This window comes from Nicotiana tabacum, chromosome 6, assembly GCF_000715075.1.
Source record: "Nicotiana tabacum cultivar K326 chromosome 6, ASM71507v2, whole genome shotgun sequence".
Taxonomy (NCBI): Eukaryota; Viridiplantae; Streptophyta; class Magnoliopsida; order Solanales; family Solanaceae; genus Nicotiana; species Nicotiana tabacum.
Window position 1 is genome coordinate 107,887,247 of NC_134085.1, and position 72,089 is coordinate 107,959,335.

General features: G+C 38.8%; 3 protein-coding genes across 4 annotated transcripts; 2 read left to right on the plus strand and 1 right to left on the minus strand.

Annotated features, from left to right (window-relative positions):
- The first annotated feature begins 9,427 nt into the window (after positions 1-9,427).
- LOC107825208 (glycerol-3-phosphate dehydrogenase [NAD(+)] 2, chloroplastic) lies at positions 9,428-15,002 on the plus strand. Of its 2 annotated transcripts, none has more exons than XM_016652034.2 (9): positions 9,428-9,798; positions 11,153-11,289; positions 11,540-11,645; positions 11,830-12,031; positions 12,107-12,194; positions 13,331-13,478; positions 13,782-13,931; positions 14,007-14,156; positions 14,277-15,002. In XM_016652034.2, exons 1-9 carry the CDS (start codon positions 9,508-9,510, stop codon positions 14,289-14,291), a joined length of 1,287 nt encoding a protein of 428 aa, XP_016507520.1. In that variant the 5' UTR covers positions 9,428-9,507; the 3' UTR covers positions 14,292-15,002. The 2 variants fall into 2 exon arrangements, with proteins under 2 accessions (XP_016507520.1, XP_016507521.1); XM_016652035.2 differs by having other exon boundaries at positions 9,498-9,798; positions 11,157-11,289.
- A 709-nt stretch (positions 15,003-15,711) lies between these two features.
- LOC107825206 (pentatricopeptide repeat-containing protein At2g40720-like) lies at positions 15,712-18,938 on the plus strand. Its single transcript, XM_016652032.2, has one exon. It carries the CDS (start codon positions 15,835-15,837, stop codon positions 18,391-18,393), a length of 2,559 nt encoding a protein of 852 aa, XP_016507518.2. The 5' UTR covers positions 15,712-15,834; the 3' UTR covers positions 18,394-18,938.
- A 9,612-nt stretch (positions 18,939-28,550) lies between these two features.
- On the minus strand, positions 28,551-54,628 carry LOC107825209 (uncharacterized). Its single transcript, XM_075255109.1, has 21 exons — positions 54,374-54,628; positions 50,861-50,959; positions 50,590-50,741; positions 48,787-48,859; positions 47,922-48,044; positions 47,257-47,365; positions 46,763-46,842; positions 46,582-46,663; positions 45,207-45,346; positions 45,008-45,118; positions 44,762-44,880; positions 44,540-44,627; positions 43,311-43,364; positions 43,137-43,211; positions 42,849-42,924; positions 42,564-42,663; positions 31,157-31,226; positions 30,469-30,536; positions 29,992-30,098; positions 29,588-29,836; positions 28,551-29,198 (listed from the first exon to the last, which is right to left on the minus strand). Exons 1-21 carry the CDS (start codon positions 54,497-54,499, stop codon positions 28,843-28,845), a joined length of 2,457 nt encoding a protein of 818 aa, XP_075111210.1. The 5' UTR covers positions 54,500-54,628; the 3' UTR covers positions 28,551-28,842.
- Positions 54,629-72,089: the final 17,461 nt, after the last annotated feature.

Sequence of the window (72,089 nt, forward strand, 5' to 3'; positions counted from 1 at the left end):
AAGCAAGAAAAACTGGGGCAGAAGTTTGCGTTTGTAATTTTGGTAAGAAAGTTTGATTCTAAGAGTTGTACTGTTTTACCCATCAAAATTATTTTGAACTTTTGATACCCCTTTTCCTTTTTAACCATACACAAAAAAAACCCATATTGATGTCCAAAAAAGACCTCCCGATCAGTATCTGAGAAGTGCCAAGTCAATGTAAATGGAATTCGGGAATAACACTTTGATCCCCAACAAAGAAGAAGATCATAAGCCGGAAATGAATTGATAGCCGAAAGAATCCCCAGCAAAGAGAGTCATGTCGACAACACTCCAATCCCCAGCTGAAAAATAAAATAAAATGAGAGAGTCTCATCGGTGAAAACCTTCACAAGCACCATGAGGCGACGGGAGTTGAGAGAAATGAGAGAGTTTTATTAGTGAAAACCCCTCGAAAGGCACTATGAGGCGACAAGGCAAGATTGGCGGAAAGGGTCCACATTTGGCAAAGAGTTGAGTGTTTATTATCCCCAGCAAGACAAGGTCATCCGAAAGATTGATTGATACGAATAGACTAGGTTGATCAATCCGGAATGCACGACATGATCATTGGGATTGGTTATATCATTTAGATAAGTTCTTTTCTTTCCTTTTTTCCAGCATTTGTTCAGAAAGACTTCTTCTTTTTCTATCTTTTGAAAGTATCACTTTTTCATTTCTTGGTTTAAAAGACTTTACCTCCCCAACAGTTTGTTTTTGAAAAGGATCTTCAGAGCTTACTACCAGTTGCCAAAATGGTGCGAAGAAAAATGCGAATGGGATAGGACAAAGATAAGGCGACAAAGCAAAAAGAAGTTGGTCGCAAAACAAAATGATGAATGGGTCTAGATCCCAAGAGGACCAAATTTCCAGGGGAAGTTGGAGAAAAACAGAAAAGCAACAGTTAAAAGATTATGAGGATCCCCAGCAGATTTGCGAGATACAGGAACAACTCTGACAGATTCTCGACCAAGTTCCGCAATGGTTGGACAACACAGAGCGGGGAAGGAAGAGAAAAGAAAAACCATCCCCAGCAGGAGTATCATCCCCAGCAAATAATATCATCCCCAGCAAGTTTTGTAGCAAAGCAGGAAAAGGGAAAAGGGAAAAACCATCCCTAGCAGAAGTGGCACGACCACTCACCACGTTTTAAACTAACAAATTTTTCTTTGATTTGAAGCAGGGAAAGGAAATATTATTGACAGTAGAAATACATGGTCACAAGGAAGATTATCAAACTGGGGCAGAAAATTTTCTCTCATTACAAAAAATTTCTTGAAATCAGATAGCCATTTGGGAAATAGAGAAGATAACATAAGTTTTGAAGGAAGTAAAATCCCCAGCAGTATACGAAAAGGGAGATACAAGTTTTAAAAGAAAAGCAATCTTGGAAGAAGCAAGATAACCCAAAGTTTTAAAAGTAATGGCATTTGAATCAATATCTTCCCCGCCATTGTTAAAGGGAGGAAGTTAATTCCCCAGCAGTGTTATTCCCGGCAGGTTTCAGGGAAGTGAAAGCACCAGTTTTGAAGGAAGCAGTTGAAGAAGTCAGGAGCCCGCATGGAGAATGGAGGTGTTATTGTTCGAAGTTTTTGTTGAGGTCAGGAGCCCGCCTGGAGAATGGAGGCTGAATTATTTTTGAATTAATATTGAAGTCAGGAGCCCGCCTGGAGAATGGAGGCCGAATTATTTTTAAAGTTGTTGAAGTCAGGAGCCCGCCTGGAGAATGGAGGCCGAATTATTTTGAAAAAGTTAATTGAAGTCAGGAGCCCGCCTGGAGAATGGAGGCTGAATTATTTTGAAGAAGTTATTGAAGTCAGGAGCCCGCCTGGAGAATGGAGGCCGAATTATTTTTAAGTTATTGTTGAAGTCAGGAGCCCGCCTGGAGAATGGAGGCCGAATTATTTTGAAAAAGTTGATTGAAGTCAGGAGCCCGCCTGGAGAATGGAGGCTGAATTATTTTGAAGAAGTTATTGAAGTCAGGAGCCCGCCTAGAGAACGGAGGCTGAAATGTTTAAGAAATTGTTGAAGTCAGGAGCCCGCCTGGAGAATGGAGGCTGAATTATTTTGAAGAAGTTATTGAAGTCAGAAGCCCGCCTGGAGAATGGAGGCTGAATTATTTTGAAGAAGTTATTGAAGTCAGGAGCTCGCCTGGAGAACTGAGGCTGAAATTTTTAAGAAATTGTTGAAGTCAGGAGCCCGCCTGAGAATGGAGGATGAATTATTTTGAAGAAGTTATTGAAGTCAGGAGCCCACATGGAGAACGAAGGCTGAAATTTTTAAGAAGTTATTGAAGTCAGGATCCCGCCTAGAGAATGGAGGCTGAATTATTTTGAAGAAGTTATTGAAGTCAGGAGCCCGCCTGGAGAACGAAGGCTGAAATTTTTAAGAAATTGTTGAAGTCAGGAGTCTGCCTGGAGAATGGAGGCTGAATTATTTTGAAGAAGTTATTGAAGTCAGGAGCCCGCCTGGAGAACGGAGGCTGAAATTTTTAAGAAGTTATTGAAGTCAAGAGCCCGCCTGGAGAATGGAGGCTGAATTATTTTGAAAAGTAGTTGAAGTCAGGAGCCCGCCTGGAGAATGGAGGCTGATTTATTTTCAAAATTGTTGTGGAAGTCAGGAGCCCGCCTAGAGAACGGAGGCTGAAATTTTTAAGAAATTGTTGAAGTCAGGAACCTGCCTGGAGAATGGAGGCTGAATTATTTTGAAAAGTTGTTGAAGTCAGGAGCCCGCCTGGAGAATGGAGGCTGATTTATTTTCAAAGTTGCTGTGGAAGTCAGGAGCCCGCCTGGAGAACGGAGGCTGAAATTTTTAAGAAATTGTTGAAGTCAGGAGCCCGCCTGGAGAACGGAGGCTGAAATTTTAAGAAATTGTTGAAGTCAGGAGCCCGCCTGGAGAACGGAGGTGTTACATTTAAGAAGTTGGTGAAGTCAGGAAGCCGCCTGTAGAACGGAGGTTGTTTATTTTAAGTTGGAGAAATCAGGAGCCCGCCTGCAGAATGGAGGTTGTTAAAATTTTAAGCTTGGAGTCAGGAGCCCGCCTGCAAAACAGAGGAATACATTTCAAGATCAAATCAGAAGTCAGTAATGAGGAGGGTTTCAACAAAAAAATCCCCAGCATAACAAGCTTTAATATAGGAAGCAGCGTCCCCAGCAGACAGAGCAGAATGATAAAACTTGTGTTCAGAAAAGCAAAAGGCCAGTGTCATCCCCAGCAGTTTTCGAAAAAAAGCACCAAAGGAAACACAAGCCGACAAGAAAGCAAGGCAATCAGAGCAAGTGGAAGATAGATAAGATTTTGTAATTCTTAGTTTAGTCTAGCTTCTTGTTTTCTTTTGGCACGGTGTAATAAGGAGATCGAAAAGTAGTAGCAACAACATGCAGCAGCAATAACGGCAAAATTGTAATTCCATGGTAGTTCCAGCTACCAAAACTTCCCGAACTACATTAACCTGATTCCCTTTTAGCCAGGGATATGTAGGAAACCTTTGAAGCAAAGGTTCGGTTAAATCTTTTTTAAAAAAAAAATGCTTCACACGGAGTATTCCAACAGGCAAAAATCGCTCGTATCCGCTCACTTGATCTTTGCACGAAAAACCTTCGTGTTTTCGGACAAAGAGGGGCAGCTGTGAATACGTGATTTTTGCTTCACGAAAACTACTCCAAAAGAAATTAAAAATAAAATAAAATTCTCTTGGTGTACAATTTTTAGGATTTGCGTGACATTTTTGGATAATTATTTGTGTTTTTGTCCGTAAATATTTACCTTGTTGTAGTTAATTGAAAAATACATAAAAATACATATTGCATGCATATTTAGGATTTATTATGCATTTAGGAATTAATTAAACCATCATTTGGCTCTAAAAAGAAAATCACAAAAATATGCATTTTATTCTATTTGTTGTCATTGTGTGATTTTATTTTAAGGTTTTAATTTGTATGTTAATTGTTGTAAGTGTTAATTAATATTTGTGTAGTTTTATTTTTGATTTTACAATTTAATTAGGAATTGTGTGTAAATTAGAAGTTAAAGAAGGAAAAGGAAAAGAGTTCAAAAAATGAAGAAAACTCGGATTGGGCCGAAAGTTTAAATTGAAATTGGGCCCAAATCAATACCAATTTTGACCCAGTCCGGTTAGCTGGTCTCTCAGATGAAGGAAACGACGCCGTATTGGCATGTTCCATCTGAACTGTTGATCAAACAGATCTAACGGTCCAGTGCAGTTCTTTCATTAAACCAAACGATGTCGTATGGTTGTATTTGATCGGGACCGTTCATTGCTTTTGATCTAATGGCTCCCAGGCTTTCCCTCATGACCCGACCCACTCCCATCTGAGACCGACCCAATCCCCACTCAATCAAAACGGCACCGTTCTTTTAAGTGAAGAAATCCTGGCCATCAATCTCACTTGATCCAACGGCCAGGATCCATCCCCCCCTCTGTATATAAGGCTAATTCTCACCCCACGCCCCCATAACCAAACACCCACCCCCCATCCATGTTCATCGTCTCTTTCAGAGATGGACCCCAAACCCTAGCCGCCCTAAAATCCCTCCGTTTGAAAGTCGGCGGCAACAACGCCGGTGACCACCACCTTAACACCCTAAGACCATCTGACCACCCCCGTTCCAAATATGTTACTCGTGTAGTTCGAATCTTCCCCCATATTCTCGAATCTTCATTTGAAGATTCGAGCCAAACGGAAACCTACACCAACCAACCCCAAACTCACCCCAAGGCACCCCCTAACCACCCTCGTTACGGATCTGTTGGTTGCTCACCTCGAATCAACTTCCAACTTCTCGAATCTTCAATCGAAGATTCGAGCAGGACTTAGATCTACCCCAACCAACTCCAAATTCATACCAGGCAACCCCTGGACCTCCCTCATACCCTAAATAACTTTGGTTCCGTTCAAATCTGTCTAGAAACGGTCGAACCCTAAATCGAAAACCAGGAACCCTAGAAATTCAAATCATGGAATCCGTCAAAATTAAGTGAGGATTTGGGGTCTAATCGACCTTAATCGAAGTGTTCTCAGTTGAGAACACTTCGACTAAGGTCTGTTCGACCTCAAAGTGTCCGAGTCCGAAGATCGAGCCTGGGTCCGTGTAGTTCTGGTATTTTGAGGTATCTTCCTTTTTCACTTGTTCTGTGTTCATTTTTTTTATCTATGTATCTGTTTAGTTTAGTTTGATTGGTTTTTCCATTCTTTATCAATTCATTTTCTCATCCCCAGTGACCTTTTTATTTGGTCGGTTTTTCTTTTGTTGATTAAATTGTACCTGTTATAAACTACACATTCGATTTGATTAATGTCGACGAATAATTAGTTTCATAAGTCCCCTGTGTTGTACAAAGCCATGAATCATCTTGTTTGTATGATTGATTTTGTTTGTTGTTACCAATTGTGTATGAATAATCGATTAATAAGTTGCATCGATTAATTAGTTTCCTATTAGTCCCTGTTTCTATCAATACCACTGAAATTACCCGTGAATTGCCTGATTTTCTGTGTCTGATTGTTTAGTGTCAATTGTTGTAGGCAATTGGTTAATTAGTTTTCGTCGATTAATTCGTTCTTATTTATAGACCAGTAAGTTCGTCAAATGGTTGTTGTGTGTGCTGATCTGTGGACACTTAGTTTTAGGGCATTGTCAATAGGCTGACAATGATCCTGCATTCATGTTGATTCTAATTTTATTATTCAGTTTCAGCTTTAAGGATTCTGTTGAGTTCTATGTTGTGTTAAGTCTGGTTTTGATTTAATTTCAGTTCACTTATTCCAATTGAATTCTAACCTCAGTCATTCGGTTATCAGAAATAAGTTTGGTTATAGTTGTTAGTCAGGTTTAATTTTCAAATCTTTGTTAGTTGAAAACAAATTTCAGAATTAAAAGTTTTAATACAGTTGAATAATTGTATTAGGGGGCAGTAATATTAAGGGGTTTCAGGGGTGATTTGGGAATGAAACAGTTAGGATAATATTTTAATGTTAGTGTGTTGTTAGTGGGATATTAATATCTTTAAATTAATACACTAATGGGGAACAAAAGGGAATGGGGGGCTGAAAATAAGGAAAAGTTTTCCTTAGTGGGATTTAAAGTGGAATGATTCAGATTTTAGTGGGAAAGGGGGGGTAAGGCAGTAAGAAAAGGGTCGGGCAGTAGGTTTAAGAGGGCAGACTTGTATAAAAGGGTGTGGAGGCTGGATTTTGAAGGGAGGGAGAATTTAAGTTAAAAATTGACTGACTTTTAATCTTGGAGAGTCAGAATTTGAGAGAAAAAGGACTAGATTTTAACGTTAAGAATTTAGTTTTTTTAGAGTCAGTAGTTTGAGTGTGTTCTATTTTGAGTGTTGAAAGAACAAAAAAATCAGAACGGTTCCATTGCATCTTTTGCTTCTGGTTCACTCTGCATTCTGCCTATGATTGTTTGGTATTGCTGGGTTCCGAGTTGGGTTTTTCTGGGTTGCTCTTTGGTTATTTGCTACTGTTTCATTGGGTGTTGCTGGATTTCTGCTCGATTTTTAAAATCTGTTGTTGGGTGTTGTTGTTGTTGCATGCTACTTCTGCTGATCCTCCTCTTCTTTTGCTCTCCAATATCAGGTACACAACTGATACACTGATTATTGTAAGCTAAAAATATGGAAGCATGTACATTATGAAAGAATGGAAGTTTGAAGTCTTGATATAGCTTTTTCTTTTCTTTTCATTAATTGTAATTAGAACATGCTATATACTATTCTTATGTAATTTGATGCCCCTTGGTATAACTGAGTAGTTTTGTAGTAATGTAGTCAATGATATTCTGTTCATTTTAGTTTGGTTATCATTTACTATATGTTCAAATGCATGTCAAATGAAATCAGGTCCAGTAAACCATTTTAATTACCGTGGCAGTCTAGTTTCAACATTCAATGGTTTGAAGTTAGAATTAAAATTAGACCTCTAAGTTACCTCACTCCAACTGATTGATTCTTTAAAACTTGGGTAATTTGTTTAATTAGATATCATCATTTTTACCTTTTTAGCATTACAAATTTTGAATATATGTAGAATAGTTTAACTAGGCCTCAATATTGGAACAAAATGGCCCAGGTCCAGTTTAATACTACCTACGTTGGACCTAGGCCCATGCTTGGCAAACGGACTGCCCATATGCACCTTTATATTCTGCTTTAACAAACTGCGTCTGGAACTCGGCTATAACATGTAATTTAATTAGGATCTTTTCTTCTTTCATTTTAGAGACGAACGAAAAATAGAAGAATGCAGTCACTTTAGGACGATCCTTTTAAAATAAACGAGATGAGCCTCGTCGAATAGAACGCACAAGCTGTGGGGCCCTCTGTACGTGTTTATAAAGTTACTTAGATTTCGAGAAGGGCCGTTTAGCAAATTTCACGGCCTTGCCCAAAATAATGATATGCTAGTCGCTTTAGGCGCATTTTTTTAATAAATTACTTTCTTAAATTCGAGTGCACATTTATGTGACCCAAATCCAAATCTCAACGGAGTTGAAATGTGTCGATAACCACGGGTACATTGATTGTGACATGGTTAGAAATACGTTTTCACGACGTTGCAATTCTCTTTAAAAATAATGATAATAATAAAAGCGGTTAAAAGTTAAAAAGTACATTAGTTACAATATGTATAAAATCAGATAATCAAACTGAATATAACAGTTGAGCGACCGTGCTAGAACCACGGAACTCGGGAATGCCTAACACCTTCTCCCGGGTTAACAGAATTCCTTACTCGGATTTCTGGTTCGCGGACTGTTAAAAAGAGTCATTCTTTTCTTCGATTCGGGATAAAAACCGGTGACTTAGGACACCATAAATCTCCCAAGTGGTGACTCTGATTCTTTAATAATAATCCTGTTTCGATTGTCCTTTAATTGGAAAAACTCCCTCTGCGTCCCTTTGCGATGGCGCGGGTAAAAAGGAGGTGTGACACCATGAGCTCCCATCCTTAATGTGAATATCTACTTAGGAAAGCCATAGTTATTACACATCAATCTTCTCTAAAGGAACCTTGAGGAATGTTCCTTTAACCTGTCATATAATTACTTTATAGAGAAATAGTTGAGTCATAACATCAGAGAATATACTTATAATTAATAAATATACAACAACAATCCAGTATAATCTCACAAGTGGGATCTACGAAAGATAGTGTGTACGCAGACCTTACCCCTATTATGAAGTAGAGAGACTGTTTCTGATATCCCCTCGGCACAAGAAGATGAAAAGCGACAATAGAACAATAACAACAACAAAACCAGAAAGATAATACTAGCGAGCTAGGAATTAGAAAATATACCTGGAAAAATAATATCAATAATCAGTGCAGTGACAAGGTCCTAGAAAATAGTACGAGCACAACATGTACCATTAGCATACTAAATTGTGACACTGACCAACTAGAGTTACATACAGAACGAAGCAGAAAAACGTTCACTACCTGCTAACCTACAACCCTAATGCTCTCCCTCCATATCTTCATATTAAGGGTCATGTCATCACTGAGCTGGAGTCGCATTATGTCTTGCCTGATCACCTCTCCCCAATACTTCTTTGGCTGCCCTCTACCTCTCCTCGTACCCGTCAGAGCCAACCGCTCGCACCTCCTAACCGGGGCATCTAGGCTTCTCTTCTGCACGTGCCGGAACCATCTAAGCCCCACTTCCCGCATTTTATCTTCGGGAGCCATGCCCACCCTCGCCCGAATATTTTCATTCTTAATCTTTTCCAACCTCGTGTGCCCGCACATCCATCTCAACATCCTCATTTCTATTACTTTCATCTTCTGGATATGGAAAATCTTGACTGGCCAACATTCTGCTCCATACAACATGGCCGGTCTAACCAGCGCTCTGTAGAACCTGCCTTTAAGTTTCGGGGCACTTTTTGTCGCACAAAACGCCAGATGTTAATTAACCTCCATTTCATCCAACCTGCCCCTATACGGTGCGTAACATCCTCGTCAATCTCCCTGATCCCCTGGATAATATACCCAAAGTACGTAAAACTTCCTTATCAAGCCTCACGTCGCTGTCCACTCCCCCATAAAATCGCTGAACTTGCACTCCAAGTATTCAGTCTTAGTTTCTCCTGTGTTCACCTTACGTTAAGTATTAGTCCTCAAGTTCAAGACTCATACACTACTAGTATACAGATTTTTTTACATTATAAGATTAAATTAACCTAAAATGGGAGTTATTAATAAAAAAAAATGTAAGAGCATGCTATAAATTGTACTATTATAATTAATAGTGTAAATATATTTATTTTATGTGCCTATACAGATTTAAATGTTGTGACAGCTAATTTGTGCAAGAGGACTGGACCAAAAAAAAAAAAGGACGCCACGTGAAAAGCAAAGATTGGATAGAACGCTGAAAAGGAAACTCTGTAAGACGGAAACACCAAATGCTGAAATAAGAAGCACATTGTGATGAGCAAAAGCAGCAGCAAAAATGACTTGGCTATTAGAGCCGCCTTTTGTTAATTCTTCAATCCCTTTTCACTCTCATCCCCACAATCTCTATATCCGAAACAACTCTTTTTTCAAACCCATTTCTGCCGCCCCCGGAGCTGTAGAGCCTCTCTCGCCGGAGCCGGAGCCGGAGCCGGAAAGCCTTGCATTATCGCTTGATGGCCCAAGAGAACGCCGGAGAGTTGTCCGGTTGGCTTGGGAAAAGCTGGTTCGTTGGTCTCGCTCTTTGCGTTCTAAGGCCAAAACTGACGTCATTGAACGTACTAATAAGGTACTTACCTCTTTTACTTTCCTAATTTCTCTGCATTTTTTACTCCAAGTATATTGTATGAAACACGGTTTTCAAAATTTTCCATATTTTATGAATCTTCTAATTTTATTTTGTTGTAACTTTAAGATACTGGTGCATGATTATTTCTGTGTGAACTATGAACTTTTCTTGGTAGAAATCGGGGAAACCAGATTGACCTGGAACTTATTGCTTTTTAGGTTCTAGTCTATGACCTAGTATAATTTCTGAAGTTTGTGATTGTGAGGGATAATCATTTTTGCTGTTAATCATTTCGATTTTATTTTTCTGCTTCATTGCCTTTTATTATTATTTTCTTCAATGGGAAGATGAGAAGAGAAACTAGTTAGTTAGCAAATTTCCAGTAGTAAAAGATTTCCATATATCGGAAGTGAGAATGACAAAATGAGAGAGTAAGTATCTCTCTCCACTGCCTATGATGAGCAAGAAATAGAAATTCTTTTTCCTGGTAGTATTTCCTTGAGAATGATTTTCATTTTTACTTTCTTATCCATTTTCCTTCTTTTATTCTTTTCCCCTCTGAAAGCAGAAACAATTTATTAATCCTACAAAGAAAAGCAACATACAAACAAAGGTCTCCGGCTCTCCATTAAGAGCACTGCTGTCTCAGCATTGATATTAGAGCCACGAAAAGGTGGCAGTAAAATAGCTTAGACTGACTTCTAATCGACCTAAGAGAATCACCACAAGCTAAATTATAAATACTTGTTTGGCTTAGTTCTCGTATCTTGTTACAGAAATTGTATTCATTCTAATACTGTGTGTTCTTGAAGCATTGGCATCTTTGCTTCTTATTGTGTTTAAACATTGCAGTGTTCCTCCCCCCCCCCCCCTTTAAGTGCCCTATTACTGTTTGACTTCTTTATGTTATACTTCAGCATTGTACTAATTTCCTTTCCCATTTTATGTACATCTTAAAATGCTTAATCTAGAACACTAACGTTTTTCTACTTTTTTTCACTGGAGGGTAGAACTACTTTTGAATATTTTCTGCTTAGATATGAAAGAAAGTTTAAAAACCAGAAAGGTTCCCTCTAGCCGTTCACTTATGGTTTCTAATTCAATAATACCCCTGAGAATCCACGACGAAAAGGGGGTATCCTTCTTTCAACTTCAATTAATCCCTAGAACATCAAGTAATTAGAAATGAAATGCCTCCCACCCCTGCTGCAGAAAGAAAGAAGTTGAAAAACTGTGTTCTTATGTTTACTGGCTTCTTTCTTTTCTTCCATTTCCCCCTTGTTGCTGGTTCTTGGGTTGGGTGAATTTAATGTTAGTGCTGAATGATACAATTTTTAATATCCTTTGGTCCTAGATAGTGGTTCTTGGAGGTGGATCTTTTGGAACAGCAATGGCTGCTCATGTTGCAACAAGAAAGTCCCAGTTGGAAGTGAATATGCTTGTAAGAGATCCTCAAGTTTGTCGATCAATAAACGAGGAACACTATAACTGGTGAGCTTTTGACTTTAATTCTGGTTTTGTTTATACTTTAGGGTTTTAACATAACCAAAAGCATAGCCGTCACCTGGACCCAACCTCCGAGCCAATTCCACTCAGTCCATCCGATAAAAAAGGGTGGCGAGTGCAGATAGAGAGATTTTGATCTGCTGGGTTTTCATGTTAATAGGCAAAGCTTGCCAGTTTAGGTATTTCTTATCATTTTTTTTTGCTTCGTAACCTTTTCCTTTCTCTTTTGCTACAGTAAATATTTTCCACAGCACAAGCTACCAGAAAATGTCATTGCAACTACAGATGCAAAAGCTGCTCTGCTAGGTGCAGATTTTTGCTTCCATGCTGTACCTGTTCAGGTATATTTTATGTTTTCTTAATTCATCGTTTGTTTATTGTGCAATGAATTCTGCTGGAACCATGGAAGCAAAATTATTATCTCATGTACTAGTTCTTATTTCCTTGGATTTGCAGGTGAAGTTTGTCCATTTATTTTGCAACTAGTTTGACCGAGATGCATTTACCAATTATATCGTACTGCAGTTCAGCTCATCATTCCTTGAGGAAATTGCCAACCATGTTGATCCAGGCTTGCCGTTCATATCTCTCAGCAAGGGTTTGGAGCTAAACACATTAAGAACAATGTCTCAGATAATTCCCAAAGCACTGAAAAATCCTCGCCAACCCTATGTTGCTCTATCTGGTCCTTCCTTTGCACTAGAGCTGATGAATGAACTACCAACAGGTTGTTTGGACTGTTTTGAGAATCTATTTTGTCATTGCTTGAAGTTCAAAAATAACCCTTGCTTTGCTTGTGCAGCAATGGTAGTAGCTTCAAAAGACAAAAAGATGGCAAATTCCGTTCAGCAACTTATGGCTTGTAGAAACCTGAGAATCAACACATCAAGGTATTTCACTAAGTTGCTCGAACTCGGGTGCGGGTATCTGATACGGGGACGGATCCGAGTATCGGACTTGGCAAAATTTAAATTTTAAGATTCGGGGGTGCAGATCTGGATATGGATACGAGTGTAGGGATTCGGCTAATAAAAAATAGAGCTATAAAAATATTGTAAATTTTGAGAGATATTCTGAGAAAAACTTACATGAATATTGTAGAATTCGATCTTTCATTCTCCAAGATGGACATTATTTTATCATTCTCCTAAATCTGTTTGATTTTTGATTTTGAGAAATCAAAATCTCAATTTTTCTCCCAAATTTGTCGATGGACTCCGGTCAAAGTGTCCGAAGTCAGTTGACTGAATCTGGGACGTATCCCGCTCCCGCTCCGGTCCCCGTCTCGTATCGGGACGGGGACGGCACCAAAATCGAAGAGTCCGCGCAACTTAGGTATTTCAATCAGTGGTCAGAGCTATAACATTTTGATTGCAAGTCTATCATAGAATTTTACCACTACAACTAGGGAACTTTCTGACACCCCCTTTCTGTCTTCTCATATCTTCAAGAGAAACACAACATTGTAGAGCTCTAATAGGATATGTTTGATGCTTATCCTACCTTGGATATTTTGGGTGGATTTCTTGAACCTTGAAGGATCATCAGCTGGAAATAAGAATTCTTTTGTTCTATAAGCAACATTATGAAATGTTATAAAATATTAAAGTTTGATTTTAAAAAAAAAAAACAAGGAACTTGTCGAAGTTTTAATTTTTTTCTTATAAAGCTTTAAGTTGTAAAGCCCTGATGTCTTTTGTCTGATTTGATCTCATCTGTTTAGGAGGAGCATATATTTCAAACTATTATGGATTGTATTGAAGTTCTGCTGATAAATGAAAAAAAAAAGGAAGACTGCTTTCTTCAGCACACAATGGTTGTGCAGAGGGTTCTCCTCTGTACAGAATTAGATACACTGTAATTAATGCAATTTCTGCTGTTGGATTCCAGGGGGGATAAATGGTCTGGTTGCACCTAGTCCTGGTAACCTACTATGTGTAGAAGTGTCTGGAGTACGTTCGAACAAAGTTAACATTTGTAAAGGTTTTGCACTCCAAATGCTTGCTTGTAACTCCTGATGTTACAGTGATGTTACAGGGGTTGAAATTGCAGGTGCATTGAAAAATGTGTTGGCAATTGCAGCTGGCATTGTGGAAGGACTAAATCTTGGCAACAATTCCATGGCTGCTCTTGTTTCACAAGGTTGCTCTGAAATTCGATGGTTGGCAACAAAGGTTAGTTGGCTTTAATCACATCTTAGAAGTTTCTGCATTTTCCTTCTATTAATCTTCCACATGACTTTCAAGCAGCTATTTGACTGATTATTATAATTCAAGCATCAATTTCATGTATGAGATATTAGGCACTGCTATAAAGGTTTCATGTTCTGTTCCCAAGTATTTTTGCTGCTATCGATTCAAGCATCAAGTCGACGTGTTCATATTTTCTAAACAAGCTGTGATTTAGAACTATCAGCTTGAATGCTTGATTATCTTTATCCTAAAATACTGGTTGACACTGATCTCTTTCCATTAAAGATGGGTGCAAAGTCAACAACATTAACTGGTCTATCAGGAACTGGAGATATTATGCTCACATGCTTTGTGAGCCTTTCAAGAAACAGAACAGTTGGAGTTCGTCTGGGATCGGGCGAAAAACTTGACGATATACTTAGTTCAATGAATCAGGTATAAGAAATGGAGCTGCTGTGTCATTTTGTGGTTTTGTCTGTTCTCTCTCCTTTACAACTACTACATTTTTAGGTAGCTGAAGGGGTTACAACAGCTGGAGCTGTAATTGCTTTAGCGCAAAAGTACAAGGTTAAAATGCCAGTTTTAACAGCAGTTGCAAGGATTATCGACAACGAACTAACGCCCACAAAAGCTGTTTTTGAGTTGATGAATCTCCCTCAGGTTGCTCCCATGCTTAATAATCAATTTCTAAAAGGGACTTTTTCATGTCAATATGACTCTAGAAACACTTTTATACAACCTGTATTACTGACTGCCAATTGTTTTGATTCTAATATGCAGGTTGAAGAAGTTTAAACAAGGCAGTGGAGTTAGAAGATGTTAGCTGCTGGGTGAAACTTTAACACAAATACAACCCGTGAATGGCGTAGTTGCTCCCTGAGGCTCAAAATCAACATGTTATCATAAGGATCTTTGCCTGTTTAGTGGCTGCACAGTGAGGAGAGTCAGAGGCGGATATAGAGCGGGTTCCATGGGTTCAACTTAAGTCTGAATCCATTGCTTTCGGCTCGCCATATGTACCTATGCAAAAAATTTGAAGTTTGTGGGAGTATTAGATTCATTCTAAACCATCTGACTATAAATCTTAGATGCGTCTCGGCTGACAGTCTCCAAGTTTTATGGTGACCAAATCTGTCTTTGAGTTCTTTCACCACGTTATTAGTTATACATGCCCAAGTATGATTTATGAATTCGAGTCAAGCTGGAGCTTGTAATTAGTCATCAATAACACTGTTTGAATGAATATATTTGAAGGAACTTACAATTCTAGATTTGTAAACTCAAAATTCTTGCATAAGAATGTTCTGTCAGCTGATCTTTTTTTTTCTTTTTGTAACCTGATAGTACGCTAATGTTAGTGTAAAACCTTAGGACAATGCTTTCACATATTGAAGGCAAATATAACTTGTATTCGTTTCCTTACCCAAATCATGTAGATTTACCTTTTGGTGGTTATGTTTTCTCCTTTGTAATAATCATTTTGAACATTAGTAGTTGTCATTCAAATTAGTTTAGTGAATCATTTTGAGTAGTAGCAGCTGTCATTTAAATGGGAGGCCATTATGTATCTTTTCTTATAATAAACCAACTCACTTTAGAATTATCTAGACATATTATTCTGTGTTAAGTAATTTAACAACTTCGTTCTCTTTGAAGGCTGTAATGCGTTGTATTCTTCAGAAAGGTTGAGTTCTCTCTATGCAATATATGATTTCCTGTCCGAAAGAAAGAGCATTTCTATCAAAATTTAATTGGCCAAAAGAAAAAGATTTTCTATATTTCCTGATCTATCTAACACTATACTACCAGATATAAAAGTGCTATAATGGTGGATTCTCTTAGTTTCCTTATTACATTAAAAAAAATTATCACAATATTTTATTTAATTATATTGGTTCATGAATTATTTTTAAAGTCATTGATGGAAATCTGAAATATAACAAACCTTTTTTTAAAAATGTTCAAATCACCTAGTGTTCTATTTGTAACAGAGATGTAAAAGTCGCTAAATTGAAAGTCTTACTTGATACATACTATTCTCACACTATATGTATAGTGAAAATAGCATGGATTAGCCAGTTTTCGGATTGGTAATTGAAAAATAGCCAGCTTTTGTAAAATCGTTAAAAAATAGCCACTATTTTAGCTTAAGTTCCTATGCTGGATTATGGAGCTCCTGCATATAAACTTCCAGCATATTATGTTGAAACTCCAACACATTATGAAATTCCAGCAAATTACCCTAGCGTCAATAATTTCAAAAAAAAAAATCATTTCACACAGGGGCACCGGTTTGTCAGTGACATTTGCTTTGCAGAACTTAGGAGGATGAGATGCTATGCGTTTCCTTTGCTTCAAATCCCGTGAATTTTCCACTCTAAATCCAGTCCAATCTCTTGTTTTGCTTAATTCCAAAATCAAAACATTTATCCAACAAGGAAACCATTTTGAAGCTCTCTTAGCCTACTCTAAAGAACCTCATTTTCCTCTCAACACCTCCAAATTCACTTTTCCTGCTCTCCTAAAAGCTTGCGCCTTTCTTCCAAATCTTCATACTGGGAAAACAATCCATGGCACAAGCATCAAAACGGGTCTTCAATATGACCCTTTTATCATCACTTCGCTCATCAACATGTACGCGAAATGCCGGTCACTTTGTAGTGCAGTCCAAGTGTTTGATTTTATTTCTGAATGTAAAGATTTGGTTCAAGATGTAACTATATGGAATGCTATGCTAGATGGGTATATCAGAAATGGGCTTACTGAGGAGTGTATGGGTTTGTTTAGAAGAATGCAAGAGCTTGATGTCAAGTCTGATGAGTACTCTCTTAGTATTCTTTTGGGGTTGTTTAATGGTCGTGTCGATTTTGTCAAAGCAAAGGAACTTCATGCTTATGTTGTTAGAAACGCTTTCGGTCATGATCCTTTTGTGGTTACTGCATTGATTGATATGTACTCTAATTGTGGTAGGCCAAGAGATGCTTGGTGCGTTTTTGAGAGTGTAGAAGACAAGGACAATATTGTCATGTGGAATGCATTAATTGGTGGGTTATGTGAGAATGGATTATGGGGAAAAAGCTTGGAACTATATACTTTAGCTAAGAACAGGGGCTGCAAACTTATGTCAACGACTTATTCTAGTACTTTGAAGGCTTGTTCTGAGGGTGAAGATATAGATTTCGGCAGGCAGGTTCATTCGGATGTTGTCAAGATGGGTTTTGAGGATGATCCTTATGTCTGTACATCGGTGTTGTCCATGTATGCAAGGGTTGGAATGTTGGAAGATGCAGACAAGGCTTTTGATTCTGTATTAAATAAAGAGGTTGAAGTGTGGAATTCTATGATTTCAGCTTATGTAGGCAATGTCAGAGGCGATGATGCTCTGCGTGTGTATAATGAGATGCGATCAAGAGGCATTCCTTCTGATTCTTTCACCCTGTCAAATATTCTTATATCATGCAGCACGAACGAATCTTATGATTTAGGTAGGGCAATTCATGGCGAACTGATAAAGAAACCAATACAGAATAACATCGCGTTGCAAAGTGCTCTAGTGACTATGTACTCAAAATGTGGAATGTTAAATGACGCTCTTGAAGTTTTCAGTAGAATGGAGGAGAAGGATGTGGTTGCATGGGGCTCAATGATCTCAGGTCTTTGTCAAAATAAGAAATTCAAGGAGGCATTGGAAATATATAAACAGATGGAGACTGATAATGTTAATCCAGATGCTGATATAATGGCAATGATGATAAATGCAAGTGCAGGACTAGAAAGCTTACAGTTAGGTTGCTCTATCCATGGAATCACAGTCAAGATTGGAGTAGAATTAGATTGTTCAGTAAGCAGTTCTCTTGTAGATATGTATTCTAATTGTGGTCAGCCGGAGATAGCTGGAAAGGTTTTCACTGGTGTTCCTAATAAGAGTTTGGTGCTTTGGAACTCTCTGATCACTTGCTATACGAAAAATGACTTACCTGAGCTCTCTTTAAATCTTCTTCCTCAACTTGTGCAGCAAGGATTGTATCCGGACTGTGTTACACTTACTAGTGCCCTTGCTGCTGTTTCATCTTTAGCGATACTGATTCAAGGAAAGGCAATTCATTGTTACCAAATAAGGCATCAAATTCTAGAAGACAATCAAGTGGAAAATGCACTAATTGATATGTATATAAAAAGTGGATGCTTAAGGTATGCAGAGCGTATATTCCAGTACGTATCCACAAGAAACTTAGTAACATGGAATACGATGATTGCAGGGTATGGATCTCACAGTGAGTGCAGTAAAGCTATTAACTTGTTCAATGAAACGAGGAAATACGGAGTCAAGCCTGATGGCATAACTTTCCTTTCCTTAATTTCCTCTTGCAACCATGCTGGTTTAGTGGATGAAGGCTTTAAACTATTTCACTTAATAGAAGAGTATGGAATAAAACCTCAAATGGACCACTACATAAATGTGGTGGACCTTCTAGGTCGTGCTGGACGCTTGAATGATGCATATAATTTCATACAAAATATTGTGGTGGAGCCTGACCGGGGCGTGTGGCTTTGCCTTTTGTCAGCCTGTCGGGTCCATAAAAACGTAGAGCTTGGAGAAATAGCTGCCAACAACCTTCTGAAGATGGAACCTGACAGAGGTAGCAATTACGTTCAACTTTTAAATCTCTATGTGGAAGCTGGGCGGAGGGAAGAAGCAGCAAGTTTGAGGGCTTTGATGAGGCAGAAAGGTTTGAAGAAGAGCCCTGGATGTAGTTGGATTGAGGTGAAAAATAAACTTGATGTTTTCTTCTCAAGTGATTCATCATCGCCAAGGTCAATTGAGATCTATGAGACACTGCAAAGTCTCAGAAGTATCATGAAAAACGAAGGAGATTATGAGATTGAGGCAATATGAGATTTTGAAAATGCACAGGAAATAGTTTTCTTTACCTAGTTAACGGACATGTGCGTTAACTAGGTTGTAAGAGGGAAACCTGCATTTTCAAAATCGAGGTGGACTCGGGTGTCACCCTATTGGAGCATTGATTTGCCATGTTGAATGGTTAAGGCTGCTGATCAATCTTACATTTCGCGATACATTAATATTATTGACAGACGATGCACCCCGGGAAAGTGGAAGTCAGAACTTCCTAAGATCGGGTATTGCTGTGGTTTCTCCAGCTCTATTTCCATGGGCAATTCATTTAACAAGAGTCACTGTCACAGGCAGAGGCTGATTCAAGGGTGTGAATCCGGTTGGTTCAATCAGTTTTTGGCCAGTTCGATTCAGGTTACTAGATTTTTGGATCGTAGGGAGACAAACTTTTGCTGAACCGAAATACGTTCAATATAGTTTGATTTCTATCTCTTGGTTCATGTTGATACAAGGTAATAGGTATGAAACTGTCGAGCCGGGCACTGGCATTATTAAAAATAGGGAAAAGGTCCAAATTTACCCCTTTACTTTCGAATATTGTCTACATTTAAATTCGGTTATACTATTCAATCAGACTTACCCCTACCGTTATACTATCTGGTCAAATTTACCCCTATCATCAGCAAGCTTTTAAAAGTTACCCCTCAGTCCGTCAAGTGACCTAGAATCTCCCAAATCATTTTAATTAAGTCATTTATTCTTCTTGATCCACATTTTCGAAATAGTTGGTATTTACCTGCTTTTTTAATTGGAAAAATAAATAAGAGAAATTAAAATAATACAACGGTTAGTAAATAAAGTATACTAAATTGAAGAATCTAAATTAGGTAGCTTGTCTAAATTCCTGAAGTACTTATAGTACCCCAACTTTAATGAATTCGTTGTACCAAAGGTATGGAGACTTTGCAAGTAATAGTGATAAAAGTTGAAGTTCCTTGGAAACTTTACATTGTCAAATTCAACTTTGCTTCAAAATCATTTACCCACGCGTTGTGCACTCTTAAGTTAGTCGATTGAACTCTATTCTAATCAGATAATAACAAAACATATTCGAATATACATGTACATATTCGAATAGACCCACTGAATTCTACTGTGTGTATATGGTTGATAAATAAAATAGAGAAGTGAGTGCACTGGTAATTAAAAAAATCCACGAATAATTTGTATAGTCTAGTACCTTTAGCATTCACATCAATAGTAATTTCTGAAAATAGTGAAGCAAGAAGAACAACAAGTGATTTAAATAAAAGAAAAGTGGGATTGGATTACCTAGAAGATCAAGCGGTAATTTTTAAAAGTTTACCGATGGCAGGGATACGTTAGGGATAAATTTTGCCGGATAATATAACAGATGTTAAATGTAGACAATATCCGAAAGTAAAAGGATATATTTGGCCATTTTCCCTTTAAAATATTAGAAGACAAATGATAAAGAAATGCTAACAACCCAGGAAACCATGCTTCTCAATCAGATAATTTGGTGGAAGAGTAACTTTATTTCGAATATATTCTTTGTTTACCGAAATTGTTATATTAAATTTCTTGAGATATTTTTCCATGTTAAATCTCAAAATTTAGACAATTCTACGTAGATGCCGTTTGTTTTACTGAACTCTTTTTTTCTTCGGAAGATTGAGAAGCCCGCTAAAATAACAAAAAGGGGAAAACTACCCTATATACCTACTTAATCAAAAGTAATTACCCGTAATACCCATTTTAAAAGTAATTACATCAATATCTATTCTATTACAACTAATTACCCGCCCAACCCAATTCTCGCGTGCGATGGACATATCTAATTTAAGCAGCAAAAGTGTGAATCCAAAAAAGAAGCCAAAGAATATTTAGCTTTTCTCAATAGTGGGCAGTGTTGTTAGTATTGTACTTTTTTCTGCTATCATCACCCCTTTTTTTTGTGCTCCATAGTTTATTTTATCTTTTAAAAGTTTTAAAAAAAAATGTACTATCTAACTAAAATTTGAATTTTCATGTGTGTTGAAGTATTTGGTGTTGGAATTTATTGGGTATTGTTCTTTGATTATGATGTTAATGCTATTTTTCAAAGATTTTATTGTGAGAAAATTAAATCCATCATTGAAGGATCTTGAAACTTGAAACTCATAACTTGGTTTGTTTGAGTTTTTAATTGTTTTGATCCGATCCTGCATGAGTTTGTTTGGAAAGTTGATTGAAGGTTGTAGCTAAAGTTTTAGTCAATTTGATGGAGATTTTGTAGTAGATTTTACAAAATTTGGGTTGAAATATAGTTGAACTAGAGAAGATGACGAATTTGTATTGTATACCCAAATAGTATACAAATATACCATTTTGGTATACAATTCATTCCAACTATATACCCTATTAGTATAGTTATATACTATATTGGTATCATATGCTAGTTGAATTATTTTTTGGTTGTATTAGCTGCATTTAATTGATACAATATTTGATTTTCTTTTAATAATAGTAATATAGTACAATTTCTTGAAATACTTTATTATATTAATATGTGGTACACTATTTTTTTATTTTTCTCTTTATGCATGTGTGTTATGTAATAGTAATATAGTCATATAGTTGTCGGGAATTAACCAGTAAAGATGTATACCATGTTGGTATAGTTATATGTCATATTGGTATCATATGGTAGTTTGTTTTGATTGTTTTAGCTGCATTTTAAGTGAATTCTATTATGAAATTGTTTATATGAACATGATTTGCAGTGCTGGAATTTTTATGACAATGGACATAAATTATGTGTATTATGTAATAGTTTTATAATTATCGGCAATTGTTGGAACGACCCCATACAACTATATACCATGTTAGTATATGGAGTGAGCAAGTTGTTTTGCGAATATTTAGCTTGCAACATGAGTATGTAATTTTCTCATACTTTTATTGCGTCCTTTGATGTTTTGGTACAGTAGTATAGTTGCAGGTAGTTGTAGCAATATTCTAGAGCAATCATATGCTCTGTTGGTATACATATATACTATACTGGTATCATATGTTAGTTAATATTTTTTTTGATTGTATTAGCTACATTAATTGGTACACAATTTGATTTTTCTTTAGTAATAATATATAAAAAAATAGTGAAAACAGTAAATGAAATTAGATTATGAAGAGAAAAAGAATATAAAAAAAGAAATTAAATGAAATTAGAAAAGGAAAAAAAAGGGAAAAAGAAAAAAATAAGAAGAAAACGAGAAAAAAGAAAAGGAGAAAAGAAAAAAAAAAGAAAAAAGAAAAGAAAAGAAGCATAGAAATAAAAAAGAGTTGGAGAATAAAGAAAAAACTCTCCACAAAACCTACATGGGTAGGAAATATAATTAGTTTATGGGTAGGAAAACAAATGTGTAGACAAGGGTAAATAGTTTTATTTTTGTGGGTAACTGTGTCAAAACCCCTAATTTTTTGTCACATTAAAATAACAAAATTTACCCGCTAAAACTTAACCTTATAATAGTAGAATTAGCTTGATGGGTAGGTTTTATCGATATAATAAGTAAAATTTGTGATTTTATTGTTATAGTAAATAGAAATTCAGTTAGTTTAATGTGAAAATATTTTGTGAATTTACTATTATAGGGTAAAATTTAGTGACCTTACTATTATACTAGGTAAAATTTGCTTAATTGACCTTACTGGTATACTAGGTAAATTTTGTTACTTTAATTTGACAAATAATAATTTCGTGACTTTACTGTCACATTGACAAATTAGAAGCAAAATTCAAGTGTTGCAGCTAGGGGTGTTAATGGTCCGGTTTGGATCGGTTTTTCCCTAAAAAGAAATCAAACCAAATAAGTCAGCTTTTTAAATATTGGAACCAAACCAAACCAAACCAACTAAGTTGACTTTTATGGATTCAGTTTATGGCGGGTTTTGTTGGTTTTTCGATTTTTTCTTAAATATGAGACCTTCACTACCAAACACATATTCCGGCAACTACATTTTTAACGTAACACTATCAAACCAATTACTCTTTTAGAAATCTATCCTTTACCAAGATACGTTGATAATAATTGAATCAAATAGTGATGAATAATGAAAGCATTCAATTAAAAATAGATTATTTTTGTGGTCGACCAAGGGCAAAATTGACATTTTGCTCATTCATAAAAATGCTTTCCTCAATGCTCAGTCACGTGGCTTCTCTCATATTTTAGAATCAGCTTTTATCTCTTTTGTTTCAAGGATGGAGAAACATAGTCGCTCTTCCCCACTTCAGGAAAATGAGAGGGAAGAGTGGCAACATGATCCTAAAAATAGACCTAGAGAAGGCCTTTGACAGGCTGGAATGGTCCTTTATTAGAGACACCCTAGCTGCTTTCAACTTCCCCCAGGTCCTATCCAAACTCATCATGTCATGCATCAGTACATCATCCATTTCCATTCTTGTCAATGGGGGAAAAACAGAGCCTTTCAAACCCTCAAGAGGCATTAGGCAGGGCGACCCCATGTCTCCCTACCTATTCATTATGTGTATGAAAATACTATCTAGATCTATTGATAAGGCTGTACTACATAACCAATGGCACCCCATAAGTATAAGTAGGTCTGGACCAAAAATATCCCACTTATTCTTTGCGGATGACCTCACCCTCTTTGCCAAAGCCAATGATAGGAACTGCAATACCATTCTTTCAATATTGCAGAATTTCAAGAGTCCTGTTTATTATTAATAACAACAATACCATTTTTTCATGCATCAGTCCTGTTTTCTTCAAATATCACCCAAGATGTCATACAGCATCTCACCAATTATTTGTCCATCAGGCACATAACATCCTTTGAAAAATACCTTGGATTCCCCATTCTCCACAAAAAAAAATCAGCTGCAGACTTTCAATTTATTATTGATAACATGCAAACCAAGATGGCTGGTTGGAAAACTAAATACCTCAACATGGCTGGGAGAACAGTCCTAGCCAAAACTTCTTTGAACAACATCTCAAGTCATGTTATGCAATACATAAATCTACCCACCAAAATCACCAATCAGATTGATAGAATTCAGAGAAACTTCCTTTGGGGCACCACCCTTAAAAGGAAGAAGCTACATCTGATCAAGTGGGAGGTAGTCACTAAGACCAAGGCTGAGGGCGGGCTAGGGCTCCAAAAGGCTAGTACCAAGAACAAAGCTTCACTCACAAATCTGGCATGGAGGACCTATAAGAATACCAATAGTCTATGGGCTAGAGTTCTCATTCACAAACATTGCAACATGTCTAGACCAGTTAGAGCATTTAGACACCCTAAACACCTAAAATCTCCAACATGGAAGGGCATTCTAAAGGGCTGGGAGATATGCAGCAAAGCAAGCAGATGGGTAGTCCACAAAGAAAATATGGTCAGTTTCTTGAATGACACTTGGATCGCTAATCAGCCAGCTATCAGACAGATGATTAGAGGCTCATTGACCCAAAATGACCTTGAGGCCAAGGTTAGCTCAATCCACAAACTGGACAATTGGGACATATCAGCCTTGTCCATTAACATCCCCCCAAGTATTCCGAACTTAGTGAACTCTGTGTTCACCCCCCACCCCCCTTCGTTACAACTAAGGATGATAATCTTATATGGGATTTGGCTCCTAATGGCTAGTTCTCAAATAGTTCTGCTTACTCCTTCCTAAGCAGGACTACAACCAGTCTCCATTCTGGGGAGGAAGACTCCTTCAAATGGATTTGGAAGCTTCAAGCCCCCAACAAAATCAAATACTTCATTTGGCTCCTAACCCATAACAGACTTCCAACTAGGAGCTTCCTCCACTCTATTGGAATCAACTGTGTCCCTCAATGCTACTACTGTAATAATAAACAGGAAAACATTGTCCATATTTTCTTTGAATTTCCTAATGTTGTCCATTTCTGGAATGACATACTATCCAAATCTACAGGAAATAGTTCAAATAATCACCCAGTCTTCAATAGGTGGTGGCAATCAACATGGAACACTCTAAAAAATGTCCTTTTCAATAACTACATCTGTTGGGACAACCTCATTCCTTTTTGTCTGTGGAACATCTGGTTAACCAGAAACATCAATGTATTCAATAACAAGAAAGAGCACATCAATGCCAATAACACAATCTCAAAAGCAACCGAGTACCTTATGCTTACAAAGAATGACTCAACAAAGGTAACTCACCAGATCATGTTAAAATGGGAACCTCCTTCCAGAGGTTCCTACAAACTGAATACAGATGGAGCAGCAAAGGGGAACCTAGGAATAGGAGGTTCAGGGAGAATATTCAGAAACCACAATGGGGACTGGATATTGGGCTACATGGACAATATCCCCCAAACAACAAATACAAGGGCAGAAGTTAAGGCCCTCATACGGGGTCTACAATTGGCAGAGCAAAACCATTTAGTACCACTGGAAATAAACACTGATTCAGCTGAAACAATCAATATGCTTTTGAATGGAAGTCTGATTTTTGACCCTCTAATTTGCGAATGCAGGTCAATCATCCAAAGGATGGGCAGCGTGGTAGTGAGGCATACCTACCGGGAACAAAACAGAGTAGTTGATGCATTGGCCAAGGAAGCAGCAAAGGAGATGTTTTTGAACAAATCTATGACATTATCAGTTCCTCCGATGTTTGTCAATGATGTATTTTGGGCATACATCCTAGGAACTGAACTAGTTAGGTCTTTTGTGGATTGTAACCTAAATACAATTATGCTAAACCTTACAACTATGGGGTCTCTGTGATATTCCAGTAATGTCCCTAATGTGGTTCCTTTTGTTAACTAGTATATAAATACAACATCCCTTTTAACTAAAAAAAACTCTTCCGCTACTCTGAAGTGCTTTTTGTGAGTTCTATTCATTTCAGGTCAGGTTTATTCTCAATTTTTTCCCCAATTTCTTTTCTTCCCTAATTTCTTTCAGTGTTCTTCAGACTTCTGAATCCACGATTGAAAATTATGGATGATGTCTTTATTAATCTTTCTAATTCTCTCTCCAATTTCATGGTTGATGTGAAGGTTTTTCAATTTTCATCCTCACATAACTGCAATATTTTATTTATAGTTGCAGATTTATTCTTCAAAAAGGAAACAAATTTGTGCCCTTCTCTCGGTTAGCTTCGCCCTTGTAACCGGTGAGTTTTTCATTATTTTTTCCTCTTTGTTCATTTCATTGTTCCGGTATAATTTTTTTATAATTTTTAGTGACTATTTGTTATTATTATCTTAGATGGGTCATTTATGTGAAACAAGGTTGTTTTATGGCATCTCAAAGCTTTGAAAAGATTTATTCTCGACAAAAATTCTTCGTCTGTGTTTAATTTTCTTAAAAAATATATTTTTTTAATGAGCATTTGCTCTTGTACTTCTATGTAGCTCCACTTATGTTAAACAAAATTGTTTTGGCAGCTCAGAAATTGAGGAAATTCAGTTCTTGAAGAGTCAAAATTCCTTTTATTTTATTTTATATTTTGAATTATGAAAGTTATGTGGAATGATTTACGTGAAAGAAGAGTATTCTGGTAGCTCGGGTGGTGGGAAGATTCCGTTCTTTAAGAATAAAATGTTTATCTAGCTTGTGCTCTTAGTTGTCGCGTGCACATTGGCTACTATGTTCGATCGTATGCAATTTTACTATGTTTTGTAGTTGTGTGACTACATGCATAGAATCAAAGAGTTCTATGTTTTGTAGCTGTGTGACTACATGCAGTAGAATCAAAGAGTTTCTTTTCTTTAGCATTGGATGTTTTCAAATTCTAATTTCATGTCCAGATGAAAAAGAAAAAGAATTGTTGTTTCTGGTTTGACATTCAGAGCAGAATATCGAATAAATAAATGAAGTCGCAAATGACTTATGCTTGGTTTCACACACTAAATGATTATTATCTTGAATAATATATGTATATTACCGTGGTGTATTCGTAATTTTTAAATATGTTGTTGAAAAAATTGATGCGCTTTTTTCATGTTATTAATTTGTTTAGACCTAAAGTCTCAAATTCTATAGTTTAATGCTAAGATAGAGTTTTCGAATTTATAACTTTTAGGTTTCATCTATTTTATTACGTGTTGCTTTAAAAACGCTTGATTACTGATTTGCAACTTTAGTAAGTATTTCTGTAATTTCAGCTGATTTGAAATAAACTTTTTATTTCTCTAATAACACACATGTCCTTCTTCATGTTTTTCCATCTAGAATTCTCTATAGCTAAGTTCTCTACCTAGCTTTCTTTCACTACTATTTTGTTAATTGTCTACTGTTACAAATGAGTTCTAGCACCAATTATCTACAATTAGTATTTTACCTTTCTTGCTAATATTTCTTTATCCTTCATATTCTTCTTTAGGGATCTGCACTTCCCTTTATCTAATCAGAATCTATATTTCACAATTTGGGAGAAAACTGTGTGCTACTGCTTGCTGAATATCTGTGCTGATTAAAAAAATACTTCCATTTACTCATGCAGGATGGAACACATTGGAAAAGTAAGACTAGCATCACTATTTGTAGTTATAAGACATTTTAATAAGTCCTATAAATATGCTTTTTTGCCTATGCTTTTAATAAGCCTTCGATTCACCGAAGTGTAGATCGAAGAAGGAAGAGTAATGCGATACCTAGAAAGATACCACTTGGATATTTCTGTGTCTATTTTGTGAAGGATAGACTTTGGAACACATGCATCCAGGCCCCAAGCAGGACTGTGACACTATATTTTCAGAACAGTGTCAAAGAGCTTTTGGAGACGTCAAGCGCATAGTAAAAAAGAATGCACCTACTTGCCAGTTTTCAGATGTTGTAAGACTCAAAAGAAGTTCAAAAAATACATCCGCAAAAGATAATATCTGTAGGGAAGAACACTAATTAGCATTTTGAATCATTTTAGATAGTGAAGTTCCAAATAGTTTCATCTTCATTTAAGTTGAATTATTGCTTGAGCGTGGGTATCAATGTAATAAAGCTCTAATGAGGAATAGGTGCACCACAATTATAATTACTCTTTCACTGATCTCTAAGCATTGTCTTCAACAATTGTGTTGGAGTGAAAATTAGGTTGTGTAAAGGGAAAATTAACTAGCTCTGTATCATTAAAATCATAGTTCTACTTTCTAGCACTGAAATCGATGTTTTAGCATGAAGGATTGCAGAAATTTAGTTTTGTCCAGGTGTAATTTTCCTATACACCTGACGCAATCATTTTTATTCAATGGATGGCATATTCATGGTCAATGCTTTTTCTTTCTTTCAGAAAATTATTATTATAAGTTTTAGTCGTTTTCTCAAAGCACCTTTTAGGTGAGGTTTTTACTATTATCAAATTAGTTTGGAGGTGTAGTGTTTAGTTATCTTCACAAAATATCTACAAATCTGATCTGAATCACTTTAGCCAATTTAATTTATCAGTTTATCTATAGCATGTGCAAACTAATAGCCCGAATGTATCTTTTTCAATTTCATTGCTTTGAAGCTAATATGTTAGTAAAAAACATATCGGATCACATATTGAGCCCGTGCTCAGCACGGGCAACCCATATCTAGTTTAACATGAAATGAATTCTTGTACTTACCAAGAGAAAGCTACCAATCAAACTAGAATGTAAAGGCAACGAGCTAGATTATTATAATAGCAAAGAACTAGACTAAAAATGCAAACGATTAACATATACCATTAAATTTTAGAAGTTTGTATAAAAATATACATATATCGGTAAAATAATAAATTTTAAATAGCTAGGTTTCAATTTTTTTCGTTTATTTTTTGATTAAAACCAAAACTAAACTAAATTATCGGTTTTTAAAATTCAAATTCAAAATCAAACCAAACCCAAAAAGTATTGCTTTTTTTAGTTGGTTTGGTTCGATTTTCGGTTTGATTCAATTTTTTATGAACACCACTAGTCGGAGGAAAAATGTCCGCCATCAATTACAAATTGCCTTAACTTAGAAATTGGAAGTAATGTGTTCAACATTCCAACCAAGGGTCACCATAATGTGACTCTTTTGGAGCGACTGGTAAAATTGAAAAATAAAGCTTACAGGAAAAAGAACAGACAACAAAACAAACAACGCCCCCCACCCCCACACACACAAATAAAAGGGGAAGGGGTACAGGAGCGATACTGCGGAGTAATGACGAACAAGCGATATAGATTTAGTCGCCATCGGGCGAAAGAAAATCACCAATCTTTCAATATTAATGCCCAAAAGTAATGACATCTATCTACAAGGAATTGATTACTTCTCTTACGAGAAGAAATTCAGTGTTTTGACCAGGGGCAAATTAGTACTAATCCCGTTGTCCTTGAGGAATCTAATGATACAACACATCTATAGAACTTTCAATCATATATTTCAGTCAGAAATTTAGCCGCCTGGGGGCAAAAAAAATTTACAGGATTACCTCAAATATGCTGCTGAGCCTAGTTTTACTTTTGTAACTTACATTCCAGATGATGTTCGGTTTACTCTTTGCGCACCCAATCTAGGAGCCGCAGGTTTGGTACCTCGGCCTCGCCCAATTGAGGGTCTTGCTGTGGCAGTTGGTACAGGAGCTGCAATAGCAGCCCAGGGGTCATTGTCATCAAGTGCTCCACTTCTTTTCACATTCAAAGGTTTTGCCGAAGGAGCTGGGGCTGCTATGGCAGCCCAAGGGTCGTCATCATCAACTGTTCTGTTTGCCCTCGAGTTTGATGGCTGAGAAGTTGCTCTTGGAGCAGGAGCAGCTACAGAACCCCACAAATCTTCATCATCATCTTTACTCATCTTAGAAGTGGTTTTACCCCTCAAACCAGTAACTGAAACAAACATTAAAGAAACGAAATTAGTTGATCTGACGATCAAATGACATGCTTCCAATTTCTTGTCTTTTATTTCCTTTTCTAGTTCCATCATTGTGGTTCTCTTCCTCCCTTTCCTTTTTATTTGGCAGGGGGAGGGGGTGATGGGTTCCCAGAATCAGTCAAAATTAAGTTTCCTGCGAGCAATCAGACAGAACCTACAATTAAAAATTGCAGCAGTCAAAATCCTCCCAGTCATACCCCCAGGGATTTTCGATTCTCACTCTGTGGATACGCATGCGATTGCCTTTAGTTATACACGAACCAAGGAATTGAATCTTTCTAGAGATGTATATATTAGATGTAAGCTTTTGTTTGCACTCAAATTTACCAGGCATTATTACTACCTTGTGGTTTTGGTTGAGAGACAGGACGTCTTTGAGCAGCTTGAATATTTGCCAGAGAAGGAGATGGCTTTGGCTCTTCTTGTGGCTCAATGTCATCCCAACCATCTTTGTCACTGCCATTACCCTCATGAATTCCATTTTCAAGTTCTCCCCATCCATCAGTTGACGTTGGGGATACAGGTACAGGATGATCTGCCACATCTGCTCCTGCTCTTATATGGACTGGTGTTATACTCGAACTATATGCAACTATGTGATTTGTAGAATCAATATCAATAGCAATTCCAGAGACAAAGGCATCATCATAAGCATAAAACTCATTTTTGAAATAAGCAATGTGACAATAATCTCGGTTATCCACTAAGGGCAGTAGCATTATTAAAAGAAATTGGCAAGAGGCATACTTGAGCTAGCATCGGAAACTGCAGAAGCAACAAGCACACTAGCTGGAGCATTGGAACTCTGTTCTGAGGTTTTGCCACCTTTATGGGTCAGAGAGCTCATAGCCCAACTGCAGCAAAGCAATGAAGGCATACTATTGAAGAAGACAGGAAAGAAAAATGCAAACTGCATAATGGAAAAGGAAAACTGTACAGCTTATGTAACCATCACATTGAAATTCCACAATATTTCATTACATCGTCATTTCTAGTAGTAATTCTCGCTAAAAATTCACCAATGCACAATCAATGGCCTTCAAATTGCCATAATCACACAAAACGCTGGAATTACAAGTTAACATATTCTTTTGCCATAATTATATCCAAATTCAGGTGAATAAGCTTTAACATTTGATTGTTTCAGCTTGTGTATCCAAATCAGAGCTATGGTGGTCAAATGTTGAAATAGCAGCAAAATAACACATAAGAACAGAAGCATACCCAAGCAAACCTGCATTTCCAGGAATTGATGAAGTTCCCATGCTTGTGCTGGTATCTCCAGTGCTTGTCTGTATATGCCCAAAACAAAAATATTATACATGGTCAGGGGAAGGGAGGAGAAAGAGATTCACATATAAGTGAAAATGCAACAAAGAATCAGTGATGGGGCACTGATGGGAGGAGATATTGACTCCCATGAAAAGAACGAAATTCATACATATAGAAAACTCATGCAAGCCAGTAATATAGTTCTGGAATAGTCATAATAGCAGAAACATATGTTGATTTTACCCAGAAAGCCCACCAATGTGGTAAAAGGTTAGAGTTCAAGAGAAATAAACAAACATGAGTAAGTTGAACGTAAAAAATATTTCTGAACAAACGAGAAAATTTTCACGCAGCTGAAGGCAGCCTAATGTCAAGGTTTATCCAGGTAAACTGCGAAAAGCTCCCCCACAAAAGGCAGAACGACACAGCCCGCTGAGCAGTTTATGACCACATGGATTAACAAGAAGAAGAAACTGTTGTTCTTCTGGATAAGAACAAGGGCAGTCTATGCCTGCTGAACAGTTCATGACTTCAAAGGGGAAATCTCTCACCATAACTTCATAGAAAGAAAGCTTTTAAACACAAGACTATAGTTAGAAAACATTATGTCCACAAAACAAAAATCAAGAAGAATATATACCTTATCATGGTGCTGCTTGACTATTTGCAAAAATTGGTCAACCGCTTGGAATGCTTTTGATCGGACATCGCTGTTTCATCAAAAAGGGAGCAGTGAAACCAGGAGTGTATGTGACAGATACACAGAACGAGTTGCAGAAATATTCAGAATGAGTCATTCGCTCAAACACAATAAAGGTTCAGAAAGTAAGATCAAGCAAATAAACATCAAATAATCTTCAATGCCATCTGGGCAGGGGAAAATAAATATTCCACGCAAATACTCCCTCCTCCCAATTTCTAGACACTTTCCAGTTTGCGACATTCCAAAAATGTTTGACAGCATTCCATCGATATTATTTGATCCAACTTTTAAGAATTCACATTAATAAGTGCATTAAAATACAACCCAACGGTGAAGGAACAGAACAGTTCAAGAAAAGTAGAGACTAACAGAAACGATAACAGAGAAGAAGGAAAATACGAAGAAGGAGAAGAGAAAGAGAAAAGGGAAGAAGATAATGAAGAAGGAGAGTTCCAAATCATCCCTATGCAAGAGAACGTCAGTGCAGCTTCTACAGAGGAAGATAAGGAGGACAACATCTCAGAAGACAACAACAAAATAATTCTGCATGTAGCAGATAACATCGGAACCATGGATTGGGCGATAGAAGATGCTGAACCACTCAATCAACAGAGTTTAGAGGAAGAAACAGACCTGGACTTCGAGGTATCCATCTGGGTTCGTCAGAATATTATTAAATTGAGCAAGGAATTTGGGGTAGATTTCAGTGGGTGTGAACGAGAAGCAATGGAGCTATTTATGAAAATAGATAGCAGGAGACAGTCCAGTAGAGGGAAAACAGCAACACAGTCCTACCAGACACCAAAGAGAAAGGGAGTCAAGGAATTAAAGGCCTTGGAACTAGGGAGTAACTTCAAAAGTAATGGTACTAGAAGCAGAGGGGGGTCCATATAGATGTCTAATTAATGATTGTAAATATCTTGTCATGGAATGTGAGGGGGTTGAATAGGGTGAGAAAAAGGAGTTTGATTAAAAGTTTGTTACTTGATTGGAAGGCAGGAATAGTGTGTCTACAAGAATCAAAAATAGAGGGGGATATCAGGGAATTAGTGAGGGAGTTATGGAGCAATAGATGGGTGAGATATGCTCAATTAGAAGCTAGTGGGACAAGAGGGGGAATTATAGTTATGTAGGATGGTAGAGAGTGGGAGGGGGAGGTGGTAAGAATTGGAGCTCATTCCATCACTTGTAAACTGTCAGGAATAACTCAGGAGTATACATTCCACATATCAGGAGTGTATGCCCCAAATGATAGAATAAAGAGGGAGGAAATCTGGTGGGAGTTGGCAGGGGTTAGAGGTCTATTCGAGGGACCTTGGGTGGTTTGCGGGGATTTCAATACAGTGTTCAGGGAAGAGAAACTGTTCCAGAATATCGAGAGCAATGATGGACTTTTCTAGCTTTATTGAAGATATGGAGCTGGTGGATATCCAATTAGCAGGTGGAGAACACACATGGAGGAAGGGAGATAGACATGTAACAGCAGCCAGATTGGACAGGTTTCTATTCTCAGCTGACTGGAATGAAAACTTCACCAACATAAAGCAACAACTGATGCAGAGTGTGTGTTCAGATCACAATCCTATAATGCTTCAATCAGGCTCCTGGGAACCAGTCAAGGCATATTTCAAGTTCGAGAATTGGTGGCTTCAAACTGATGGGTTCATGTGCAAAGTTGAAGAGTGGTGGAAGTCTTTCTCCTGTCGAGGAAGACCAGACTTTATTTTGGCTTATAAACTCAAAGCTTTAAAAGCAAAACTCAAAGAGTGGAGCAAATCAGTTGAGGGCAACCTAGCTGGGCAGAAAGCAAACATTCTTACTCAATTGGCAGATTTGGAGAAGGTACATGAACAAAGAGGTCTGAATGATGAGGAAATTCTATCTAAAACAACACTGTCCATGGAACTTAAGGAGATTGCAAATCGAGAGGAAGTAGCTTGGAGGCAGAGATCCCGGGCCTTGTGGTTGAAAGAGGGAGATAGAAACACAAAATTCTTCCACATAACAGCAAATGCACACAGGAGATACAATCATATTGACAAGCTGATGGTGGAAGGGGAAACTATGCAAGATCCAGAAGATATTAAGAGGGAGATCATCAGATTCTATAAGAATTTATAATTTATAGACTGAAGAAGAACAATGGAGGCCTTCAATAACTAGCAGGAACCAGCCAATGATCTCAACAGAAGACAATTCAATGCTACAGAGCCCATCTGAAGAACAGAAAATCTAGGACAGTGTGAGGGCATGTGCTGGTGACAAAGCACCTGGACCTGATGGATTCTCTATGGCATTTTTCAACAAGTGCTGGGAGGTAGTCAAGGATGATGTGATAGCAGCAGTGCAGAATTTTCATAGCCAAGGTGTTTTTGAAAAAAGCATGAATGCCACTTTTGTGGCATTAATTCCAAAGAAGGTGGGGGCCAAAGAACTAAGAGACTTCAGGCCTATCAGTTTGATAGCAAGTATTTACAAGATAATCTCAAAGCTGCTAACGGAGAGACTTAAAAAGGTGATAAACAAACTGGTGGATTCACAACAAATGGCATTCATCAGGGGCAGACAGATCATGGATGCAGTCCTAATAGCTAAGGAATGCATTGACACAAGGAAAACAACCAAAGAGCCGGGGATGATATGCAAGCTGGATATCGAGAAAGCATATGATCGTCTGAATTGGGAATACCTTCTTAATACTCCAGGAAGGATGGACTTTGGAGGAAGATGGATTGGTTGGATAAGATATTGTATTTCAACAGTAAGCTTTTCAATTCTGATCAATAGGGCCCCAGTTGGTTTTTTTCAATCTCAAAGGGGGCTAAGACAAGGGGATCCTCTCTCTCCCTTTCTGTTCATTATTGCTATTGAAGGTCTAAATGACCTTTTAAAGGTAGCTCAAACAAATGAATGGATTAGAGGATTTAAAGTGAGTAGCAGAGCTAATAGCAATATGAGGATTTCACACTTGCAGTATGCTGATGATACATTAGTGTTGTGTGAAGCTGATAGGGAACAGGTAAAGATTCTGAGGGTGATTTTCATTCTTTTTGAAGCAATCTCTGGGCTTCACATTAACTGGCAGAAGAGCTTCATATATTCAGTTAATGAGGTATCAGAAATCCAAGACTTCGCCAACATTCTGGGAGGGGCAGTAAGGGAGCTCCCAACTATTTATCTGGGGATGCCTCTGGGTGCAAAAAGCAAGGCAAAAGGCATATGGAATAATGTACTAGAGAAATGTGAGAAGAAATTAGCAAATTGGAAAAATCAATACCTGTCCATTGGGGGAAGACTGACTCTGATCAATTTTGTACTCGATGCCATGCCTACTTACATGATGTCCTTATTCCCAGCTCCAGTTTATGTAGTAAACAGAATTGATGCTATGAGAAGAAAATTTATGTGGGAAGGCAACAGTGAAAACAAGAAGTTCCATCCGGTGAAGTGGGAAGATCTGATCTCCAACAAAAGGGCAAGGGGTTTAGGAATAAAGAATTTAAGAGTGCAGAACCAATGCTTAATGATGAAGTGGCTATGGAAACTGGCGGCAGAGGATCAAACTTTGTGGATAGAGGTCATTAGGGAGAAATATGGAAATGAAGGCAATTGGACAACCAAATCAGTCAGAAGCCCATATGGTGTCAGCTTGTGGAGATCAATTAGAAACCTTTGGCCAAAAGTGATTAACAAATCAAAGTTCAAAGTAGGAAGTGGAAGTAAAATGTCTTTATGGAATGACAACTGGTTAGGACAAGGAACCCTGAAGGGTCTCTTCCCTGACATTCATGAAATAAATCAGCAACAACAAGCAGTTTTAGCAGAGGTTTGGACTGCCCAGGGATGGAATCTCACTTTTAGGAGAATGCTAAACGACTGGGAGATTGACAGATTGACCGAGTTCTATAGGGTCTTGGAACAATTCTCTGGAATCAATACAAACCAAGACCTTATCATGTGGCAAGGGAATGGGCAAGGAAAGTTCTCAGTTAGGAGTGCGTACAAAGAATACAACCTTGCAAACAATCAAATCGGATGTTGGCCATGGAAGATGATATGGAAAGTCAAAACTCCATACAAGGTCGCTTGCTTCACATGGTTATTGGCGAAAGGTGCAGTCCTAACACAAGATAACTTACAAAAAGAGGATTTCAACTGTGCTCTAGGTGTTACTTATGTGGGGAGCAGGCAGAGACAATCAACCATCTTTTTTTGCATTGCAAGTTCACTATTCAGATATGGAGGATCTTCGTTAGTCTAAGGGGAATCCCATGGGCAATGCCAGGAAGAATCCTTGATATTCTAACTAGCTGGAATAAAGAGGGATTTCTTTCGAGAGATAAAGAGAGATGGAGAATTGTCTTGGTCAGTATGGGAAGAGAGAAATCAAAGATGCTTTGAAGGACAGTGCAACAGCATCCAAACGATAAAGATGAAATGTGTAGTTCTGTTTTATTTTTGGTGTAAAGGAAAACTTTTGGAAGATCATGAATCCATCTTAGATGCCCTAGGTTCATTGTAAGAAGAACTAGGAGGAATAGTGTCATTTTTTGTGTGTAGTTTTGTATGGACACTCAACTCTGTAATTATGGGTGACTTCACATTTTCAGTGAAGTCTTTATATTAATATACAAATTGTTACCTTCTCAAAAAAAAAATTATCTATTTAACTAATTACCTTTATATGTGATGTTTTCTTTATCAAATTAACTTTTCAATCATTATCCTAATAGCCTTAAACTAAGGAGAACTTCATTTATAGCCTATCGGGCAAAACAAATAGCATCCGGTAGCCCAAAATTTCAATATGCATTTTATAACCCAAAAATAATTCTAGTGGCTAGCCAACAAACTATATATCTGCACCACATGCCTTCAAAGCTCTTCATCAATGGCCCTAGGTTTGTCCCTAGCCTACAACTCCAATGGGAAACCCTTTTCTCCAACAAATTCCAGCTCCAGTTTGTCAGCTTACAGGAAGCAGCAATCAAATCTTTTCTTTCCTTTGAGAAAAGTAGCTTCCTTTTCACAGCTCCAATTCTTACTTTCTCAATTTTCAATTAATCATAATGTGGATTTTCCTCTCTTTTCTTGTAGAAATGTAGGTGGCAGAGTCGGGCCCTATTTATCGTTAGTGGGTTAGATTCCGGCAAAAGTAATATTCAAGGTATCCCATAATCTCCGGCATAACAAGTTCATAGTAACAACAGTACACAAACAAAAACTGGAGAAATAATTTCCGGCCTGAAATGGTTTAGCCGGAAAACTTCACGGTCGTTGAAAAAGTTATATACCGGCCAGATCTGCCGAAATTCAAATTAGCAAGCAAACCATCTTTCAGATCTAGATTTTTATAATATCAAAATCCCCAAAACAGTAACTAAAACGAGAAGAAAGAGTCGCCAGATTTAATGGAGGGTCGCCAGTGTTTGAGTTTCCGTCCAGATCTAAAGCCAACGAGATCGAGCATAATGGGTTAGATTGACTGGGTTTTGATTTCAATTTCACGATAAAGTTCGGTTCTTCCATCCAAGATAAAGCGTCCCTTTTTATGTTTTTACAAAGGTGCAAGTCGTTGGGTTTCTACTTGGGTTCAATCTGATGGCTTTCCTTCTCTCCTTCTTCCTATTTATTTACCTTTTTATGTTTTTGAATCCACTAATAGAAAATCATTCTCAATTGTGTTATTTTGTCCAATGTAGAGATAGACCATGTATTACATTTTTAGACTGGAGAGCAAATTTTTTTTTTTGAATATTGGAAAGAAAATCTGTCACTATAAAAATACATACAAAATCTGTCACTATACAAAATACAAAAAATATACAAAATAGACTGTCACTATACAAAAAATATACAAAATAGACTATCACTATATAAAAAATATACAAATAGACTGTCACTATACAAAAAATATACAAAATAGACTGTCACTATACAAAAAATATATAAAATAAACCGTCACTATACAAAAAATATACAAAACAAATGTAACTATACAAAATAGATGAAACTATACAAAACATATACAAAAAAGACTGTCACTATACAAAAATACATGATACACTCCAAATACACAGTGTGCACACATTACACATACAAAATTGTATATAATTTATATACACTATGTTTACATATTAGAAAATACACATTATATACAATTTTGATACATTGTTCAGACAGATTATACATTCACGATACAAAATACATTTGGGGTACACAATATATACACTCTAAATACACAAGCACACTCGAGATAGGCTCAATATACACCAAGGATACACTGTCATACTAGGATACAATATTTATACATTGCAAAATAAATATTTATATATTGCGCCAGGCAGGGGTCGAACCCACGACCTTCAGCTTAGGAAACAGGCGCTCTATCCACTAAGCTACAGGTGCTTATGTTGTCATACTCATTCCTTTCGGCTACTATATGCAATACTTTTGGGCCGAAGGGCCATTTTTTGTAAGTAGGACAAAACATGGGCTATTAAAATTTTGAGGGGCTATAGAGGGTAGTTTTCCCTAAACTACCAGAATAATACAAAAGTCAAACTAATGGAACAGACGGAGTAGAAGAAATGGAAGAAGTTTTGAAGTCCCATCTGTAGATTCAGTTTGGCTTTGGCACTAGCACAGTAGCACAAGCTAGAGGCTTCACAAGGTAAACACAAGCTAAACTTTATTTTTGATAACCAATAAATCCATATTGTTCCAGGCTTCCAGCTTCAGAACTTGGTGGATAGTAAAACGGTCCTCTACTGCAAATGTCTTGTTTTCTTAAAGTTTTACCAATACGGCAATGTCTATAAGCATCACGACAGCCAAAGAACACATAATTGTGTCACCAATTTAGATTGGAGAACTGACTCAACCAGTCTAAACATGAATGTATCCACAAAGGATACAAGCAAAAGCAGCAATCCAATACCAATAACCTAAACCAAGGACTCCCATGAGTAAACATCCAAACTGAATACAAACTACAGAAACACATCCATGGAGTTCAAGCATATAGGCGTTCAAAGTAGTTCCTGGCATCAAAATCACTAATTCATAGCAAGCAAGACCAACAGAGAAGACAGCCAGGGACCATTGACATTTTAAACTGCTAGCTCGCTTACATTCCTAAATTTTAAGCATTAACCAAATTATTCTTTAACAACATCACAGAGTAAAAGGTTAACTTTTTTACTGCTTTGGAATCTTTTTTGATTGCCTTTTTCTGGTTTATGATATTTCTGACTGCGTATGCAGATGATACATGAATATAGTGTATGTGTGTGTGTAGATATAGTGTATGTGTCTCCTTTCTTGGTACATTTTATATTGTTGGGGCTATACCAGTGGTAGCGGTGATAGCTCCTTCTGGTTTTTGGGTCGTGATATTTTCTGTGTTTTCAGGAATTCTCGGAGTATTGGAGACAAGTTGGGCGCACGAGCACTGGCAAAGGAGAGCAACCTGGGCGAGTGTCAGCAAGGGTGGTAGGAAGTGGTGCGTGAGCGTACAACTACATCGAGCACAACAAATCAGCCACAGGTTTTGTTATCGGGAGTTGGTACCTCCTGTTTTACTGTTTCCCTTTTGGTGTTAGCTAAATTACTGTTACTTTACTTCGCAATAGTTAAACCTTTCAACTAGGATACTAGTTACCACGTGTTTCCTTCTAGTTTGATTTGTGTACGTTGTGCACTAGCGAGTCTTCTCTAGATTGTTGTAGGTGTAGTGGCTGCAGTCTGGGATGATAGAATAAGGGCATGTCCTCGGGTGGGGCAGAGTGTGGGGCTGGGTTCAGGGGGTGGGTCGGGTAGCAGGGGAGGTAGAGGGGGCAAGGGAGCCTATAGGTTGAGAATCGGGTCATGGAACATAGGTTCACTAACGAGTAAATCCATAGAGTTGGCGAAAATCCTGCAGAAGAGGAAGATTAATATAGCGTGTGTCCAGGAGACTAGGTGGGTCGGATCGAGGGCGAAAAACGTGGATGGGTATAAGTTGTGGTACTCTGGTGTCTTGAGGGGTAAGAATGGAGTGGGTATCCTGGTAGATAGCCATCTTAGAAAGTCCGTGGTAGAGGTCAGGCGGGTGAATGATAGGCTAATGACTATTAAGTTGGTGGTGGGTGAGGGTACTTTAAATGTCGTTAGCGCGTACGCACCACAAGCAGGCTTGGATGAGGATATTAAAAGGCACTTTTGGGAGGGGTTGGATGAGATTGTTCGTAGTATACCGCCTTCTGAGAGGTTATTCATAGGAGGAGATTTCAATGGCCATATTGGGTTATCTGCAGGTGGGTACACTGAGGTGCATGGCGGATTTGGTTTCGGAGAGCGGAACGGAGGGGGCATTGCGCTGTTGGACTTTGCCAAGGCTTTCGATCTAGTCATTGCAAACTCGAGTTTTACGAAGCGGGATGAACATTTGGTTACTTACCAAAGTTCGGTGGCGAAGACTCAGATTGACTATCTCCTCCTCAGGAGATGCGACAGAAGGTTGTGCGAGGACTGCAAGGTTATCCCAGGTGAGACCCTCTCAACGCAGCATAGGCTTTTGGTGATGGACATTTGTATTAGGATAAGGAGGAAGAAGAGGTCAGTACAAGGACGCCCCAGGATTAGGTGGGGCGCCTTAACTAAGGATAAAGCTAAAGAGTTGGAAGGAAGGTTATCGGCAATGGGAGCTTGGAGAAGTAGTGGGGACGCAAACACAATGTGGTCGACGACGGCAGACTGTATAAGAAAGGCGGCGAGAGAGGTGTTAGGGATATCTACGGGCCACAATGGTGGCCACAAAGGAGATTGGTGGTGGAATGCAGTTGTCCAAGGTAAAGTGAAAGCAAAGAAGGCGGCTTACCTGCGGTTAGTAGGGAGCACTGACGAGGAGGAGAAGAGAGAGAACAGTCAAAGGTATAAGGTAGCTAGGAAGGAGGCGAAGATGGCAGTGACGGAGGCTAAGACGACAGCTTTTGCTCGTCTGTATGAGGAACTAAGAAACAAAGGTGGGGAGAAGAAGTTATTCCGACTCGCTAAGGCGAGAGAGAGGACAACTAAGGATCTGGACCAAGTGAGGTGCATAAAAGATGATGACGGCAAAGTTTTGATGGGAGATGACCAGATTAAGAGGAGGTGACAGACCTACTTTCATAAACTTCTAAGTGAAAAAGGGGATCAGGATATTATACTTGGGGAATCGAGGAATGCCGACAGTCACCATGAATTAAGTAATTGTAGGGACACTGAGATCGATGAAGTCATGGAGGCAATGCGTAAGATGAGAAGGGGCAGAGCTACCGGGCCAGACGAAATTCCGGTTGAACTGTGGAGGTGTGTGGGTAGAGCAGGCTTGGAATGGCTTACTGCATTGTTTAGTGTTATATTCAAGACTAATAGAATGCCTGAAGAGTGGAGGTGGAGTACAATGGTCTCGTTGTATAAGAACAAAGGTGATGTCCAGAGCTGTAACAACTATAGGGGCATCAAATTACTAAGTCATACCATGAAAGTTTGGGAGAGAGTGGTAGAAATGAGAGTGCGAAGGACGGTGTCTATTTCAGACAATCAGTTCGGGTTCATGCCGGGACGATCTACCACAGAAGCTATCCACCTTATTAGGAGGATGGTGGAACAGTACAGAGATAGGAAGAAGGATCTCCACATGGTGTTTATTGATCTGGAGAAAGCGTACGATAAGGTTCCTAGGGAGGTCTTATGGAGCTGCTTAGAGGATAAAGGGGTCCCGAGTAACTATATTAGGGTGATTAAAAGACATGTATGATGGAGCTAAGACTCGGGTTAGGACAGTAGGAGGCGACTCTGAACACTTTCCAGTTATTACGGGGTTGCACCAAGGGTCTGCGCTCAGCCCATTCCTATTTGCCCTGGTGATGGATGCACTGACTCATCATATTCAAGGGGAGGTTCCATGGTGCATGCTATTTGCTGATGACATTATTCTAATTGACGAGACAAGAGGCGGCGTCAACGAGAGGCTAGAGATTTGGAGACATGCTCTTGAGTCTAAAGGTTTCGAGTTGAGTAGGACGAAGACGGAATACCTCGAGTGCAAATTTGGAGTTGAGCCGACGGAAGGGGGAGTTGAAGTGAGGCTTGACTCTCAAGTCATTCCCAAGAGAGGTAGTTTCAAGTACCTTGGACCGGTTATTCAGGGGATCGGGGAGATTGACGAGGATGTCACACACCGTATAGGGGTGGGGTGGATGAAGTGGAGGTTAGCGTCGGGAGTCTTGTGTGACAAGAAAGTGCCACCATTACTAAAAGGTAAGTTTTATAGAGCAGTGGTTAGGCCTGCCATGTTATATGGAACTGAATGTTGGCCGGTAAAGAACTCACACATCCAGAAGATGAAAGTAGCAGAGATGAGGATGTTGAGGTGGATGTGCGGGCATACAAGGATGGATAAGATTAGGAATGAAGATATTCGAGAGAAGGTGGGTGTGGCCCCCATGGAGGACAAGATGCGGGAAGTAAGACTCAGATGGTTCGGGCACATTCAGAGGAGGAGCACTGATGCACCGGTGAGGAGGTGTGAGCGACTGGCTGTAGTGGGCACGCAGAGAGGTAGAGGACGACCTAAGAAGTATTGGGGAAAGGTGATCAGACAGGACATGGCGCGACTTAGGATTACTGAGGACATGGCCCTTGATAGGGAATTATGGAGGTCGAGCATTAAGGTTGTAGGTTAGGGGAGAGTGTGAATATTTCTACAGCACAATAGAGAGACTATCCAGTTAGGAGTTAGACTAAGAATGTCATTGGTCGTCTATTGATGCAGGGCTTTACCTTCTAGTTTTACTATACCAGCCATCTATTTCGTATTTCGTATTTCGTATTCTGTATTTCATATCTCTTATATATTGTTGTTATTTTTATTATGCATTTTTATGGTACTAATATATCATCTCCTATTGCTTTTTTTGAGCCGAGGGTCTCCTAGAAACAGCCTCTCTACCCTTCGGGGTAGGGGTAAGGTCTGCGTACATATTACCCTCCCCAGACCCCACTTGTGGGATTATACTGGGTCGTTGTTGTTGTTGTTGTAGGCTTTTACTTTTAAGCATAGTTACATTTTGATATATGAGAGCAATTTCTGACATCTTTTGATATATGAAAGCAACCTCTGACATCTCAAGAAAGTAAGAATAATTCATATTTAGACCCAGCAAAATAACTCCATTGTCAGGAAAAGGGAAGAGTTTCATAAATATTTTTCCTTAACAGTACGTGCTAAAATAATCTGGAAGAGAAGTGCTAAAGTAATGTAGTATAAACATAAGGATTAAGAAAACAGCAAATGTAAACTACTAATACAGAAGGATACCTGTCTGGATCAATGGTAAGTACGACAATATTAGGTAAAATTCTAGTTGCAATCTCAATCACGTCATAATAAGAACTAGTAGCACTCAACGCCATGACACCTGCCACAGAATATTTACATTCATTAATGTGAATAGAGGAAAGGAGGAATACAAATGGCAATCAAAGTTAAAGAAGTTCGTCGCAAGACCAACAAAAGTTCTCACTGAAAAATATCAACTCAAGAAGATTCATTCAGCTAATCAATATGAAGGCAAATGCAAAAAAAAAAAATGTATGTTCCTACCTGCTCCTCGAGCAGGTGAAAATGTATCACGCAAGGCACGAACGGTGAACGCATTTATTAGAACTCTTTTCCTCGTCTACACACAAAAGAACAATCAATTGCCATCACAACGGAAAAGAGGCCTTGGAAAAGTATTAAAATGGAACTGTAATAGAATCTGCCCATTAATGTTTTCTTTACACATAACAAGAATTATCAATACAAAGCAAACCCCTTAGACATTTGAAAAAATCTATTCACTTATATGAATTCTGCACTTGTATGAGAATCAAACAAGCAGCTTCTTACCCCCTCATTGAGGTAACTGGCTATGTTTCCAAGCAATATGGTAGTGTTTGTTCTAATTGCTGGTTCTTCATCAACCTAAATGAACAACAAATAGAAGAACAAGAAACTATGAGGCAAAGAAATTAAACTAGCACAAAAAAAAATACGTAGTAGTTTTGCACCTAAGATGCATACCTGCAGCTTGGAAAGATACTTCAACAAAGACCCAGATATAGTGCGATGTGACAGCTGCAATGAAAATTGAAAGGAACAACATTAGTTTGAAAGATCCTAGGAAATAACACAAGATGCAGTTGCTTATAACTGGTAAAGCATGAAGATTTTAAAAACAACAACATATCCGTGTCAGATACCATCTGGTAGATCAAGTGTTGGACATGTGCTAGAAACACATTGACCAACTTCTGAGTTGTTTTTGTTGTAACTACAATTAACATGTTTTAAAAATGACCTTTTTCCTTCAATGCAAGGACGACATAACATATGATCATTTTAGGTTTGTAAAGGATGGATACAAATTTAGAGAAGAAAGAAGCATAGGTTAACAGATGGAAGAAGTGTGTCATGCAATATTGATTGTTTATTATGCAACATGCATGTTATATGCCGATATCACATCTTCTTTTACCCGAATTCACATTTTTTAATCCAGAACTAATTGTAGTACACAGTCCAATAACCATTCTAAAGATCATCAACATCTTACTTCTTTTGTGGCACTCCACAAAGGCGGATCTAGGATTTAAGTTGTATCATGTATGGGTTCAACCTTTAAGATTTTTAGCATTGAACCCATTGTATAATTAAAGTTACGTGTCCATATTACTATTTAATGCATTATTAGTGAATTTTTATATATAAATATGCTCCGCCTCAAAAGTACTAGGTTCAGTTGAACTCGGTGCTGATATATTGCATCCCCCTCTGGCACTCCATATAGGTAGTGCTTTTCTTTCATTTTTCTTTATAATGGAGAGATCCCCGTAGCTAGTGGTGCAAGGTTCGAAACTCAGTGGATAATTGACCCCTGCCTCTACCTTCTCCACTATAATACCAGGTTTTTGTCTGTAGGTTCGAACCCGTGACAGGCGCCTACCCAGACATCACGCCCTGCGCTCTAGACCAAAGACCTGGGGCATAGGTAGTGCTGTTAGATGACCAATTACTGTATAGATATTTAGAGTGGCATGTGGATGCTTAGAATCAAGAAATACTGATTGCCCAGACGAAAACTACCTTGAGGAAAGTGTCAAGTTATCAAGCAAATAAATGCTTCAGTTCAGGTACCCAGTTATGTGTTAACATTTAGTTCTGACCCATTTGTAAAACTTATCCCAAAAGTTGAAAAGTTACCAGCAATTTGAAATAACAAAAAAAGGACATATATTAGAGAACACACATACCTTAGGAGCTAACACAAGCATAGATTTAAGCGTCAACTCCCGAAGAAATGAAGATGTGTCAGAGAACCCAGTAGCCACATGAGCATATCAGCCATACCCATGGTATTATCAGCCATACCCACGATGTAAGTGCAAGAGGTTTTTTGCCTCTTGGACATGTGCTTCAAAAAGGGTAATTGTGTGCTCGAAATGTATCAACAAAAATGCATTCACTAGTCCCATACCTGCTCATCAACGATTTGTGAAGATAATGACTCCCCGTACTGATCAATGTGCTGCAGTAGACTGACTCGGATAGCGCGATCATTGGCAGCAAAGAGTTTTACAATAGTTGGCAGCACCTATATTAGAGGCATAGCATTGATATGTAAGTCAAAAGAAAACCCGCGAGAGAAGATGTGATCATTTTGCTGGATGAAGAAAATACTTAATATCAGGAAGGAATGGGAGAGAAGGAAAGTGTTCAACCTTGATAGTAAACTCTTCATTCGAAAGCCAAGAACCCATTTTTAACAATGCCGTTAAAGCAGGTGCAGCAGCTGAACCAAATTCTAATGCAGAAGCTAGCAAAGGAAGCAACTGCAACAAGACATTGTTTGATTTGCTTTCATTTCACACACGTCACATTGAACAAAAATGTATCGTGCTAGAAAAAAATTGGGAATACCTTCTTCAGCACAATTTCACGCGGAAGTTGCTCTGCAAGATTCGGAAGCTTACGGAAGAAAGTGTCTTTTTCAACACTGTCTTTGAGATTAAGAATTTCCATGAACTGTATGGTCTCCAATAACTTATTTTGGAAATATTCTGCCGATGTATGATTAGCAACATTAGAAGAGATCCAGCATGTGAATGATACATTAGAGAGAGCAGAGTAATGATAAGACTTCCAGGAAGATACATATAAGAAAGAAACAAGACTTGGGATAAACCCAGAGGGATAACTACAAAAGCATACCAGATGAGCAAAAGCAAATTTTGTTCACATGCTGAATGAACAATTGTATTGAAAAACCAGCAAATTAAGAGGATCATAGGCATAGAAAATATTGTTCACATGATGAATGAATAGTGGAAGCACCAGCTGATTAAGAGGTATAACACAGGCATAAGAAGCTGAACTTCAGTAAAACAACTCAAATAAAACTAATCTGATTCAGCTAGACTAAAGTCCAAAAGAAAATACAATAGAGTTCAGAGACTTATCTAAAAAGAGGAAACAGAATAGGGTTCAGAGAAGAAATTAAAACTCGAGGAATAGACAAAACATGGAAGATAAGATACAACACACACAGACCAGGAGAGATATATACATTTAAGCAAATGTGTAAGCAGAAATTCCACGTTCATTTAGCTATCTCCACTGGCTATAAAGATTTACAACAAAAAGTCTCTGTCAGAAGGTCAGTAGGCTAAACCAAAATTGACGCGAAATTAAAAAGGAATAGGTGACATGATCAACTTTGTCAATGATAGATATTAATTAAAGGTTAAGACCATACCATGACTACCACGTAATAAAATCTCCACATTACTCTTTAAGCATGAAAACAACACAACAAATACAGCTGCTGTTTCATGTGAGCTATGCAGAATAAGTTGACCTTTTCTTCATACGTAGTGGAGGGTAGGGAGTTAGAAAAAATCACAACAGACTGCAAATACTACATTCTACCTCCTGACAACTTTGATTGACAGATTAACCAAAAGTGATCGCTAGCCATTTCCTGATTTCTAGAATGATAAACCCACTTCAATGTGAGTCTCTGATGGGAAGCATTAACTCAGAAGCAAGTCAAAGCAAAGTATCAGACGTATCTAGAGCTAACATCCGCAGTTAGAAAAACTTAACCCAGACCAGCACAGCAATTATATTGCATGTAACATATATTGATGCAAATAGAGCAATCATCACATCCATTGGTAAAAATAATAATTAACAATACAGCAAGTTAGAGTTAATAGTGATACCATGTAAGCAGTTCAGAGAGTTAAAGAAGGAAATTTAAACACCAAACTCAAATCAAAACAAGGATAATTACCACCATTCTCCAGAAGTTTTGATGAATTCAATCTGCGAGCAGGCATAGAACTTAAGAGACGTTGATAATCTGGAAGTAGAGACTGTGAGACAGGAACATAAGCCAATTGTGACCGGATACAAGAATATAACAAGAAGAGTTAAGAGAATACAAATGAAAACCAGAAACTTAGCAGCAATACCTTTGGAATGGACGCAGTATTCCGCAGCTCCTCTGTTTTGCTCAACTTTGTACAAGAGAAGAGTTCATAGATAAGACAGCCTAACAATACCCCCGGAGCAAAAGATTAGTTCATGGTGGAAGAAAAAAATTTAAGAACCTATGCAGCATTTCAAAAACTAGCCAAAAAGCTGACATCCATTTGCATCGAAAAATTGTGACCCCCCCCCCCCCCGAAAAATAAAAAGTAAACAAAAACTCAAAACGCATCGCAACAACGATCTGAAAAAGGGTATGGAATTTAGTCATTAACCAAGAAAAGGTTGATAGTCTGAGTGCTTTCTAGTTTTAAATGAAAAGGCCAGTAAAATGAACAGGCCACTGGCCACCACAACAATGTTTAAAATTTAAATGCCCATATGTGAAACCTAAGTGTAGAAATATAAACTAATGACTTGTCCAATTAAAGAAGATATCTAGCTTGCACGATCTGAAACCAAAGATACAGAGACTAACCCAAACCCCAAGAATCTATAGCCCAAGGAGGAGATTTTCTGATAGACGTCCAATCAGACTTGAGCATCTCCATGGGTTTGTACTGTGCATCAATAAGCCAATCATATTGCTGAAAACAAAAACAAAAGGTAAAAAAATAAATGAATAAATAAATAAAGGCCAATCACTGAGCTGCATTGGCAAAGAGGAGAGGAAATAGCAATAACTCATCAGGCACTGCAGAACAGATGATGCTGTGACAAATTGTATAAGATAGTCTAGTTCATCCAGCAAAAACGAAACAATAAAAGAAGAAGAAAGAACAACCCAGTTATATTTTAAGCACTAAATATAGCATAACACAAAATTTTCAACATAACAGCACAATTTTTTTTAAGTCATAAATGTTACAGCACAACTTGGTCAATAAGAATCAATGCAACTGAAGAAAACTGCAAAGTAAAATAAACTACTATTCTTCAGCTAAGAGGAAACTAGAAAAGGATATTCATATTTAAGGATAATTAGTTCATTATGTACTTCGCTTGAACAGAAGAAAGTAAGTAGCCAACAAGTAGCAGGGTCTAGAAAGAACACTTGTTATTCTGTTCAGAATTTAAATTGAGATAATATGATATGAAAACTTAAAAAGAACTCCACTAATTAAATCCTGAATCAGAGTTTACCAGCATTGGTCCAACAGAAGACTCATTATTCCCATCAAACTCAGAAAGAACGTCAAAGGCATGCAACTTCCAGTCTAGAGTTTGAGTAACGACGACACTAGCCACGCAAACATTGCCATGAACCTGCAAGAGTAAAGCACACGTTGAAACAATCCATCAAACACAAGAGTAATCAGGTAGAGTTTGCTTTTATTTGGGGGGGAGGGGTTGACAGGCTCTGGGAGACTGGGAGACACCAAGGACCAAGGGTGGAGATTGAGGCATGGCTTACCCCAGCTTTTCAATTTTTTTAACATTTGGTCTCTAAAAGTCTAAGTCTTTTGATAATATTCCTTGAGAAAATACCCTAGCACCAAAAAATAATTGAAAATTTTCCTGTAAAGTTTCCCTTCCTCCAATTACAGTACAAGCTGGCCCCTCTTCCAATATCCAGGTTCTGCCATGTCCAAGGACTAAATTATAAAGCTTAAGGATACATCTAAACATCTAATGTACAGAGCCGCTGCAGTTCACCCATTTCAATATTCAGATGCATCAATAAACAAACCTATGGAGCAATATCATATTCAGCCAAATAGTCAAAACTTCCAAATCACTTCCAGAGAACATTGGTACATGTGATCCTTCAACAGGGAAAGCAAATCAATTCCATTAGATATTGACTTACAAGTTTACAGTCATTATTCAAGAAGCTAACAGCTTTGGCTATTCGATGCAATATCATATTCAGCCAAATAGTCAAAACCTATGGAGCAATATCATATTCAGCCAAATAGTCAAAACTTCCAAATCACTTCCAGAGAACATTGGTACATGTGATCCTTCAACAGGGAAAGCAAATCAATTCCATTAGATATTGACTTACAAGTTTACAGTCATTATTCAAGAAGCTAACAGCTTTGGCTATTCGATGCAATCCCCATGCGTAATACTCATCTCTGTCACATCAAATGAGATGCATTAAACAGACGTCAAAAGTAAATAGCATGTTGAAGAGATATGGGGATTACAGTGGTATCCTAGACGCCAATGTATCTACAAGATCAAAATCTGAAGGCATAACAACACACAAGCACACAACTAAACAGCCAACCAATCAGCAGTCTGTCTCAGTTACAGCTAATCACAAAAAGTGCCGCAATACCATGGTAATTAATAATATCAATTGAGATGAACCCTTCAAAAGTTGATTTGTTTAACATCATTTTACCTCAATTCACCAAAATTAAAATAACTCAAACCAAAATCAGATTAAAAAGATAGTAACATGTCCAAAGATTTTTTTTTTCTTCTGATAACTGAGAAATCTCGAGCCAATCGCGCAAGGTTCTGGGCAGTGGATAATGGGCCTGCCCCTCCACCCTTCTCCACTTTAATATCAGGCTTTTTATCTATGGCAGGGTTTGAACCCGTGACGTGTGCCTAACCGACACATCACATGTTGCGCCCTTACCACTAGACTAAGCCCCTGTGGCAGATACCCCTTTTTTAGTCTGAATACCTAATTCACTTAAAATAATTTTTCAAGTTTAAAGAAAATGACAAACTACTTCTTCCCCTTTCCTTTTGGCTTTCCCATAAATGAGTAAAGTTTGTGGACCCCATAACTTCCCCAATCTAACAATAAAGAGTATGTATTTTTAAGTATTGACTCGATAATCTTAGCGCTAGATCTCTGATTTTAATATAAATACTATCTTACCAGTTCCAAAAATAAGATTAAAGAACGGATAGAGCAGGTAATATTTTTTGTAAATGTTAAAACAAATCTATTTTGCAAATACTATTGTAATTGTTAATACAAATCTCTTTTGTGACTCATTGGGTCTTGCATCTCTCGGTATAATTATTTTGCACGCCTCTTTTTTTTTGGAGGAAGTAATGTAACCACAAAAGAACAAAATACAAGAGTGCATTGTATGCCCCAATACAATGTCTCAATCTAGAACAAGAGAGCTAACAAATTCCAAAAAATGGTCGGTACTAATTACTGGGGATAACCTTGTTGCATGCTCAGGTTGAATCACCTCCTTCTATGCCATAGAGTTCACAACATTCATGAATCATGAGCAAAACGTACAACCAACATGCACAACCACAAAAACAAGAAGCCACTTCAACTTTTCATGATATTTTGATTTCCAGGGCCATAAGAAGAAGAATGATAAAACTATATAAAAACACATGGGTGAGCTAATATGATAACCGCAAGTTGCAAAAAAACTTCCACTCCCTAGCATCCTTGCATAAATCGAATAAAATCCAGTACAATATTTTAACCAAAACAAAGGGAACTTCACAACAACAAAAAAGGGAACTTTTAGCACTTCTTAAAACCGCCTGACAAACAATTTTGTGGGTCAACATCTCAACCATTCTTTTACATAGAAAATGTAACCTTGGTCAAAGAGGAGAAGCAACAACTTCTCAGAAAAATACCACTAGATACATGATTTTCAGTCTAAAACCACATTCATTCCTCATGAATCTGGGTTAGATGCCAAATAAAAGAATATAGATTCCAGTTATAGGCAATAAGCACATAACATCATATATTCTGATAAGTTGCTGTCACGGAACTACCATATTTCCCCATTATTAGAACACAGAGTCAGGCAATCAAGCATCGGAATCGTAGAGTGGAAAAGAGGCCAAAGTACATTCATACCTCTGGGTACCTTTTAATCCTAATTCCTTTAGCTTCTCCGAGAGTGGCATGACAGGTTCAGTAACAATATAGATGGTAACCTTGGTAGTAGAACCATCAAAATTTTCTGCTTCGGTGCTGTGAAGAAATGACAAAATATTTGGATGCCTAACCTGAAAAGAAGAACAACTGGCATTTAGAAGAACTCTGATGAAAGGGAAGAGAGTACTCCAAATACAAGAGAATGCAAAGTCTAATTGTACTCCCAATATACAACCAATAATTAGCTTACAGTGCGAAGTCGCTTGACTCCATTTCGGCCAGCAGCTAAATGTCCATCGTTTGCATTACTCCCCGTAAGTGCAAATATTGAGACAGGAGTGCCATCATCCTGTTATAAGAGCAAAGATCAACTTCCCTATTTGCATGCAGAAGAGGATGACATTCATTTTTTTCTTTTTTGGGATAAGCATAAAAGCATTTTATATGCTACCATTTCATTAAGGCATTTAGGCAGAAGGAATACAATTCCATCACATAAGGATTTATCATTCATGGCCAAGCAACATGTATTGATCCATACAGACTTAGTCGAAATAGAACATATTGGAAGTAACTTTTCAAGAAAATAAAATAAAATAGAACACATTAGAAGCAAAAGATTCATATAGGCGATATCAACTAATTGAGATAAGGCTTAATCATGGTACACCTACTTTCGGTCCAGTTTTTGCTAGGAATTTTTAGTCTGTTTAGAGAAGGTATGCCAATAGAAATCTAAGAGAAACTCTTGAAATAGAGAAACCTAAACTATTGCAGATTGAAATGAAGCGGGTACAAATGGGAGTGGAATGGATAGTGAGGATTCGTATATCCAATTCCAACTAGCTTGGGGTTGAGGCACAGTTATTGTTGATGTTATAAAGCATCAAGGATTATGTTGCGTAAACACCCTTTCTTATGGAGCTCACTCACTAAGCTGTTATCCTTCGGCTCCTCCTCTCTTTCTTTTTTTACCTTTACTTCTGAATGGAACAGGGAAAGAGACTGACGTGTTTATTCCAGAGAATTTCATAAGAATAATCAAAATAATATCATCCAATCTTCCATTAAAAAAATTGTAATATGGTAGAGAAGTATTGTTTATGATTAAAGTGAAAACCTTTTTTTTTATTGTTCCTCGATATGATCCATTTAACAAAGGATCATACACTTTAGGTACGTATTCTTTTTTAGTACCATCATTACACAATCTAGTTCCTGAGATATTATAAAATGAAATTGTGATCTGTTTCTAGTGGGGTACATGAAAGAAATAGATTAATTAGTAGATTGTGTCTCACGCATATATCTTTAATAATTCATATCATATTAAAAAAAAGGCCATAAACAAAAGAAAAAATTGAAAATTATTGTAGTAAGAAGTGATACCCACCCAGCATCAGCATAGATTCTTTCTAAAAACTATGAGAATTCACTTCTGAAAATTTCATTTCCAGATAAGAGGCTTTATTCGTGGACCATTTTGAGAGAAATAATTTTCCTGTGGATTATGTATCGTTGCAGTAATGAAACATCTATTAGCTGGATCCTAGTATTGGATAAAATCAAGAAAAAGAAAATACAGGCGGACCAAATGATTAAGAATTATTTTTCCCTGCACACCTTTGTTTCATGCATAAAACTGCAGAATGAACATATTTGGAGATTTTAAAGGCCACGTTATAAAGCCTCTCTTGTGTCGTCCTATAACTGTTAAAAAAAACTACACGCAAGAATATTTCAAGCCCATGATGACAGTAATTAGTAACTAAATCAGTAATCATCCAAAATTCACTTATGTCTCATTGAATTTATCAGAGCACCAAACTTCAAGAAAAGTTGGGGAGATGAGATTACCGAATAAGAAACAAAACGTCATCTTTTTAACTGTATGCGTGAGTTTCATGTAATTTGGAAGAAATGTTACTCTGAAAAGTAAGAAATGGATAAGGAACAGGTAATGTGCCATCTCACTAGATACAGACCCGATGCATCACTTTCCTTTGACCTCCAAGGACTTCAACAAACCATCTTAGAAGACATGTTCAGATCAAAATGGCAGCGAAATAATTTAATCATTGATGAGAAAGTTAAAATATCCCCAATGGTTAGGCATCAATACATCCACCAAAGGCTCCATAAAGAAAACGGCCAACATCGCAGCAACGACTAATGGACAGTGTACCAGTAAGAGTGTACAATCTAGCCTAATGTAGAAGAGAAGCTACTCATTTTGCCCTGTCTTAAGACATTTATCGTCACATCTCTCAAAATTTTCAGTTGAAGAACTTTAATGCCTTAACAATAAAAACGTTTCTTTCTCAAGATAGGCAGGCAAGGAAGGCCAATTCTCTCGTGGTCTCTGGTTGGTCCTAAGTGATCTAAAAGGAGTTCACCAACGGCCATGAAAGCTTCCTATCAAATATGCGCGAATGAAGAATATCGATCGAGATTTTTTTTTTAATGGCTTAGAAATCTATCTAGGGCCAACGCTTAGGACCAATCAGCAGCCTTCAAAACTCGAGGACAATGGGCCACCCCTCCTTTTCCACTTAAATACCAGGCTTAGTTCGCATTGCGCAGGGCTCGAATTTGACCTAAGTCACAAGTCCCTCAACCTTTGCCACTTGAACTATCGATCTAGATATTATCTTCAAATAGTTACTATATAATCAAGGTTAAACCAAAATTTTCTATATTTTCTTTTTTCTTAAGCCTGTGACATGAGATGACAGGGTGTGCCAAAAACATTATTCGTACCTAAATTTGGAAAAAAATATGAAAATTGACTAGAAATCTCAAATTCAATTCCAAGGCTGGAGTTCCCAAGTGGAGCCATTTTTCGTACAAATTCTTTATTTCTATTTTTTTGGGGGGGGGATAAATAGGTTGAAGAAATTCTTATGCATTAGGAAGCTAAAAGGAACCCTCAACATTTCCTAGAGTACATACCATGCTAGCAGAGAAAACAGCAGAAGATCTAGAACTGAGTCAATTTCACAAGTCATAAGTGTACCATTTGGAATGGTAATCATTCCATCACTTGAGTTACATGGATGAATATGATCTTCAAAAAGAGCAAGCACCGGAAACTATCCCCAAAAACTGTCTACACAAATAGAATTGGGCATCTAATGATGCATGAGACCACATAAGTGGCTTGAAGATACTATCAAGTGCTTTGCAATATGATCATGTGTTTTTTCTTCATAAAACAGCTTAAAGAAGATCTCTCAGTCAGACTTGTTTATCACAAGTGTAAGACAGTTTTCAGCAATCAGATAATGCACTTGAGCAAAATGCAATTCAAGAGATGTCCAAGTGAAAACCAGAATAGATCTACCCAACTAGCTGTGCCACCCTGAGTATAGTGGGATAGTGCCTTTTTAATTTTTTATCATGAATCAATCCAGCAGCTAAGCTGTAACTCCTAAGAACTAGCAAAGTGACAGCAATAGATCATAAGTATACTCCTAAATTCTGCCTCAAAGATCTCCTACATTGCATAATTTAAAATTCCTATGCATTCGTAGTCTTCATCATACGATCCATTATGTAAAACAAAATTAATCTTTTCTTAAGCATGTTCAGAAGTAGACGTGATAAATTCCACAATTAAAACTCTAACACTTGCGGAAGGGCAACGCACTGATAATAGGAAACTGGTAATAAAACATCAAACCAAAGCAATTTTCAGCTCGGATAAATGAAAATGAGATAAGATAACTGCATAATTGAGTAGAGGAAAACGGAGAGAACTAACCTTGGAGGTGCCACGGTAGTGAACCCAAGATCCCCAAGCAGAGGAATAAGGTTCGCCGATGTTGTAAGGCAGATCCTTGAGTCCCGTTCCAGATCCGCCGACGACGCCTTTCAAAAACTTGAACATCCTCTTAACTTCCGATGAAACGCACCGATCTCCGATCGAGGAAAGAGGGAGACGGGGCCGGTAAACAAGCGAGGATTGATATGCTGGTTTTTGGAGAGATTTTGTGCAGCGAAGGAACTGAAAAAGTGAAAATTGATATGCTTGATTCCGTGCTCCGTGGGTCTATGGCAGCCTGTGGTCGCTCGGATCCTGCACCGTTAACGTTGTCGAGGAAAAAAAATTACAATAAAGAAAATAAGAAAAACCAAATAAAATAAACTAAGTGAAATAAAACGATAAATAAAAGAAGAATATCGCAAAGAAAAATAAAGAGAATTATATTGATTTTGAGATCAATTACAATGGGATAAAATCTCTCTATTTATATGGGTAAAATGATTTAGCCACAAAGCAAATAAACATTCACCTAAAATACAATTCAATTTATGACACTCCCCCTTGAATGTCTACTCAACAAATAATATGACTCGTTAAAACTTTAACTAGAATAAAACTCATTGAAAAAAAAATTAGTGAAGGAAAAAGAGTACACATGTTTAGAAATACTCCTTTAAGTTGTCTCGTTAAAAACCTTGCAAGAAAAACCCACCGGGACAAAACCTTGTAAGGAAAAAAGAATACAACGCGTATTAACTCCCCCTGATGAGAGCATCAATTCACATCTTTGAGCTTTCGCATCCCAATCTTGTACAGTAGCTTCTTGAAGGCCGACATCGGTAGAGATTTGGTAAACAAATTAGTCATATTTTCACTTGAACGAATGTATTGCACATTGATATAACCATTTTTTGAAGATCGCGTGCGAAAAATAACTTTGATAAAGTGTACTTTGTCCTATTTCCTTTGATGAATCCTCCCTTCAGTTGGGCTATGCATGTTGTATTGTCTGCATACAAAAACGTGGATAGTTTGTCACACTTCAAACCATATTTTTCTCAAATAAGATGTATTATAGACCTCAACCACACACATTCTCGACTTGCTTCATGAATAGAAATTGTCTTAGTGTGATTAGATGAAGTAGCCACGATTAATTGCTTAGTCGATCGCCAAGATATGGCAGTACCTCCGCATGTAAATACATAGCCTATTTGAGATCGAGCCTTGTGTGGGTCAGATAAATACCCAGCATCGGTATAACCAACAAGATCGGAACTACCTTTATTTCCATAATATAAGCCCATATAGGTAGTCCCTTTTAGATACCGCAATATGTGTTTGATTCCATTCCAATGTCTCCTTGTAGGAGCAGAGCTATATCTTGCTAAGACAATAACTGAAAAAGTTATGTCATGCCTTGTAGTATTAGTAAGATACATTAGTGCATCAATTGCACTACGATATGGTACTTCAGGACCAAGAAGCTTTTCATTATTTTCTTGAGGTCAGAACGAATCCTTATTCACATCAAGTGATCCAACAACCATCGGAATGCTTAAGGGATGTGTTCCATCCATGTAAAACCGTTTTAATACCTTTTATGTATAGGCAGATTGATGAACAAAAATCTCATTTGCCAAATGTTCAATTTGCAAACCGAGACTTAATTTTATCTTTCCGAGATCTTTCACCTTGAATTCCTTTTTTAAATAATCAATTGCCTTTTGGAGTTCCAATAAGGTTTATGTCATCAACATATACGGCAAGTACAATAAATTTCGATGTTGTTTTCTTTATAAAAACACATGGACAAGTGACATCATTTATATAACATTTCTTTAATATACTCACTAACGCGGTTATACTACATTTGTCCTGATTGTTTAGACCATACAAAAATCTTTGCAATTTGATTGAAAATATTTTTCGGGACTTTAAATTATGTACGTCAGGCAGTTTAAATCTTTTGGGAATTTTCATGTATATCTCATTATCAAGTGAGCCATAAAGGTAGGTTGTAACTACATCCATTAAATGCATGTCAAGCTTTTCATGAACAACAAACTAATGAGATAACAAAATGTTATTGCATCCATAACAGGAGAATATGTCTCTTCATAATCGACACCAAGCCTTTGCGAAAATCCTTGTGCAATAAGGCGTGCCTTATATATTTGTACCTCATTTTTCTCATTCCTTTTACGTACAAAGATACATTTATAGCCAACATGCTTAACACCACTAGGTGTTTGGACTACAGGCCCAGAAACTTCACGTTTTGCAAGTGAATCCAACTCGGATTGGATTGTTTCTTGCCATTTTGGCCAATCACATCTTTGTCGACATTCTCCAACAGATTAAGGTTCAAGATCCTCACTATCTTATATAATGCTGGATGCAATATTATATGCAAAGACATAATCCACAATTATATCCAATCAATTCAAATTCGTCTCAATATCGATTGGATTTATTGATAATTCCTTATTTTCTTGAATCTCAGGCTCGGTAACAACAAGTAGATCTACGCCAGGAAAATTAGTAATGTGTTAGGAGAAATTAGTACAAGAAGCCATAGATACACTTCTTGATAATGGAATCTGGGGGATAACCAATGAGGGACGGTCATAATAAGGTTTACAAGTCATTTTCTGATGTAATTGAAGGCAAAGAGGGAAGATTTTGTGAGGCTCTGCTTGGCAAACGAGTCGATTATTCAGGACTTTCTGTCATTTGATTTCCACATGAATCTAAGAGTTGGTTAAATCATGGATTCTTTTGTGAGACTTTCGTAGTGTCATCTTGATCATTTATTTATTTTCTCTATGATTTCGATCCTTAAAACCCAATAGTCTGCGTTCATTTGACTCATTAACTAAGACACTAGAAGATTGTCCATGTGATGACCTTATCCTGTTTTTAAAATGAATTCTGCATTTCAAAGCCTTAAGAACCTCTTTCGGTATCACCTCGATTTGCATGCGCAGTTCGGACGCGTAGCCGGAAAGCTATTATGTGAAAATCTGTGAAAATATTGAATTTTTGACTTAAAATGCATTTAAGTTGACTTCGGTCAAAATTTTGGGTAAATGGACCCGGACCCGTGATTTGACAGTCTCGGAGGGTCCGTAAAAAAATATGGGACTTGGGCGTATGCCCGGAATCGAATTCTGAGGTCCCAAGCCCGAGAAATGAATTTTTAAAGAAAATTATTTTCTAAAAATTTCTCTGAGTTTTGGAAATGAAATGCATTTAGAATTTGATGGTATCGGGCCCGTATTCTTGTTCCAAAGCCCGGTACATGTCTTATATGTGAAACAAGATGAGCGTGTAAAATTTGGTAAAAAACGAAAGTCGTTTGAGGTGATTCGGACCCGTAGTTGTGAAAATTCATACTTTGAAGGTTTTGAGATTTTTCTTAGATTTCTATGCTAAATTCGTTGTTTAAGAGGTTATTTTGGCAATTTGATATCACAGATGAGTTCATATGATGTTTTTGAGTTAGTACATATGTTTGGTTTGGAGCCCTGAGGGATCGGGTGAGTTTCGGATGGGTTTCGGAAAGTTTTGAACTCATAAAAAGTTGCAGGTTTTTGGTTGTTCAGTGCCCAGGGATTTTGTTCTTCACGTCCGCGTGGTCCCACTCGCGAATGCGTAAGGCAAATCTCCCAGGTGCCAGATTTCTTCTTCGCGAGCGCGAAGCCTGAGACGCGAACGCGAGGCTGAGGGGTGAGTACCCTTCGCGAACGCGTCCAGGTACTAGCGAACGCGTAAGGCAATTGGCCTGGGAGGAGGGATTCTCACTTGTTCTACGCGAACGCGGCCACTGGCCCGCGAACGCGAAGGCAGTGGGTGAATGGGTGATCGGGTTTTGGTCTGAACCTCGTATTTTGACCAAGCGGGTCCGGGGTCAATTGTTGACTTTTTGGGAAGAATGATGGGAACACTATAATTAAGCATTGGAATTGGATTGTTTAGCGTTTATTGATGTTATTAAGTCGATTATGTCTAGATACAATTGATTTGAAGCTAAATTCAAAAGGAAAAGCGGTGTTTGAGACTTGAGTTGGCCGTGAAAGTTCGAGGTAAGTGTTTGGTCTAACCTTAGCTTGAGGAATTAGGAGTTGTGTCCTATTTGCTACTTGTTTCTTGTTGAGTACGACGTATTGGCATGGTGATGAGTATCTATACGTTGGTGTCGAGTATGACCATGAGTCTTAAATTGAAATTTATTGTGTTCTTAAATAATACTATGGATGTTTAAGTTGATGATTCTCTATATTGAGCAAGGATTATGATTATTCTCGTGGAAATTACTTATGATTGAGTATTGGTGTTAGTTGAGGTAGTTAGATGTTGGAACAAGTTTGGTTATAGCTGTTTCTCCCTTGCATGGATGTATTTACTTATATTGTCGATTCCATTGCCGGGATAGCGTTGTTTCTTTATTGATCCCTTGTCGGGACTCTATTTGTGAATTGGTATTGAACTATATATGTGGATCGGGTTGCACGCCGCAATAATAATATAATTGGATTGGGTTGCACACCGCAATAGTGATAAATGATATGGATTGGGTTGCACGCTGCAACAGTGATAAATGATATGGATCGGGTTGCACGTCACAACAGTGATAAATAATATGGATCGGGTTGTACGCCGCAATAGTGATAAATGATATGGATCGGGTTGCACGCCGCAACAGTGATAAATGACATGGATCGGGTTGCACGCCGCAACAGGGTTATTATATTTTGGATCGGGTTGCGCGCCGCAACAATAGAAAATACGAATTATTTATAGATTGGCTGCGAATTCTTCATTGATTTGTTGTAGATTCTAAATTGTTCCTTATGTTTTTTTCTTAATTTATTATTGGTATTGATATTCCCCCGCAACATGTACCCCTTCCCATCTTTACTTATTTATGCCTGTTTTATTTTCCGTTGTATATTATATAACCGCACAGGTTTATTTGGTAGTCTGGTCCTAGCCTCGTCACTACTTCGCCGAGGTTAGGCTAGGCACTTACCAGCACATGGGGTCGGTTGTGCTGATGCTACACTCTGCACTATGTGCAGATCCCGGAGCAACTTTTGGACAGTAGCATTTGGGGTGGCTGCCTTCAGTCAAGCTAGAGATCCCGAGGTAGTCCTGTTGGCATCCGCAGGCCCGACGTCCTCTTTTATCCTATTATGTATTATGTTTTCATTTGTTTCTGAGACAGATTGTACTTTCTTTTCAGACATTTGTTACAGTATTCATAAACAGTTCGTGATATTCTGACATCGAATTCTAGGTAGAGATGTATGTTGACGTAGTCGTATTGGTTATGGTTACTTATATCAGATTAAGTCTTCCGCTTGTTTTTACTTAACGTTAATATTTTATTGTTGATCACATGTTAGTTTAAGTTGTTAAAAAGGACTAATAAATGAGTTGGAAATTTTACAATACACGGCTTGCCTAGCTTCCATGAGTAGGCGTCATTACGACTCCCAAGGGTGGAAAATCTGGGTCGTGACAGTCCAATAGGGACATAAGCACGGATTGGAACATTCTCTGCAGGGATATGTGATTTTGTTATTCTTTTCAGATCTGTAAATGCGTCTGGCACTTGATTTGCTATTTTCTGCAAATAGATAATCTTTTGCACCTTTTTTAACAAATAAAGAAACGTGGATCAAATATGAGACAATGATTGATTTTTTCATAAAAATTTTCATTTGGTCTCACCATTTTCTCCCCCTAAATTTGGGGAAAAATCTCATCGAATTGACAATCTACAAATCGAGCAGTGAATAAATCTGTCGTTAATGTTTTGAGGTAGCGCATAATGGAGGGCGATTCAAACCCAACATATGTGCTTAACCTTCTTTAGGCACCCATCTTGGTGCGATGTGGCTATGATACAGGCATTTATATCACTTGTGTTGCAATGAAATTCTATGTTTCGAGGCCTTAAAAACCTCCCTTAGCACCACCTCGATTTGTGTGCGCAATCCGGGCGCGTAGCCGGAAAGCTTAAATGTGAAAATTTGTGAAAAATGATAAGTTTTGACTGTAAAATGAATAAATTTGACTTCGGTCAACGTTTTGGGTAAACGGACCCGGACCCGTGATTTGACGGTCCTGAAGGGTCCGTAGGAAAATATGGGACTTAGGCGTATGCCCGGAATCGAATTTCGAGGTCCCAAGCCCGAGAAATGAATTTGTAAAGGAAATTGTTTTCTGAAATTGTTTAAAGAAATTTGAAATAAAATTTGCTTAGAACATGATGGTATCGGGCCCGTATTTTTAGTTCCGGCGCCCGGTACGGGTCTTATATATGATTTAAGATGTTTCTATGGAATTTGGTGAAAAATGGATGTCATTTGACGTGATTCGGACTTAAATTGCAAAAATTGATGTTTAAAGAAGTTTTGAGAAATTTCATTGATCTCGAGGTTTAATTTGATGTTCATGATGTTATTTTGGTGATTTGATTACACGAATAAGTCCATAGGATATTTTTGAGGTTTTGTGTGCACTTGGTTTGGAGTTCTGAGGGCTCGGGTGAGTTTCGGGTAGGTTCGGAATGTTTTAGACTTAAAACCAGAAGTTGCAGGTCTCTGAACCCGCCAGTGTGGTCCGCACAAAAACGTATGCAACCGCGGAAGCGGGCCAGTGCGGTCCGTGGTCGGTTTCATGCGGTGTGCGGTGGAGGCTTGTGTGGCCGCAGTCCATTTTGTGCGGTCCGCACAGGGCACTGGACCGCAGTACCCTCAGGAAGGCATGTGCGGCCGCAGTCCATTTTGTGTGGTCCGTATAGGGGGTCTAAGAAGGGTATAAATAGACGGAATTTTCAGTCATTAATCATTTTTCAAAACCCCAAAAACATAAGAGGCGATTTTTTAAACAACCTTCCTTCTCTAAATCAATTGTGAGTCGTTTTTAACTAATTTTCTTCAATCATTAACATCTTTTAACATGATTTCAACTTCAAATCAATGATTTTCATGGGGGAAATTGGGTGTTTGGGTAGAACCTAGGTTTTTCAAAAATTAGGGATTTGGACCTCAATTTGAGGTCTGATTTCAAAACAAATTACATATTTGAGCTCGTGGGGTAATGGGTAATCGGGTTTTGGTTCGAACCTCTGGTTTTGACCATGTGGGACCGGGGGCGATTTTTGGCTTTTTGGTAAAGCTTTAGAAAACTCATTTTCATGCATTCAAATTGATTCATTTAGCGTTTATTGATGTAATTAAGTAATTTGTGACTAGATACGAGCGAATTGGCGGTGGAATTAAGGGGTAAAGCTATAATTGAAACTTGAGTTGTGTTCGAAGCATCGAGGTAAGTGTTCGATCTAACCTTAGCTTGAGGGATTAAGAGTTGAGTTTTATTTGCTAATTGCTTCTCTTTAAGTACGACGTATAGGCATGGTGACGAGTATCTATACGTTGATGTCGAGCATGACCGTGAGTCCTAAATTAATACTTGTTGTATTCTTAAATGATACAACGAATGCTATGGTGGGTGAATTCTTGATAATGAGTAAAAACTTAAGTTTGTTTTCGTGGGAGATATTTATGATTGAGAAATGGTGATAATTGAGATGAGTAGGAGTTGAGTTAAGATTGGTTATAGCTGATTCACCCTTGCCGGAACGTATACACTTGTATTGTTGAATTCCCTTGCCGGGATAGTGTAGTTTATTGTTAACCCCTTGTCGGGACTGTTGTTATGATCACTATTGACGGTATATTTGGGACGGGTTGCGCGCCGCAACACTTCTATTATATATGGATCGGGTTGCACGCCGCAATATTATTATATATATTATGGATCGGGTTGCACGCCGCAACAGATATTATATTAGATCGGGTTGCATGCCGCAACAGATATTATATTGGATCGGGTTGCACACCGCAACAGTTATATATGTGGATCGGGTTGCACACCGCAACAATGTTAAATGATAAGGGATCGGGTTGCGCGCCGCAACAATATTGTTATTGTATTGGCTGTAGACATCGAGTGTTCTTTCATACTTTATTAAGTTTCTGATAGAATTGATATGTTTCCCCGAAGCATGTTTCCCCCTCCCTTTTAAACTGTTATTACCTGTTTATATTTCCGATGTATATTATATAACTGCACAGGTTTATCTGGAGTCTGGTCCTAGCCTCGTCATTACCTCGCCGGGATTAGGCCAAACACTTACCAATACATGGGGTCGGTAATGTTGATGCTACACTCTGCACTTATGTGCAAATACAGAAGCAATGCTTGGTCAACAGCATTAGGGGAGCCAGCCTTCAGTCCGCCGAGATACCGAGGTAGCCTTGCAAGCGTCCACAGGCCCGGCGTCTCCTCTATCTTTTATTATGTTCTGTTATCTCTTGTATCCGAAACAGACAGTGCTTCTTTCTTTCAAACAGTTGTGTGTAGTGATCTTAGTAGTCCGTGGATATTGTTACACCAGTTTCTGGGTAGAGGCATGTGCTAACTTTCAAAACATTTTGGTTTTTATATTTATTTAAGACTTCCGCTTAAATCTCGTAATCCGCTGTCATTTAGATGTTTATCACTTGTTAATATAAGTTGTAAAAAGGATTAAAACAGAAGAGTTAAAGATTTCTAAGTTCGTGGCTTGCCCAGCTTCTAAGAGTAGGCGCCATCACGACTCCCGAGGGTGAGAATTCCCGGTCGTGACAAGTTGGTATTAGAGCTCTAGGTTACATAGGTCTTACAATTCACGGACAAGCTTAGTAGAGTCTGAGGGATCGGTATGAATACATCTGTATTTATCTCTCAGAGGCTATAGAGTTAGGAAAAACTTCACATTTGTTCTTTCTCGTCGTGCGATTTTGTTTCTCAATGCTAATTGAACTTCTACTCTGTTCTTTCGCAGATGGTGAGAACACGCGCTTTCTCATCTACCGCTAAGCAGCCCGAGCCCCAGCAGTAGATCCCACGAGGGGCAGAGGGCGAGGCCGAGGCCGTGCTAGAGGCCGAGGTAGGGGTAGAGCTCAGCCCCGAGCAGCAGCCCCAGTAGCGGAGCCTCAAGTTGACTTTGATGATGAGGTTCCAGCCCCAGCAGCTCCGGTGGGCCCAACTCAGGTGCCAGAGGGGTTTATTGCTACCCCAGTCCTTCATGATGCTCTTGTCCGATTATTGGGCCTCATGGAGAGTGTCACCCGAGTAGGCTTGCTTCCTGTAGCACCAGCCTCCTCCAGGCCCAGACTCCTGCTACTTACACTCCGAAGCAGGTAGCTCCTCAAATTCAGACTCCAGCGGTTCAGCCAATTGGAGCAGTTCAGCCAGGTGTGGTAGCTCAGACCGGTGATAGAGCGGCTATGTCTGCCGATGCTTTGTGGAGGCTGGATAGGTTCACCAAGCTCTTCACTTCCACTTTCAGCGGTGCATCTACTGAGGATCCCCAGGATTATCTAGACAACTGTCACTAGGTTCTCAGGAACATGGGTATTGTTGAGACCAATGGGGTTGATTTTGCTACATTTCGCTTGTTTGGATCCGCCAAGACTTGGTGGAGAGATTATTGCTTAGCTAGACCAGTCAGATCGCCAGCCTTGACTTGGGAGCAGTTCACACAGCTATTTCTGGAGAAGTTTCTCCCCATTACTCAGCGAGAGGCTTATCGAAGGCAGTTTGAGCGCCTTCAATAGGGTTCCATGACGGTTACCTAGTATGAGACCAGGTTCATCGATTTAGCTCGCCATGCTCTTGTCATACTTCCTACAGAGAGAGAGAGGGTGAGGAGGTTTATTGATGGTCTTATTCAGCCGATTCGCCTTCAGATGGCTAGGGAGGCTGGGAGTGAGATCACTTTTCAAGATGCGGCCAATGTGGCCTGTAGAGTGGAGATGGTCCTGTCGCAGGGAGGTGGTCATGGGTCGGATAAGAGGCCCCGTCATTTAGGTAGATTCAATGGTGCCTCGTCTGGAGGCAGAAATTCATATGGTAGAGGCCATCCTCCTAGGCCCTTTCAGTCAGCTCTTCAGGTCTCTCACGACACTTCAGGTAGTCGTGGTCCGTAGATGCAGTATTTCGATCAGCAGTCCTACAGTGCACCACCAGCTCCTATCAGTGCACCGCCGCTCCAGAGTTTTCGGGGTGGTCATTCGGGTCACCAGGGTCAGTCTCAGTCTCAGTTTCCTCAGCCACAACACTCAGGTGGATGTTTTGAGTGTGGTGAGTATGGTCATATCAGGAGGACTTATCCGGGGTTGGTAGGTACTCAGTCGCAGCAGCAAGGTTCCCGTGCTATGGTCCAGGCACCAGGTGTTCCACAGACTGCCCGGCCAGCTAGAGATGGGGGTAGAGGTGCTAGAGGTAGAGGTAGAGGATTTAGAGGTGGAGCTCAGGCCGCTAGAGGTGGAGGCCAGCCAGCTGCAGGCCGTCCTAGAGATGGAGCCCAGGGTGGTGGGGCCCAGCCCCTATGTTATGCTCTTCCAGCCAGGCCCGAGGCTGAGGCTTCAGATGCGGTTATCACAAGTACTATTCTGGTTTGTGATAGAGATTCTTCAGTGTTATTTGATCTAGGGTCCACCTACTCACACGTATCATCTTATTTTGCACCGTATCTGGTTATGCCTAGTGATTCATTGAGTGTTCCCGTTTATGTGTCTACACCGGTGGGTGATTCTATTATAGTTGATCGAGTCCATCGTTTTTGTATTGTGGTGATTGGGGGTCTTGAGACTCGTGTAGATTTGTTGCTTTTAAACATAGTCGATTTCAATATTATATTGGGGATGGACTGGTTATCACCTTACCACGCTATCTTGGACTGTCATGCCAAGACTGTGACCTTAGATTTACCGGGTATGCCTCGTTTAGAGTGGATAGGGACTCCTAGTCATTCTACCCGTAGTGTTATCTCTTATGTGAAGGCTCGGCGCATGGTCGAGAAGGGGTGTTTGGCCTATTTGGCATATGTTCGTGATTCTAGTGCTGAGGTTCCCTCTATTGATTCTGTGCCCGTTGTTCGTGAGTTTCCTAAGGTATTCCCTTCAGACTTGCCGGGTATGCCACCCGATAGGGATATTGATTTTTGCATTGATTTGGCTCCGGGCACTCAGCCTATTTCTATCCCGCCGTATTATATGGCCCCGCTTGAGTTGAAAGAGTTGAAGGAATAGTTGTAAGACTTGCTTGAGAAGGGCTTTATTAGGCCTAGTGTTTTACCTTGGGTGCGCCAGTGTTGTTTGTTAAGAAGAAAGATGGGTCGATGAGAATGTGTATTGATTACCAGTAGTTGAACAAGGTTACAATCAAGAATAAATATCCATTGTCGAGGATTGATGATTTGTTTGATCAGCTTCAGGGTGCCAAGGTATTTTCAAAGATTGATTTGAGATCTGGCTACCATCAGTTGAGGATTAGGGCATCCGATGTCCCTAAGACAGCATTCCACACTCAGTACGAACATTATGAGTTCTTGGTTATGTCGTTCGGGTTGACAAATGCCCCAACAGCTTTTATGGATATGATGAACCGAGTGTTCAGGCCTTATTTGGACTCGTTCGTGATAGTCTTCATTGATGATATTTTGATATATTCCCACAGTCGGGACGAGCACGAGCTGCATCTTAGAGTGGTTCTTCAGACCTTGAGGGATAGTCAGTTATATGCTAAGTTCTCGAAGTATGAGTTCTAATTGAGTTTAGTTGCGTTTCTGGGTCATGTCGTATCAGCAGAGGGTATTCAGGTTGATCCGAAGAAAATTGAGGCAGTTAAGAACTGTCCTAGACCAGCATCAGCTATAGAAATTCGGAGTTTCTTGGGATTGGCAGGCTACTACCGTCGGTTCGTGGAGGGGTTCTCATCTATCGCAACCCCGATGAACAGGTTGACCCAGAAGGGTGCCTAGTTCAAATGGTCGGACGAGTGTGAGGCGAGCTTTCAGAAGCTCAAGACAGCTCTGACTACGGCACTGGTGTTGGTTTTGCCCACAGGTTCAGGGCCTTATACAGTTTATTGTGATGTTTCTCGTATTGGGCTTGGTGTAGTGTTGATGCAGGATGGCAAGGTCATTGCCTATGCTTCACGGCAGTTGAAGATTCATGAGAAGAACTATCCAGTTCATGATTTAGAATTGGCAGCCATAGTTCACGCATTGAAGATTTGGAGGCATTATCTGTATGGCGGGGCATGTGAGGTGTTCACGGATCACAAGAGTCTTCAGTATTTGTTCAAGCAAAAGGAGTTGAATTTGAGGCAGAGGAGGTGGTTGGAGTTGTTGAAAGATTATGATATCACCATCTTATATCATCCGGGAAAGGCCAATGTGGTGGCCGATGCGTTGAGTAGGAAGTAAGCCAGTATGCGCAGTCTTGCTTATATTCCGGTCGGTGAGAGACCGCTTGCTTTGGACGTTTAGGATTTGGCCAATCCATTTGTGAGGTTGGATATTTCTGAGCCTAGTCGTGTATTGGCCTGCACGGTCGCTCGTTCTTCTTTATTAGAGCGTATCCGTGATCGGCATTATGATGATCCCCATTTGTGTGTCCTTAGAGACACGGTGCAGCGTGGAGGTGTCAAACAGGTTACCTTAGATGATGATGGAGTTTTGAGATTGCAGGGTCAAGTTTGTGTGCCTCATGTGGATGGGCTCCGAGAGTTGATCTTAGAGGAGGCCTATAGTTCCCGGTACTCTATTTATCCGGGCGCCGCGAAGATGTATCAGGATTTGCAGCAACATTATTGGTGGCGTAGAATGAAGAAGGACATCGTTGCATATGTGGCTCGGTGTTTGAATTGTCAGCAGGTTAAGTATGAGCATCAGAGGCCTGGTGGTTTATTTCAGAGGATTGAGCTTCCCAAGTGGAAGTGGGAGCGGATCACTATGGACTTTGTTGTTGGACTCACGCAGACTCGGAGGAAGTTCGACGCAGTATGGGTCATTGTTGATAGGCTGACCAAGTCAGCGCATTTCATTCCTATGGTAGTCTCCTATTCATCCGAGATGTTAGCTGAGATCTATATCCGGGAGATTATTCATCTTCATGGTGTGCCTGTGTCTATCATTTCGGACCGAGGTACACAGTTTACCTCGCGTTTCTGGAGAGTAGTGCAACGAGAGTTGGGCACTCAAGTTGAGTTGAGTACATCATTTCATCCTCAAACAGACGGGCAGTCCGAGCGGGCTATTTAGATTTTGGAGGATATGCTTTGAGCCTATGTCATTGACTTTGGAGGCTTGTGGGATCAGTTCTTGCCTTTAGCAGAGTTTGCCTACAACAACAGCTACCAGTCGAGTATCCAGATGACTCCTTATGTGGCTTTATATGGTAGGCAGTGTCGATCTCCGGTTGGATGGTTTGAGCCGGGAGAGGCTCGGTTGTTGGGTATGGATCTGGTTCAGGAGGCCTTGGACAAGGTCAGGATTATTCAGGATAGGCTTCGTACAGCTCAGTCCAGGCAAAAGAGTTATGCAGACCGCAAGGTTCGAGATGTGGCGGGTATTGCTTTGATTGTCGCCTATGAAGGGCGTGATGAGATTTGGGAAGAAGGGCAAGCTTAGCCCTAGGTTCATTGGCCCGTTTGAGATTCTTGATCGAGTGGGAGAGGTGGCTTATAGACTAGCTTTGTTGTCGAGTTTATCAGTCGTGCATCCAGTGTTTCATGTGTCCATGCTTCGCAAGTATCACAGCGATCCATCCCACGTGTTAGATTTCAGCACTGTCTAGTTGGACAAGGACTTATCTTATGAGGAGGAGCCGGTGGCTATTCTAGACCGACAGGTTCGTCAATTCAGATCGAAGAGATTTCCTTCTGTTCATGTTTAGTGGAGAGATCAGCCTCTTGAGGCATCGACCTAGGAGTCCGAGTCCGATATGCGGGGCCATTATCCCCATCTTTTCCCCGACTCAAGTACTTCCTTCTTCTGTCCGTTCGAGGACGAATGATTGTTTTAGTGGAGAATGTGATGACCCAAAAGGTCATCACTTGTGTTGCAATGAAATTCTACGTTCCGAGGCTTTAAAACCTCCCTTAGCACCACCTCGATTTGCATGCGCAGTCTGGGCGCGTAGCTGGAAAGCTTAAATATGAAAATCTGTGAAAAATGATAAGTTTTGACTGTAAAATGAATAAATTTGACTTCGGCCAACGTTTTAGGTAAACGAACCCGGACCCATGATTTGACGATCCTGGAGGATCCGTAGGAAAATATGGGACTTGGGCGTATGCCCGAAATCGAATTTCGAGGTCCCAAGCCCGAGAAATGAATTTTTAAAGGAAATTGTTTTCTGAAATTATTTAAAGAAATTTGAAATGAAATTTGCTTAGAACATGATGGTATCGGGCCCGTATTTTTTGTTCTGGCGCCCGGTACAGGACTTATATATGATTTAAGATGTTTCTGTGGAATTTGGTGAAAAACGGATGTCATTTGACGTGATTCGGACTTAAATTGCAAAAATTGAGGTTTAAAGAAGTTTTGAGAAATTTCATTGATCTCGATGTTTAATTTGATGTTCATGATGTTATTTTGGTGATTTGATTACGCGAATAAGTCCGTAGGTTTTGTGTGCACTTGGTTTGGAGTTCTGAGGGCTCGGGTGAGTTTCGGGTAGGTTTGGGATGTTTTAGACTTAAAACCAGAAGTTGGAGGTCTCTGAACCCGCCAGTGCGGTCCGCACAAAAACGTATGCAACCGCGGAAGCGGGCCAGTGCGGTCCGTGGTCGGTTTCATGCGGTGTGCGGTGGAGGCTTGTGCGGCCGCAGTCCATTTTGTGCGGTCCGCACAGGGCACTGGACCGCAGTACCCTCAGGAAGGCCTGTGCGGCCGCAGTCCATTTTGTGCTGTCCGTATAGGGGGTCTAAGACGGGTATAAATAGACGGGATTTTCAGTCATTATTCATTTTTCAAAACCCCAAAAAACATAAGAGGCAATTTTTCAAACAATCGTCCTTCTCCAAATCAATTGTGAGTCATTTTTAACTAGTTTTCTTCAATCATGAACATCTTTTAACATGATTTCAACTTCAAATCAATGATTTTCATTGGAAAAATTGGGTGTTTTGGGTAGAACCTAGGTTTTTCAAAAATTAGGGATTTGGACCTCGATTTGAGGTCCGATTTCAAAACAAATTACAAAATGAGCTCGTGGGGTAATGGGTAATCGCGTTTTAGTTTGAACCTCAGGTTTTGACCATGTGGTCATGGGGGCGATTTTTGGCTTTTCGGGTAAAGCTTTAGAAAACTCATTTTCATGCATTCAAATTGATTCATTTAACATTTATTGATGTAATTAAATAATTTGTGACTAGATATGAGCGAATTGGCGATGGAATCAAGGGGTAAAGCTATAATTGAAACTTGAGTTGTGTTCGAGGCATCGAGATAAGTGTTCGGTCTAACCTTAATTGAGGGATTAAGAGTTGAGTCCTATTTGCTAATTGCTTCTCTTTGAGTACGACATATAGGCATGGTGACGAGTATCTATACGTTGGTGTCGAGCATGACCGTGAGTCCTAAATTGATACTTGTTGTATTCTTAAATGATACTACGAATGCTATAGTGGGTGAATTCTTGATAATGAGTAAAGACTTAAGTTTATTTTCGTGGAAGATACTTATGATTGAGAAATGGTGATAATTGAGATGAGTAGGAGTTGAGTTAAGATTGGTTATAGCTGATTCTCCCTTGCCGGGACGTATATACTTGTACTGTTGAGTTCCCTTGCCGGGATAGTGTAGTTTATTGTTGACCCCTTGCTGGGACTATTGTTATGATCACTGTTGACGGTATATTTGGGACGGGTTGGGCGCCGCAACACTTCTATTATATATGGAACGGGTTGTGTGCTGCAACATTATTATATATATTTATGGATCGGGTTGCACGCCACAACATATATTATATTGGATCGGGTTGCACGCCGCAACAGATATTATACAGGATCGAGTTGCACGCCGCAATAGATATTATATTGGATCGGGTTGCGCGCCGCAACTGTATTGTTATTGTATTGTTGTACCCCCTCCCATTTTAAACTGCTTATTCATGTTTATTTTCCGTTATATATTATATAACTGTACAGGTTTATTTGGAGTCTGGTCCTAGCCTTGTCACTACCTCGCTGGGGTTAGGCCAGACACTTACCAGCACATGGGGTCGCTTGTGCTGATACTACACTCTGCACTCCGCGCAGATACCGGAGCGGCACTTGATCAGTAGCAATAGGGGAGCCAGCCTTCAGTCCACCGAGACACTGAGGTAGTCTTGCAGGCGTCCGCAGGGCCGGCTGTCACACCTCCTTTTTCACTACACCCCCGAGAAGGAGTGAATAGGGAGTTTTTTCCAACTTAAAGTGACAATCGAAACGGGATTATTTATTAAAAGATTCAGAGTCACCACTTGGGATAATTTACGGTGTCCTAAGTCACCGGTCCAAATCCCGAGTTGAGGAAAAGGTTGACTCTGTATTATAGTCCGCGAACCAGAAATCCGAGTAAGGAATTTTGTTAACCCGGGAGAAGGTGTTAGGCATTCCCGAGTTCCGTGGTTCTAGCACGGTCTCTCAACTGTTATATTCGGCTTAATTATCTGATTTAAACAATTATGAACCTATGTGCAAATTTTAGTTTTAACCGCTTTTATTCATTCTTAAAGAAAATTGCAACATTATTAAAATACGTTTCGAACCACGTCACATAAATGCACCCGTGATTTTTGACATATATTAACATCGTTGAGATTTGGATTCGGGTCACATAAATGCGCAACCGAGTTTAGGAAGGTAAGTTATTAAAATAACGCGCCTAAAGCAACTATGCGTTTGCAACCTTGTGAGGGCCATGAAAATTCGCTAAATGGCACACCTCGATTTCCAAGGATAAACAGGATTAATTAAATGAGGGCCATGCAATTTAAGATTTTATTTGGCACGACACACCTCGATTCCGAATTTTAAAGGGAGTTCAAAACTAATCTCTTGAGGGCTAAAAACTATTTTATTATTTCGGATGACGCACCTCAACTAATTAAAGATCTAATCAATTAATTAAGGAAAGCTTATGGGAATTCTAATTACTTTGAACTAAAAGTTCGACCACACTAATTAACTGAAGCTCGTCGCATTAGAAAACCAATTGCATAAGGGAAACTACTTTGACAAAACAGCTGAACAGGCCCCTTTTGAAAAATGCCTTCACTTAGGCTCGAAATGAGCCCAGTTCATGATGAGGAAGGTGCCTGAGTTCGATTATCCTTCCGCTGGGCCTATGCTAAGCCCGGTTTTTAGGCTCCAAATTATTATGCGAATCCAGAATGCCAATCAACTAATACCAATCATGGAACATGAAGTCGAATTAGCAGGTTAATCCATGGTTTAAAACAATTGGCACAAATTAATTAAACTAAAGTGCTGATTTTATTTTTAGCAAGCAATTGAATCAGGTCTGCTATATGAAATGAACAACAATACAAGCTATTGGGCTCGGTAGACAAGCCCAATGCATCCAACGTGCCATCTTCTCCTGTAAATGGCCCAGAAGTCTAAGGCTTCATGAACCAAAGACTTGCAGAACCAAAATCGGAAATCAGGACTCAATCTCGAGTCCTATCCAACACAAAAAGCCTCCACAAGCTATTAGCTCACCAAACACTTCTATCATCAAGTGCACTGATAACAAGCAACAGAGGTTCATGCTCGTATTTAATCTCCAAACTAATTCCACAAACGAACATAG

Coding starts and splice junctions, on each gene's coding strand:
- LOC107825206 (XM_016652032.2), top strand. CDS start 15,835: ATGCGTTTCCTTTGCTTCAAATCCCGTGAATTTTCCACTCTAAATCCA.
- LOC107825209 (XM_075255109.1), bottom strand. CDS start 54,499: ATGTTCAAGTTTTTGAAAGGCGTCGTCGGCGGATCTGGAACGGGACTC. Junction 31,227..42,563: donor CTTACCATTGATCCAGACAG/GTATCCTTCTGT, acceptor TTGATGAAACAG/CGATGTCCGATCAAAAGCAT. Junction 30,099..30,468: donor GGAAATGCAGGTTTGCTTGG/GTATGCTTCTGT, acceptor GCTTTGCTGCAG/TTGGGCTATGAGCTCTCTGA.
- LOC107825208 (XM_016652034.2), top strand. CDS start 9,508: ATGACTTGGCTATTAGAGCCGCCTTTTGTTAATTCTTCAATCCCTTTT. Junction 12,195..13,330: donor CTGAGAATCAACACATCAAG/GTATTTCACTAA, acceptor CTGATGTTACAG/TGATGTTACAGGGGTTGAAA. Junction 13,479..13,781: donor TTCGATGGTTGGCAACAAAG/GTTAGTTGGCTT, acceptor TTTCCATTAAAG/ATGGGTGCAAAGTCAACAAC.